At 46.4% G+C, this 69603-nt stretch overlaps 3 protein-coding genes across 3 annotated transcripts in view; all 3 read right to left on the bottom strand.

Moving 5' to 3' along the window:
- LOC112945517 (ubiquitin-conjugating enzyme E2 U-like) overlaps positions 1-2624 on the bottom strand; it is a 14715-nt gene extending 12091 nt beyond the window's left edge. Inside the window, exons 1-2 of the mRNA XM_026037136.1 lie at positions 2620-2624; positions 488-585 (exon numbers count right to left, since the gene is read on the bottom strand). The gene's annotated coding sequence lies outside the window, so the exon portion shown is untranslated. The remainder of the gene's footprint in view (positions 1-487; positions 586-2619) is intronic.
- Positions 2625-3101: 477 nt separating this feature from the next.
- Positions 3102-4596, bottom strand: LOC112945531 (ubiquitin-conjugating enzyme E2 U-like). Its single transcript, XM_026037167.1, has 4 exons — positions 4396-4596; positions 3981-4062; positions 3486-3578; positions 3102-3384 (listed from the first exon to the last, which is right to left on the bottom strand). The coding sequence occupies exons 1-4, from the start codon at positions 4594-4596 to the stop codon at positions 3335-3337; spliced, it is 426 nt and encodes a 141-aa protein (XP_025892952.1). The 3' UTR covers positions 3102-3334.
- Positions 4597-9117: 4521 nt separating this feature from the next.
- ROR1 (receptor tyrosine kinase like orphan receptor 1) lies at positions 9118-49695 on the bottom strand. Its single transcript, XM_026037190.1, has 8 exons — positions 49627-49695; positions 39123-39410; positions 37595-37625; positions 20368-20495; positions 19127-19444; positions 18204-18449; positions 15128-15339; positions 9118-11639 (listed from the first exon to the last, which is right to left on the bottom strand). Exons 1-8 carry the CDS (start codon positions 49667-49669, stop codon positions 10215-10217), a joined length of 2691 nt encoding a protein of 896 aa, XP_025892975.1. The 5' UTR covers positions 49670-49695; the 3' UTR covers positions 9118-10214.
- Positions 49696-69603: the final 19908 nt, after the last annotated feature.

Genomic DNA, 69603 nt, shown 5'->3' with positions numbered 1-69603 from the left:
AGAAAAGCTGCATTTATTTTTGTCTTAATAAAACAAAGTAGTAAAATAAAAAAAAAAAAAAAGAAAAAAGAATAAAGGGAGGGAGTAAATTTGAAACATGAAATTTAGAAGTAAAGTTATCAGTATCTTTAAAACATTTTTATGAAGTGCAGGGAACTGGGTGAGTGCATATACCTTGAGCAGTAACTTAAACAAGATAAAGGAGCATTAAAGGAACAAGCTATCTCAAAAACTGGTAACAACTCCAATAATTGTCATTCACTTCATCACCTGTCTTGATTAGAGTTAAGGGGATTCCCATGAACCACTGATAAACAAATGCAGAAGTGAAAAGAAATAACTCCTGTTTATAAAACTTGTCTCACAAATTATGTTTGTTTAAGCTCTGGGCTCAGCCAGGAATTTGCATTTTTAAATTCACAGCTATCAACAAAAAGTCTATATATATTTATAGAAAAGCCATGTAAAACATTATCTTTTTCCTTACCTGAATAGCAAGTAAAATGTTGCTTATTGTTAACTTTTCTTTCCACTCCTCAGGATTGTCAAGGAAGTCTATACATGGCCTCCCAGAGTACTGATCCACTGCAAGAACGGAAAACATTCAGATGTTGAGTAATTTCTAGATGAAACAATTCTGTTATTCTGTACTAAGGGAATTTGTACTTTATTGTGTAATTTGCATATCTTATATTTCTAAATCCCTCAAAAAGTACCTATAGGCTTAGACTTCGTGTCTACAGAACCAGCTGCATGGCTACAATCCTGATTTTCCTATATATGTTTCATTTTCATCCCAGAAAAAAAAATGTCCTGGCAGAGACTTAAAGTTTCTATGGTTGTTCAGGACTTTTAGACATGTAAAAGCCAAGTCACAGCAACAGCACAAAGACTCCAACCACTCTGCTTATTTCAGCCCTGTAAGTTTTAATTGCAGCTGCACTGAACAAATGAACCAAGTGTCTGCAGCAGGTCCTACCTGCTAAACCCAGATGGATACAAGGCAACACCAGTGAGCTGATTCATCGTGTTTATCTCCCTTCATCTCCCCTGTTCTTTGCCATTTTTTAAGAACCAAGACAGCCCTCCTTGAGGATCTTAGCCGTGTATCTCAATGGTCACTGCCATAGCAAGCTGACCCGCTGCAGGAGAGCAGAGCTGCACGAGTGAGCTGAGCCTTGCTTCCCTCCCTTGCTTCCCTCCCTCACTATTCATGGTCATCTCGTTCCATCACCCCACCTTATACTGGCTGAATTGTCTGAAAAATATCTTCTCTTCATACACACTTTCCTTCTTGCTTGTTTTTTTGCCAGGTTACTGAGCAAAACTGCCTTATCAGGAGGTCAGACAAGACCAAGCTGGCAAACTGTCCTCCTCTCCCCCCAGCAAAGAGCTGTTCAGTCCTGACTGCTTTGGGTTAAATTGGCCAGGGCCCAGCAAGAAGGGCTGCCTGCCTAGAGAATCTGTGATTATTACAGCTAAATGTTTTGAACCACTAGAGGATCAGACTAGGAGCACTACCCTTAGCTCACGCTTGCCACCTTCTGCAAATGCCTTTGGATGGCATTATTTTGAGGAGCTGAACAAGCACAAGTGAAGAAGCCAGCAGTGAATAAAAACAACTGCTTTGGAACCAGCAACATGGAACACARCACACAGAGCAGGCACTCCCTGTACCTCTGCCAGCTGCTGCAACAGCAGAATAAGGGAGAAAATGCACAATTCCTTTTCGCACGTGGAACAGCCCAGCATTTGCACCATACACAGCAGCAGCAGCTTTGCTGCAGTTACAAAGTTGTAGCTGTGCTAAGACTCAATGCTCCGTACAGTCTGCATATTTTCAGGATTGAGTCTAACTACCAGATAAGAAAATAAATACATAAATTATATTGCAAAGTATTTTAAAAGAAATTGCCTAAAAAGCAATGTTTGAAAGGAGCATTATTTATACTGCAATGTCGAGCACTCAAAAATTAGGAAACTCCAGATTTACGGCTTCTTGTGCAATCTTCACGGTTTGGCTATTTAGGAATGTTAACTTCCTTAGGATTTGAGACTTCTCAGCATAACTAACTTGTGCTCACAAACAAAAGTGATTTTTTTTTTAATCCTGCATCTGAAAAATTTGATTCCAACTACCTTTGGAAAAAACAAAGAAAAAGCCTTTCAGGCTCTTTCAGGATCATATGCAAATCTATTTTGGAAAAGACAGCACTCCATCTCTGGTGCTGTTCCCTGCTTTTGCAGTCTGGTGTCCAGACAATCTCTAGTTGGTGCCTTTTTTAACACTCCAAAGTTAGGTTTGCCTGGATATGACCTCTTTGGAAATGCTAATACACAGATACCTACATCCCCTTGAAGGCCTCCAAGAATATGATCTTCCATAGGGTCGTTATGGCTCTGTATCCCCCTTCTTCCAGCAGTCAGCTCCACCATGTGCAGTCATGTTAAAAACCTAACCGTTCAGTGCCGTTCTTTTCCTCTAGCAACATCCTTAGGGCACCAGCACAGCTATTTTTCAAGACATCCACAGCCATCTGGCAAAGTAGCTGCCTATACACACAGAAAACCACGTTGGCAGTAAATGACAGTTCCCAGTTGACAGTAAATTTTGCTCACACAGCTCAGTAGTTGTCCTACTGTACTGCTTCTGCAGGAGAAGGCCAAAGGAAACATGGTGTGACACAGGAGGAATTACAGCAAACTGCACTTGTTTGAGCTGCTGCCCAGTCCCAGGCAGCCATGATTAGTCCTGCCAGGAAAGAGGAGATTTCTGCTCAGCACATTGCATGTTTAGTCTTAAAGAGTGTGGAGAAGTGGCAAATGCTCTAGATATCTGGGTAATGTCTATGCCGCAGTAAGGTGAAAGAGTGACTCAGTGTGGACAAACCGTGATTCTAAATGAGTGCATTTGCAACCTAAATAATATGAAAGAGTGTGCTTTTAGAGAGGCTTTTCATGCACAACTTCCCTGGGAACTTCTGCTGAAAAAAATGCCATATGCAAAAGTAATAACCTCTCTGAGGTTTATGGCATCAGATTTATGACATTCAGCTTTAGGAATATCTGCTATCGGCAARTGGGAGGAGAATGTTGTTATCTCTTTTACTGATCCTGGTGCCATGAGAGGGAGATGGCTGTCTCAGCTTCTTCTCTTTTCCACCCCATCATCTGGAGAGCTCCAATCCCTTGCTGTGCGCTGTGGAAAATTACTGCTAAACCAAAGTACATGGAGTTGGCAGGTCATGGGCATGGACCTTCAGTTGGAGAGATGAAATGGATCCATTTCAGGGGGTGGCCTGAACATGCAAAGATCTAGACACATGTGCGAACCCTACAGTTGAAGAACTTGGTTGTCTTTCTTGGGGCAGTCTGAATCCATTCCTGCTTACCAAAGAAATGCTAGTATAAGGAATTGAAATATCAAGCTAAACACTTCCAAAACATCTCAACAAATGCACWGTGATTTCCCCATAAGCCCTTACCATTAGGATGGAAGGGAATAGTGTTGAACCTAACAGTTGGAGGGACATCGTTGTACTTTTCACTGTATGTCAGTGTCAGCTGAAGAACAGCCCCTGTAACAGAAGAACATTAGCTTTAAAAGCCTGCATTGCATTTATTGAGCACCAAGTTTACATGTGAGCAGCTTTGTTTTCTTCACTTCTGTGCTCGGTCAGTTCTATACAGCTTTCCCAGTCCTCCAGGAGGACTGCAGCATCAATAATGACACATTAAATGGAAAGACCAAAAGCATCTGCTTGGAGGCCAGACATCACAAGCTGCATATTAAAGACTTTGCACCAAAAACTAGCATGCTTTTAATGGTAACTAATAAGAATATGCCAACCGAGCGCTWCTGCACTCTTAGATCTGCTTTAAGTACTTTTTTAGCAAAACCTACAGGATGGAACAACAGAAACAAACCTACAAGGTGCAAATGCTACTGCAAATGCATTGCTGTTATGTGTCCAACAGACCTTCCCAGAGCGAATCCTTGAGGCCTTGGACTTCAGCTACCCATTCCAGCACACTGTCCTGTAGGGGCCTGGTAAAAATGCCCTGCAGTGAAAAAAAGGACATAAATCTCAGACTTTATTTATGTATTTGCCTTAAAAAAGGGAGAAAGGGAAAATGGAAGGGGGAGAAAACCTATGGATTAATTCTCTGGAGCTTTGCAGGATCTTTGGTGCCTAGAAGTCATTTACAGTCAGAACAAACCAGTGTTGAACTTAACAACAGTCCCAAATGAGGAGAAACAAGTTTTTGCTGGAAGTGCTACAGCATTTTAGAGCCAGGAGGGAGATGGGGAGTAGGGCTTGTTTGAGGCCAGGCGCCGCCGCCATGTCAGGGGCGCCGCCCCGCCGGGGCGCCCCGCGGGTGGCCGCTACTCACGAAGAGGCGGGCGGCTCGGTACTCCCGGTACTCCCGCGCCAGCAGCTGCCGGGCCCGGCAGCACATGGCGATGGCRGCGACATCCACCGGCCTCCCCGGTCCGGTCCGGTCCGGTTCGGCCCGACTTGGGCCGGTCCGGTCCGGGGCCCGGTCAGGCCCGGCCTGGCCGGCGCGTCGCTTAGCAACCGCAGCGGCCGCCATTTTGTCCACCTGCTCGCGGGTAACCGCGCCCCGCGGCGCTCTCTGTTTGTGAGGACTTTTTCTCGGAAAAAAATCCCCTCTCTCTCTGTACATATATATTTATATTTTTTCCCCTCCTCTCAAGAATGAGATATTCTGCTTGTGATTTGGCTCCCCCACACGGCCTGGCAGTGCTCCTCTAGGCACTGCACTGTAAAAGCTCCTTGCAGTTCTGGATCCACCCACATAAACAGGCTTAAATGTTTATACCGAAGGTGACTGGAAATGAATGTTACCCTGGTTCCCGTAGGTTACTGTTTCAAAATGTTATTGTGTCTTTTTAAATTGTGAGGATGAGGGCTGAAAACACGGGGGTGTGTATAAATACATGTGCCCACCTGTATAAACACACGCTGTGCTCCACGTACCTGCGGCCCTTGACAAATGCAGGTGCTTCTTGTGAATCTTAACACATATTTCTGCTTTGTTTTAAGTTCCTGGCAGTGAGCAAAGAAATAACACGATGTTTCCTTCCTACAGGTTGGAAAAGGATCCCTTGGTTGTCCCTTAGGGCAAATCCTTCACCCAAGGGTCACGGTACCCCTCTGCCAGAGCAGAAAAACAGGTTTTTAGGGTACAAATCAGCAAATGGAGGCAGTACCAGGTTTGCAAGAGACACCACAGTGTGTTGCGCTGTTAAACAGAAAACAACAGGCACCACAGATGCTTCCAATAATTCCAGTTTTGAGTCAATTTTCCCTCCTTTGTCTTAAAGAGCTTTTGATGTGCAGTCACAATATTGTCTCTCTCTCTGTTTTTAATAATTTTATATTACCTCAGCAATATAACTGTCCTGAAATATACTGAACTTTAATCTTGGGGAGATCAAACAGGAAGAAATATGATGGGATAGAGAGTGACTGCCGTGGGGAGGGCAGTGCCCTCCTCCCCTGTAAAAGAAAGCCCGCGGCCAGATAAAAATTGTTTCTGGGATTCCAGGAACATCCTGGTGTGGAAGGGGGAGGTTTGCAGGCTCGAGGAGTCAGCTAAGGGCCAGGGAAACGTAGCCCTGGGAGGTGCAGCCGAGAGGAAGGAGAGGCGTGGGATGAGGAGGTGGTTGGTGTGACCACTCGAGAGCCAGCGTCCTCAGCCATTCTCGGTTTAGGCCCTTCTATGAGTTTTTTGTGTATTTTATTTTATTTTATTTTATTTTATTTTTTTTATTTTTTTTTATTTTTTGTTTTTGCTTACTTTAGCACTTTGGAACTCAAGCCAGTTTAATCTCTCAGGAACGAGTGTGTGACCATGTCTCGTATTGCAGGACTGAGAACCTGCTTTGTAACAAGTCCTGTACATGTACCGGAGCTGCAAGAGAACTTGTGCTGCAAGGCACACGTTTCTCATAGGTACACACTGACGCACCAGGGTMTCACCAATGTCATTAAACTCTCCAGAAAGTTAAAAGAAAAAAGCCTGATTCAAACACTACTAACATAAATTTAAAGACACTCATGGCTCTCAGTTTTATACCAAGACATAAGGAACAATGAAAAGATTGCTTTACAAGATTGGCTTTTCTGTGGGATTACCATCCTTGTTGTATGTGGGCAGCCCTCTTTTCACTATCTGCAGCTCTATCCTCTTCATGATTTCCTAATTAAAACACATGATTTATAACCAGTTATGGTATGTTTGTACGTTGAAGGGGAGATATTGACGTGGCAGCTACATTAGTGCTTTCCTGCACCCAGCACCTGGTATGACAGGGGCTGGCAGGAAAGAGGGCAGCTTAACCCCTTCAGCCCCTTCCCATTAGCAGGAGTCTGTGGGACATTCCTGGCCATGTCGCTCCCATCACTCTATCCGGAGCTCTGCCTGGTCCGTCTTGAACAACCACGGCCTAACAACATGAGACAAAAGAAACTGGGTGTCCTTTGGTCAAATGACTTGGTTTTGTGAGGAGGCAAAGACAACTTTAAGACATCTCTGAAAGAACGAATGCTGTCAAAAAGCCAAATACCTTTTGATAAATACAGAAACTGTAGCCAAAAGGAATTGAAGGGGCTCATTCCACAGAACAGAGTCCATGGCGAACAGCATGTGTTTGTACTTGAGACAGTTTTTGTATTACCTGACTGACTGTCAGGAGTGTTTTGAGTTAGGTGGAGGTTTTAAAGTTCTCCCGGTGAATGTAGGTTACAGAACAGCATGGGAACAAGCGCGTGATAGCATCCTGCCAAGCCTGCACACTGCTTGGATATCGTTACTCAGGCAAAGCAAATAATGGAATCCTTTTAGACCATTTCTCATGTTCTGGATAAACATACACTGGTATTTCAGAGTTTTCCAGCCCAAGTTTCTGCACGAGTAGTTAGTTCTCTGCTTTACCTTCTGCTTTCAATCCGGAGAACGCACAATCCCACTCTAAGCACTCCTTTGTGGGAACAAAGGATACAGATCTCCGTTTCGGTCTCTGCATTTTGGTCTTTAAATCAGCAAATATTTATTCTCTTTTGTGCAAATGTAAGCTAACCTGGAGAGAATGAGATTCTCCAGGTTGAAGACTTGCTAAACACTGTTTATTCAGTTTTACTTGCAAACCTCTAGAGCTTCTCCAGCAGATATTGCATTTCCAACAGTCTTGGCTGTTGTGTCTCTGAAGAAAGACGATACGATGACTCTAGTATCCAGTGCTAGGAATGTGAAAGTTCCTTTGTATTTTATTTGTCATGAAAATAACATTCATCTGTATGTCTGCGTTCCCACCTGAGGAGTAATTTCTTAATTTTTGGCAACATTTATTTTCCACACTAATTGGTTCTTAGAAGTCTTTTTTTCTCCTTTGAATTGCTCCCTCATGAATTCCTGCTTCTCTGCTTTAACATTTGTTCCCTGATCGCCATTTCAGCCTCCAAGCTCCCAAACTTCCTTTGCTGGGAGGGGAGGAAGGCAGCGCTGCTCTTACTCCCAACATTGCGAGTCTATTTTAACCTTCAGTTTGCAGCCGGCTTGAAAACCAAGGAAAACTAAACAGAACCGAGCGTGTTTGCACTGCAGCTCCCTTTTGAGCATAAACCCGCAAACCGTGTCAGACCCTGACTCACAAGCATTGCTGCTCCGTGGGGTTTCCCTTGTTTTCCTGCCGGGTGATTGAAGCACCGGTGTCCGGAGCTGAGTCCCTGCGTGGGACGGCAGGGCCCTGCGTGCGGGGTTCATCCCTGCTGCCGCCCGGGGGTACCCGGGTGCCCCCCGCTTGTCTTCACTGCTTGAACTGCCTTATGGCATCAACAGGTTCTGCTCCAACGCGGCTCGCAGGCACCACTATCCCTGGCCCTGCCATCCTGCAGAGACTGCCCATCCATATGTCCCGTGATAGGTGTTTTGCCATGAACATGTAATTTTGCTGTGTGAAAAGGTACTTTCAGCTTTTTCATACACTCATTCAGTGAGGGCTGGTGCTTGAAAGTGAACAGCAGATATCCTGCTATCATTGATCTTCGTAGCTTGATACCCTGTTCAGCCACATTTTTGCATTGCCATTTATGTCTCAATCATGGTGCAAAGATTTCTCCATTGACTTTATTTACAGCATGTTATTTACTGAAGATTTTCCAATAACTGCCTAATGTAAGGACCACAAACTGCATTGACTGCATATGGTTTCTTTTTTTCTGAAACCAGATACGTATAAAGTGGTTCCCTGACTTTGAATCGGCACTGATGAAATTTCAAGCCCATAATGGTATAGGCTAAAAGAAACCTGCTAATAAATATCTGGTTGAAAAAAAAAAAAAAAAGGTTTCTTTTCTCCTGGATGCTGCTGAAACGCCTGCACAAACCAATACTCATTAAGCCTCAGTGCATTACCCTGACGTTACTTGTCTTCAACTATTACTGCCAAAGCTCTCATGCCTCATTCAGGTGTATCAGGAGTATTTCAGCAGATATTCCCTACCTGAGCGGCAGGACAAGCTTTTTTCTTGTTGTTAGACTATTTTTTTTTGGTTAAATATGATACTTTTCAAATATCTCATACCATGATGGAGGAAATACTGTTATACTTATGTTAAAACAATGTTTTAATAAACAGCAGCATAAAATAATCAGTGTTTAATATCGTCTCTGGCACGTGAAATACAAAAATGCACATACCTTAATTATAAAATAGCCTTTGTTATTACATTTTCATGCTCGCCTAATTGAAATGCCCATAATTAATAAATCAATCATCAAGTAATACAGTGATTAAACGCATGCAGTGAAAACAAAGAAAAATATTTGGATAAGGTAGTGGCTGAATATCACCATAATATATTTCAAGAACATCTACATCAGGTTAAAAATAAAAAGAAACAGACCAAGATATAAAATGCAGAGATGTATTTTCACTTCTGCTGTACAAAACATCATCACACTTTTGTGCAAAAGGATAAAAATAAAGTCATATTATACAACATTGTCAACTGAGCAAAGACCGTTTTCATTCTGTGTACAGTAAAAAACACTATTCAGTACAAAAAAGTTTTTGAGAAACTGTCATGTACACAGTACTTTTGTAAATCATTAAAGTGGTTTCAAATGAATCATCTAGATTGCTTATACCTGAATGAATTTTAGCAATAATACAAATGTCGCATTTCTAAAGTTAACACTAATTCACATTATTTGAGCTGATAGCCAAAATCGCTATCAATGAATTTGCTGCCTTATGGAATGTGAGTTTCCCTTTTTTTCAGGGTTACTGGAGTCATAATCACTGAAATTATATATTGATCTGCAACAATAAATATTCCTGGGAAAGCTGATTGTCATATATAAAATTGTGGTTTGGAGCCTTTCCATTAAACAGTTGCATAGCAACAAAAGGATATAAAATTTCTGCTTTAGCTACCCATAAAAATTATGAAATGTTAACTAAGTTGATTCAGGTTCTGAAATTAAAATATTTTAATTTCATTTCCTTTAAGGCATCTCTTTACAACTCCAGCTACCTTTAGCAAACAATAGTAGATGATTTTTGCAGAATGCAAGAAGATAACTCAAGCTATTATGCTGTAATATAAAATGACTTCTTTGGTCTGAATCTGCACTCAGATTCCCAACTTAATGAAAGACCAAAATCCTACCTGAAGCAATTTATCCAGCTCTCAGATCACATATTTGAAACATAATCCGTGACTGCAAAATTTACAGACATCTTAACTAGCTATTGGAACTGAAATTGCACACCCAGTAGATCTCTGAATATTTGCATCTCCTAAAAAAAGAGACAAATATTAAAATACGTCTTCAGTATAAAAAGCTTCYGTGATTCAAACCACATCAGAGGTCTAGAAAGCTGTGAAAAAGCATAGGATAAAATGTTTTTATTAGAAGAAAAATCCCCCTTCCCCCTTTTTGAATTGTTGGTGCTACYGAAAGAAAGAGCGCGCCTGTTCACAGCGCTGCGCATTCCTACCACAAGGAGTTTCTGGTTGAGTCTGCCCATCCTGTTCAGCAGTTAAACTTCACAGAAGATACTTGTTGCAACGTCTGTTAAACAACCAGAAGGATCTTTAATAAAATATTTGAATATAAATCTTTTCTATGACGTTCTGGTTTGTATCGTAAATAGTTATATTTACAAAGGCCTCACTTATTTACAATTCAGCTGAAATCATAGATTCGTTAGGTCCATGGATGCTGGCATCTCCCAATAGGGACGGCTGCTTCGAGTCAATTTTGTAGGGTTTTTGAGTTTTGTTTCCAAAAACTGTTATACCAATCCCGGCCGGATGGCTGGGGATGGACATATGGGATAGCAAGGGAATATTGGCTTCCTGGTTGGATCCTGACGACGGCAGACTGGTGACGTGGCCCGTGCTGGTGGACCCGCTGGCACTGCTCGGCGAGCGGCTCTTTGGCGGGGGGCAGTGCTGGATCACCCGCGGCGGGCCTGGAGCGGGGTAGTGGGCAGCCGGGAAAGCAGCGTATCCCGGCGGAATCGGGTAGCCGTTGATGGGGATGTAGCGCTGATTTTGAGGCATGGGCGGCCCAATGAAGCCGGCGATTTGCCCCTGTGGCATTCCCTGTGCTGGAAACATGTAGTTGGGGTACCTGGGGTTGCTGAGGTTGCTGACCGGACTGGCGCTGAGCGACGTCGTTTGAGTGGTGGCGTTGCCGCCGGACGGCGTCGTGGAGCTCGTGTGGCTGGAAAGGCCCTCCCAGGAGCGCAGCCTGGCATGGATTTCCTTAAAGCGCGGCCTCCGCGACGGCAGGTCGTGCCAGCACTCCGTCATCAGGCTGTACATGCGGGGGGGACAGTCCTCAGAGCAGGGCAGCAGCTGCCTTTTCCTGATCATCTCTATGACTTCCTGATTACTAAATCCGTAATACGGTTGAAGGCCAAAGCTGAATATCTCCCACAAAACGACTCCAAATGACCAGATATCTGAGTCAGAAGAGAACTTGCCGTACATAATGGCCTCCGGTGGCATCCAGCGAATTGGCAGGAGGGATTTGTTCGGAACTCTGTAATAATCTGCGGAGTAGATTTCTCTCGAGAGTCCAAGGTCTGAAATTTTCACGTGAAGTTGTTCCCCAATTAAAATGTTACGAGCAGCAAGATCTTTATGGACAAAGAAATGACTCGATAGGTACTCCATCCCGGCTGCAATCTGGACTGCAATATGCAGGAAATCCCCGTGGTCCAGGCTGGATTTCACRGTCCCGTCCTCATCGCTGCTACAGCCCACGTCGGAATGCGGCGATCGCATGATGAGGAATTCGTGGAGGTCCCCTTGGTTCATGTACTCAAACAGCATGCAGACAGGCTGCTCCTGGGTCACCACGCCGAGGAGGCAAACGATGTTGGGGTGGTGGAGCTCGGCCATGAGCGATGCTTCCTGCTGGAACTCGGCCCACTGCTGCGGGTTGTTGAAGTCCTTCAGCGTCTTGATGGCCACAAGCTGAGCGTGATCCATGCCGGGAAGGTAGAGGTGGCCCTTGTAGATTTTGCCAAACGTGCACTCACCCAGTTCTTCCATGAAACGAACGGCAGACAGAGGCAGCTCCTTCGCCTTGCTCTGTTAGAGAAATGAAACAAGAAGACATCAGGAACGCCTGAAAATGTGTTTTTAAGGAAGAGATCCTTTTTGCACAGAAACTTGAGAATCTGCAGCTTATTGCAGCACTAAATGCTCTCCAAAGGGAAGATGCTGAGGTGTGAAATGAAAGGGGAGGAGCTTCCTCCCCGCTGGGCAGCATCCACCTCCTCAGGCCCACGACGCAGCCGGCGGGCTGCAGAAAATCCCTTTTCCTCCTTCTCCCGCCCTGCCCCACACGGACTCAGTGCCATGGGGGTGAGGGTCCTGCCGAGGCYGGACGGCGGGTGCGGGAGCTGCCTGCGCTGCACTCGAGCACTTACACACTTCAAACCGAATCCCACTGGTTTCAGGAATTGAGGCAATTCACATACTTCAAGCTAAGTACATGCTCAAGTGTTCCTGGGCCAGGGCCTAACGGAAAATAACAATAATAGAAAAATGTCCTTGTGGCCACTTCTTCCTTGGCTTTTCCTTTAAGCCTCCTGGGTCCAATAGATTATTTCTGTTCACTCTTGACTGAATATTCAGTCCTCAAACACACAGAACAGAATCACAGGAAAAAATAGGAGCTCTTGGGCAAAGGAAGAGGGCTCCGTTTTTCCAAACTGTTGGCATTTTGGGTGCCTTCACTCACTCTTGGGCCATAAAGAAGCTGTGTTATTTCAGACATTAACTTTCACCCGTGCCTTAACACCTCCACCCCAAACCACTCATTTAGGGTCCTCACTATGGCCATAGGGAGCAATTAAAGGGTAATGACTTTTGAATTCACATGTAGTAAAACAGCATAAACTTTAGCGTTTGCCTTCCTGCAGTATTGTAATTACAGCTTTGCAGGGGAAATATAAGAACTGACTTTAAAAAAATCATTACAAAGCGGCATCTTGGAATAAATGAATTCTAATTGTATTGACCACTTACAATTTTCAGATAAATGCTGCTTAAATAGTCATCATCATCATCATCAAGACACTTAAGCAAGCGGGCAGTAGACTCTACGGTGATGGCAGGAAATTAGCTATATTGTTGAGGAACAGATGGTTTACATTACCCAAATCCTTTAGGCTAAAACTTGTTTAGGTCTGGCATATTGTAAATTATATTTTAGTAATGAAAGTGAAATGACCTCGCACTGACCTCAGGCAGGGTTCGTCTGTTTGAACCAACAGAGTGGAAAACTATGAAAGAAAATGAAGTCATAAAGTTTTGGCAGGAAAGGCTCATTTCAAGTTAAGCGGCCATAAATCTGCTTAGTTTCTGTTTGACAAGTATTTGTCATACACTGGTGTACGAAATGTAAAGAAGTGTAAAATACATAGGAGGCAGCAGGCCAAAGTAAACCGAGTACAAAGGGAGAGCAGCCCGGGGAAGCCCACCGGCCCCATCGCCGCATCCCTCCCTCCATTAGGTGAGTGACAAGACGAGCTTAGTTTATTATATTCTTTGAGGCAATTAAAAGCCCTTAAAACTGGAGCAGGCTTTGGGATGAAACGCTAACGTTTTTATTTGCAGAGCAAACACCCATCGGCCTCGGTGTGAGCCTGAAGTCAAGGACTGGTTTTACCCAGAGTTGACATCCGCGCTGGGGACGGCCTTTAAAAATGGGATTCTACTTCCTTTCCTTCAAAACTGTGTTTGAAAGAGAATCCAAACAGTTGACACAGGGAGCACTGGGCTTCCTCGTAGGAAAATACAGAATGAGCATAAATAAAATGGAAAGATTTTTGCAGTACATGGCTTTGAACGTGAAAAGGAAACAGCGTGGCCTGTTTTTGCAAACATGGCTTTGCTGTGCGCAGAAGGCATCGGGGTGTCAGGACCCCGGGTGAAAACTGTGACCTCCTTCCGACAGGCCACCATTCCCCGTCCTCAGCTGAGCCAGGATTTTGCCCCATGGCAGAAAGGGACCAGGAAGCAAATCCAAATTTATCAGCACACTCAGGGGAGGTTGGAGGCAAGATTTCATTCGGGTATTTATTTAACTGAAGGGGTTTTGCCCTATAATCTGCATTTGGGTATTAAGCCCGTGATTATTAGTGAATAATGCTTTCAACTGCTCTAAGCTGTATGTRAAGGTGGAAATTAATAACTTTATAGGAAAAGAAACGAGCTACATTTCCAGGTTTGGCAGGTGGGACGCTGCGGATTTAGGGAATATCAAAGGACCAAAGTCTGCCCAGGGACCCTGGACGGACAGAGAGCACCACGTTGTGCTGGCACCACGGACGGCAGCCCTGACAGCAGCACCCCGTGCATGCACCCTGAGATAACAGCCTGGTGGATCCTGGGGTTCACGGGCTGCCTTTTTATAATGTCCCTGGTGCATTTTGCATCACGAACAGGCAAAAGCAGCCCTGTGATTTCCAGCACCACCACACTGTGGCTTTACTTTTATTGCTAACTTAAAAAGGGTCTTTTACGCTTTTCCCTGCAACAACGTGTGGTGCCCGTGCCTGCAAATTCAAGCACTTCGGGCTCCTTAAGTGATTTTCCCTAATCAGCAACAACTATTTCTTTAAAAGCTATTTCTATACACTTGACACTTGAGAGCGAGCAATCGCTGCATCCTATTGCTGCTTTATTGACCTTAAAAAAGAAAGCTATTCCTGGCCTTGTTCAGGGATGGCCACAGGCCCTAAAGCACAAGTGAACCCTTCCCTGAGCAGCATTCCCAAGGAATGCCAGAGGCAGCGATATTTGAAGCGGCAAAGCCTGTCGTCCACGTCCTCCAGACCTCACAAAGTAACGATCTGGATTCCTTTTGCTATTTGCTAGCAGAAATAACGGCTCCTCTAAAATCACTTCCGATTCTGCAGATACCACAGCCTGCCCAGCTTCGGCTGCAGTTCTCTATGGTGATTTTCACTCTGAAATGCTTCGAGAGAGCAGTCTCCATCAAGTTGAAAACAAGCCTCGTTTCCACTTGTTGTGGAAAACAGGGTGATTAAATCATGTTTCCGGGAGCTTTGTTTGCCTGTAGGTGGCAGAACGGACCGGGAGCCCCCAAGGAGCTGAGGTCTGCAGGCCGGCTGGGCTCAAGGGGATCATGCACAAGATGCTACCAGCCTCGGAAGGGCCACAGCAGCGCGTGGCCGTGGGTGCCCGGGCGCTTGGGCTCGTCCTGGCAGTGTCCGTGYGGCGCCAGTGCGGGCAACGCTGAGCAAACCCAGCACTAACCTCTCCAGAGCGATCCAGGCTGAGGAAACACAACATGAGACCCCAGCAGAGCATGCAGAAGCTCTCTGAGAAAACGCAGCCTCGCATCTTTTCCCACACATCCAACTGCCGCCAAGCCTCCAAGGAAGAAAAGCAACTGTGCAGCCCAACAGTAGGTGCCTTTCTCCCCAGATCCCCCAGCTCCGCTTTCCCGGGCTACGGGAACATGTAGTGCAGGACACGGGCCCCACGCTGGCCGCGTTCTCCAGGGACCCCCGGTGCAGGGAGGCAGCGCGGAGCGGCGCGCTCACCTTGGGCTTGTAGGCGTTGAGCATGGACATCTCCACGTTTTGTCCCCGCACGTGCTTGGGCTGCCGCTGCACGGGCGGCGAGGACGCCTTCTGGTTATTGCGGCAGATGCAGATGAAGAAGAAGAGCARGGCTATGGCCAGCGGGATAGTTACGCTTGGCACCAGGATATACAGGATTTCCATTTTGTTCTTTTCCTTGGAGTCCTTAGAATCTGATTCCGGAAGAAAAGGAGGGAAAGGAAAATGAGCAGAATGAAAACAAAAAACCAATGCATACAGTAGTCCTTAAAGAATTGCCTTAAAGAACTTGCAATTTCTATATACAAAGCACKTTGGGGTTTATTGCCAGCAGGAGCCCAGGGGCAGCAGAAAGGCTGAGGGCAGAGTTAACTGGGAGGGGCAGGAGCCGAAGGATTAAGGACTCCAGAGCGGGAGAGGTGGGAGAACACATGAGAAATGTGAGGAAATCCAGGGAAACGGCACGAAACAGAGATGACAGTTCTGGCAGCAGGRTCAAAAATGATGCTGATAAAACTCAGAGAGGGACTAGCAGTGCTACTTATCATGGAAAGCCAGGAAAAAAGGGTTTAAACAGACCAAATTCAGAGCAAAGTTTAGCACAATCTTTAAAAGAAAAGCACTCACACCCGGAGGGCCTGGTCTTAAGGGGTTTACCGGGCTAATGGAAGATGCCTCCCCTCTGCCAGCCTTTACTAACAACTGGCATCCTGGCACGATTGTCCTTGGCAAATGGGACATAGTCCTGGGAGCTGAACGGGAAGYTAGAGCACGGGTGGAAAAAAAAAAAGTCTTGGAAGAGGTCTCAGGAAGCGGAGARCAGTGGATATCTTGTGTGAACATTCCTGAGATTAGAGCAGGCATGGATGCAAACACGAGCTACGGGAACATGGAAGATCTCCTTGACCTGCAGGTCTGAGCTCTAGCCCAGCTGTCTGCAAGAAGATGGTCAATGTCTGTGGCAGGATCAGGCTTAGTTGATTCTGGTGAACAGAGATTCTTTTATTGTTCCTACAGGGTCATTTGGGTTGGTTTGTCTGTGTTTTCCAAGCTGGATTCGTAGAGTGCTTAATGGCCCACACAGACATGGCTCATGCTCTTAATTAAACAYGAACTTGATCTGAAGCTTGGGCTTGTTTCAGGTTGTGACAGAGGCAAAGTTCAGACATTTCTGGATGTCCCTTTGCATGAAGCCTCTCCTCTTACGGGCTCGCGCTGTCCCTGGGCTCRCCCACGTGCTCTTTTTGGACCCTTTGCTTTGGATCAAGCTGCGCCAGCCGTGTTTTAACTGAGCAGAGGGGAGGCCTCAAGCTGCTCCCTGTTTTACCTCTTCCCACATCCAGGACAACAGCTCTGTATGCAGGTGTTGAACCTACTGCAGCTCCTGAGACAACTGCAAGACCCTGATGAAGGAAGAGGGCATCAAGGGGAGGCAGAGAGAGACCTGGGTGCTACTTCATCACCTGAGCTATTCTGAGCAAATGGGGTTATTACCAGTATTAATTAGCAGCCCCTGCCAATATGGCTCATTAGGTTAATAGGTTTCTTGGGAGCTATCCCAATTAAAACCATTTCCCAGCGAGGCGGGATGTACAACGCTTGTTACCGAGAGCCTCAAATGGCTCTTTCAGCTAGTGCACAAGCAGCAGAAAGCGAGTCCCACGTGGTGGCTTGGTTTTAATATGCAGATTAGCATTTAACAATTAAATTCCTGCTCACCTGATATAGCTCCGTTTGGCTGCATTTACAATAACAGTGCCATATAACGGCACAGTGGGTACAGTTTAATGCAGTGCAGAGAGGTAATTAAAATCCTTGTCAGGAATTCTTCAAGCCAGCCAACCTCATTTATTTTCTAGCAAATTGTCCAAATCGCAGCCTTTTGCAACGTGCCCCAAAGCGCCCACCTTTCAGCTACTTCTGATCAAAAGACAGAACTGGTGCTAGGAGCTCAGCCCCCTTCCAGGAGCTCCCCCACCCCAATTCCCAGTTATCCCAGGTGGGAAGGAAAAAGAGGGGAAATGCAGAAGGTGCATGGGATCAGCCAAGGGGCCTAAAGCCACTGCACAGTCCTATAGGCAGCTGCTTATATCCAGATTTTGGTATAAGGCTTGCAAAAGACCTCCCTCCATACATACATGATATATTTATGTATTTATACAAGCATAATCTTACTCCTTTTCTTTGGCAGTCTATCACTATCTCAAGAAAAATAATGCTATACACACTGGGAAAATAGGAAAAGAGCTACAGACTTCTAACAGGCATATATGAATTTTAGTGTGGGTTTGAGAGCCATACTATATAGCCCAGATTATCTGTGCTTCCTCCTCTTTCAGTAAGAACATAATGTAGATCCCTTTTGGCACCCATGGGAATCTTTCCATTAATTGACCAAGACTTTGGAGCGGGCTCAGACCACGTCTGACTAAAGTAAGTTCACAGCCATAACCAGAAATAATTTAATTTGGTTCTGGCAGTAACATCAAAATGCATCTTCTTCCTGGGAAAGGTTACTGGGACAACTTGAAGTTTCATATGGAAGTTTCTCCTGAGAATTTCCAGAACATTTCTAGGGGAATTTCTGACATGTCCATGGAAATAGCTGTACGTTTCCTTGGCATGCTAGCAATATTGTTATTTTTTAAAGCAAGTCAGGCAATTAGGAACCATTTATTCAGGTCTTCCACCACTTCCCCCACATCTCAGAAGCAGAGAGTGAAAACAGGAGCTGAATCCCAATTACTGCTCAGTTTGCGAAACCAAAATCCGGCGAGGGTGGTTCTGTAAACCCAATGCTAAAATATAGCTGGAGAGATTTGGCAGGACTTGGAGATTTTTTAAAATAAGGCCTAAGCTACATTAAGTGAGGTTTGCATGTATTGAAATGGCTAAAGTTTTCACATAAAGTAAGACGGAGGATGTTTTGTAACTGCTTGGTGGACCAGTGTCAAGAKGGCAGATTGGGGATCCCCTGTTTCATTCCCCCTTTTTCTTCCCGTGCGAAAGCAGCGCCCCATTTTCCCCTGAAAAGGGGCCGTTCGAGGCCGGTAGTTACCGCACGCCGGGACGTCGCAGAGCTCGGACTTGAAGTTCTCGTCCAGGGTGAAGCACCAAGGGGCCTCCTTCTGCCCGCCGGGGTTGCGGCAGTACGAGTGGCCCCCGTTGAGCTCGGGGTAGCGCACGGCCGTGAAGGTGTGCGCGTGGGGGTACTGCGACACCCACGGCTGGCACTGCCGCCCCGAGCGCGTCACGCTCACCGTGCCCCGGTAGTCCACGCCGGTGCTGTTGTAGCACTTGTGATCTGCAGAAATGGAAAGGTTTTGGCAAGCGATCTTGCAGAAACGGAGTGAAGGCAACGGGGGACGGTGGCAGGATGGAGCGTTCCCGGCCTCGCCAGCCGCCGCGGCTGTCACGGAGCCAGCACGGGAGCGCGGGCGGCCCGTCTGCCGCGGCCGGAGCRCAGCGCCTGCTTTGCGCTTGCATTCCTGGCGGGATTTAAAGCTTATGGGCTGTAATGAAAACAGCTTATGCTGAGCATTTTTAATAAAAGATGCACAAAAGGAGTCAAAGCGGCAGGGGGAAGCGGCGTGGCGTGCAGGAGCAGGAGGGTTTGCAGGGGACGCGTTGGCTCTCCGCATGCTCCGGTGCACGAGGGACTGGGCTGCCCAGGCACAGAGAAGCTGGGGCGATGCCATAATCAGCCCTACTGTGCAGGGCCAGGACAGACCCAGATCCCATGGACTTTGCTGGTCGGAATTCCCAAACTGCACCTGCTGTCCTGGCAAGGGTATCAGGCTGAAGAGCACCTGGAGGCTGCACTGAAGCCACCACATTTCCCAAGACTGGTAAGTTTAAGGAGAAATCAGGGTTTCCTCTGCAGTATTGATTTCAGAAGGGCTGAGGCCAGGTTCACCATTCGATAAGTGTTTCTGAATTCCTATTCTCCCAGGACTCATGGCACAAAATGTTTTCACTTACTTTTATTTATAGGATCCGCCATGGGAATTCCAATCCGGATACAATTTACAGCCTCCGGGCTGTCTGGCTGGGGAAGATCCTCGCAGTTGGGCAGCTTTAATCTCATCAGAATCATGGGATTCGATCTTGCGAAAATATACTCGGTCTGGCACAGGACGTTCTCCAGGATCTCACACTCGTCGCGGCACAGGTCGCGCGGCTTGGGGGCGGCCGACGTCTCGTCGCAGTAGGGGAAGGCGTAATGGCACAGCGAGGGAATGGCAAACTGGGAGCACTTATCCGACAAATGGCTGGAGGTGCCAATCATGGTGAAGGCAGCTGGAAAAGGCACAAAAGGGGGTTATGAAACCTGGGGGGAATTTTATTCCTGTGTTCTCACCTTCATGGCACAACCCTTACTTCCCTTTGGGTATTGAACTTGCCTTTTGGAAACAGAGAGCCCTGTTGCATTAAAATAACAATGCTGATTCCATGGACAGAACAGCATTCACTCGTTCTTTTCGCACTGGATTAATGTTAAGCATGTTACCAAACCCTGAAACCTAACTGCACACTTCTTTTCCAAAATAATTTCTAGTGGTTTACAAAATCTCACAGCACTTGTATGCCCTAAGTCCTACAGATAAGAGTAAAGGTCTCCACAGGCTCTAGAAGGACAAAATCTTGGGGAAATACCCTACTACTTCTCCAAATAAATGGTGTAGACTTGTGAACTACTGTTGTACAAACATCACGGGTCTCGCCTGAGGGCAATTCCAAAGGTTTTGTAGCAGTCCTGACAACATCTCTGAAGTGTAGGAAGGAGGAAGAGAAGGTCAGCGTATATGGAAAGACTGATAAAGCATCCCTATGCTGATGCTCGTTTCTGTGGGCTCCTTTCCAACCCTGAAGGCAATTGCCACCTGCTGATTTACTTCCACAGCTTCTTCCAGCACCTAGGGCTCTTCAGCACCACCTTGACCACAGACTAATCGACCAAGGTTGGCCTTTTTCACATCTAATTCCTGCTTGATGAAGAGCACAGGGCAGCCTTGCAGAGCCGCTCATCTGAGTTGTCCCTTCTCCTTGGAACCCCCCTTAGCTCCTCATTGGGAAGGGAGCGAGCAGGGACACGAGGCCTGCTTGGATCTGACTGCTTCGTTGGCCGACAGCGCATGGAGCAGCCCCGTGTTCCCAACGCTGGCCGCTCTCTGCAACAAGAAGGCAAGAAGGGCAAGAAGGAAAGGCCGTTTCTCACCCACCTGTGATCTGATTTTCAATTTCCCCTTGCATGTGCAGCGACTCCATGTATATGGTTCGATTGCCGATGAACCTTGCGCAGGCGATGCCTCTGTAGGGCTGGCAAAACCCGTCCTCTTCATACTCGTCCCTGCAAGCAACCACACGCACCGGAGGGTGAAACACTCAACAAGCAGCGTCCCCGCGGGAAGAGCAAGCATAAACCACATGGAAAATGGCATTTATATTTATTTAAAGCAGCTAAGGCACTTCTCTTCCTGCTTCCCAACCAAACTTGAACTTTAATAGCAATAAACAGAGCCGCAAGAGTCACACGGGCAGAGACAGAATTAAAAGTGTGTATTAAAAATCACACCCCTCCCACYGCTGATACCCTTAAAATAGGAAATGTTTCTTCAGTACTTTGCGAGTGTGGTAACAGCTATTCCTAAGGCAGAACCAAAGCTAAAACAGGAGTTAAATGGACACATTTCTTTCATTAGGTGCTTTGTTTTATACACTATAGGAGACATTTAATACATAAATCCAGATGTTAAAATATTTGCCAATATTCTTCAAACAAAGCAAAGAAAGGAAATTACCAAACCTCTGAACACCAGAGCCGGCACTGCTTATTTTGAACAGATAATCAGCACTAACTGCTGGCACATAACGCGGTTCATTTTCCGCGTGTTGGAGGATGGGTTTGTGCTCCTGATCGCTGACACGTGCCCCCGATGGCACAAGTCACCCGCCTGCTTCCCTGCTTGGAGAATCCACCTGGGGAGAGGATACTGGGAAGAGCTGCACACCTGGGTGGGGGCCTCGCAAAGAAACACTGGCTCAAGTCTTAAGTTTTACTAATTATTTAATATTTAATAATTTACTAATTGTTTAATATTTAATGATTTACCAATTATGGGCCCCTAAAACACTACTGGAACCCTCTCTGAGTATGCTGATATCTGGGTAGGCAAGGTGTTGCTTTCTTCAACTGCTTTTTTGGACCAGGCAATCTTGCAAAATTCATCCTCCCCTAGGCGCTGAAAGCCTAAGAGCGGAATCGAACTACGCTGTTAATAGCGAAAAATCAGAGCTTTTTTAATCAACCCTGCCATTAAGTTTAACAAAGGACACTGTCATCCCTCCTGAAGGCTTGGCAGGGAGCGGGTGCTTGGAAATGCAAATGGCAGCGCGGCCCTTTGAAGGGCTCCGCATTGTGCGGCCTCGGAGCGGGAACGGTGCTGGGAGCCGCTCCGGCCGCGGGCGCCACGCAGGGAGCGCTGACGGGATTAGGGGCCGGAGCACCGGGACCGCCTGCCAGGGAACCCCAACATCTCTCAGCAAGATGCACTCRCGCTGCACTGTTTTTCGTCTCTGGAAGCTAGAAACCATGAATTAAATAAGTAATTTATGAGCGTGAAGGCAGGGGGAGAGGGGGCAGGGAAGAGGAGCTGCCAAGATGGAAACCTCCTTCCTAAGTCATTTCAAATCAACTGAGAAATCCATGGGAAGAAGTCCAGGCTGCACTTCCCTGGATGATGTTCTCAAGATGTTTCCAGCCGCTGAAGTATGCTGAACAAGACTGCAAAAGCACAACCTTTAAACAGCGAATTCAACTCCTCATTAACCAGAGCAGCAGCAGGCTGYGAGCTCTTGGGTGACGGTTACTACCACAGGGATGCAGAGAGATGTTGACCTGAGACACGCAAACACATCCGTGTTTCCCACATGGAACTGGCTCTGGCTAAAATGCTGCTACTCTGTTGGGTTTTGAAGAAACAAAAAAAAGGAGTAACAGCTGAAACCTGAACTAAACAACACAGAGTCCACCTGGATGTCTGTTCTCCATCATTGCATCAACAATCAGTGAACATATTATCCAATAATGAACAACTTATTTTGGAGTTTAACTTCGGGGCTATAGCTAGCAGCAACTGCTCTTGAAGGCGATCAGGCGTTGCAATTTAAAAATAGGGTTAGCCAGGGAGGCCCAAACCAGGAGGAATGTGATTAACATATCAACAAGCACCTCGCACTAGGACTCACCTTTGAGCTGAAGCAGATTTAACTGAAATAGCTGCACGCGTAAGGACCAGGAATGAGTTGGGACACCAGTTCACCTTGTTGGAAACGCCCTGAGGTGCAGGATTTGGGAGATAATCTCAAAATGTGAAGATTAGACTAATGAGAGCCGTCCAGATTGCAAAGAGTCTTCCTCCAGGGGCTGAATGCTGAGAGTTGCATTCACTGAGGCAAAACATAAGATTAGTAGCTCAAATGGAGCATTGCTCTTTTGAATTGTTTTGGAATTAGCCCAACTGATGGGGCAGAAGGAAAACTCATATGAAAGGAACAGGAGTATCTGAATACGACAGAAATAACCCTGGGACAAGAGATTACTCAGTCACTTGGTCTTGGTGCTGAGAGCTGCTAAGCCGGCGTGGATGATAAAGCAGTTGGTTGTCCCAGGAAGCACTGGGCTGTTACGTTCACCTACTGCTTCTGACAGCTTGGAAGAGTCCAAAATAGCTGCTCCCACCGGTGGCAGACTTGGTTGTATCTCTGCAGCACTTTGTCGTGGTGAAGTCACTGGCACATGCCAGCCAGAAAACAGCAGGAGCCCCACGTTGCCCTCCCTCCGCTTCCAATCATCCTTCCTTGATCTCCATGTTCGGTCCAAATCCCCTCTTGCCTCTGTATCTCTAAACRGAGCTAGGCCCTCCCTGCAGCTCCCTTCCTGCCCTCTTGCTCTTTCCCATGAGATGGCTCAGGATGAACATTCCTACAYGGCGAATGCCTTCAGTTGCCTCGTCCCCCAGATCCCAGCGTTTCGGGGGCAGCAGCCAGCTCTTCGCCTAGGGCCACCTGCACCAACCAGGATGTTGTGAAGGCTCAAYGGGCTCCCAGAGGTGTCCTCCAGCTGGGGGTTTACAGAAACAACAGCAAAGCAGCCCAAAGCAGACACGTGGCCTGCCATGGAGGCCACAACAGCAAGCAGAGCTCATGCAATCATGAAACAGCTTCCCCCTGCCCTCCAGCTGGCAGGTCGGGAGGGCTGGCTTTAAAGCACGGCTCTGCGTTCCTTAGGCTCGACACTGAGATCACCAGTCCCTCTCACACAGTTCAAGCTTTACATACTTCAGATGCCTTTTGTAAGCTAATCAGCACTGCTCAAACGTGCATCTGTTCCACGGTCCTGATCCACTTCAATCCTGAGCAAAAAAGAACGGGTCCCTTGGGCTCGAGCAGGAGATGAGCCCAATTCAGCCACGACTTTGTGTTAAAACACATGGACAAGCTTCACCCCAAAGCAATGGAAGTCAGGGTAAGCACTTAGCCACTACTAACTGGGATGGACTTGTGTAAATTTTCTACCGACCTAGGGATGTGAAGAGTGAGCAGTTTAAGCCAGAGGTGGTACCCCGAGGGGAGCCCCTKGCCTGGGAGGCCGGCTGGAGCGGGTGCTATCCAGGTGCCGCCCGCCCAGGCCTGGCTTCCTGCGCCCCTTAAGCCTCGGCTGTGGTTCAGTTGCCAGCAGAGGGAAGAAAGGAAAGGGCTGGATTTTAATGACTGACAGATGATAAAGCACTGCGCTGTTTTACCATTATTTCTTTCCAAATTTGGTTTCCACTCTGTTTTCTGTTTGACTCTCTTAATATTCCTGGGCTGGCCCTGATGTTTATCTTGGAGCCTGCCCATGCCTTTTAGGTCCTGCTGAGGTTCCCCTGTGACAATACTTTTGGCTTCATGTAACATATTGCATTTTACATTTACTTCATATTCAAGTGTCCTTAAGTATTTGATTGAACAAAGAAGACAGAATTAGAGCTCTGAAGGGCATTCCCATCACCCAAGCCAAGCCAAGCCAGTGCCAGCACCAGAAAGCAAGATCAGCCATGGGCCTTCACACAGCCAAAACCTGGGAACCTTCTTTCTTTTGATTACTGAGGCTGCCTAGAAAGATCAACATCCTAACCAGGCGTCCTAACACGTCTCTTTGGATACACCTGAATACAAATGAATATAACTTCATTCCCAAAGACCAAGTCTATTACTCAGATTTTCACTACAAATTGCTCAGCAGTGGCTTGAATTTCTTCTGGATACTCAGTAGCTGCTTTACTGCAAGAGTCCCCACTCACACTAGCAAAGCAAATGCAGGACACACAGTAGGAGTCAGCAGCAGAGGGGCAGCAAGGGCCTTTACGCTCATTCTTCACTGACAACCCTCCTGCCACCACATGTTAAGTACTAAGAGAGTTTTTCATGAAAAGAAGGGGTCTGCAAGCTTGGAGCTGGAAATAATTGCAGATGCACTGCCAAGAGCCCGTCTTTCACATGTTGTTAAAGATGGCAAAGGTCTTGACACGTTTCACCTAGACGGAACCAGAAGGAGAGACCAAGTCGCAGCACAAAAAAGATTTGCAAACAACTGACAGAGAACTCACTGTCACCACTCGGGTTCATTTTCCCCTCATTAATTTTCTTCTGGTTTCTCTTAGTGATATTTATATCTGTCAACTCTGGTCACCAGCAGCTTTTCACATGCTGAGATGGTAATAAATTAATAAAATAACTCTCAACCAAAGAATGACCAGTGCAAATAACTCATGCTTTTCCTCTTTCCCTTTGCTTCTTGTTCAGGTCATCCCAGTGGCTTTGTTGGTGTTACCTGACTTCCCAGTGAGATCCTGCTCTCCTGTCTGGGATACTCTCTTCTACCCCATTTGACCTTGGGATATTAAAGAGGAAGCCATGGAAGGCATTAAAAGGAAACAGTTTGTAGCTCCACATGCAAAGTTCTTACAGAGAATAAAAGTACACATTCAAAAAAGACAAAGCAATTTCAGACTATGCAGCCACCCATCGCTAGGGCTGGCTCTGCTGCAATGAGCTCAAATGCAAGCAAGGGTGCTTCACGATGTAAAACCACTGCCATGAAGGTTATCCTGTCATGGACATCCACTCTCCATCCAGCCCACGGGGCTTTCCGGCTCTTTTCCCACACAACTTAAGTAACATCCAAATGGGTCCAAGTGCAGCAGGGCCTCATGAGACAGCAGTTACTGAAGGGTTCTTCCTTCTGGGCAATTCAGTAATGCATAAAACTCAATGCAAAATCCCTCGGTCTGTGCTGGGAATACCGGGACAGCATCTCTGCATAGCTTGCTTTATAAATGCAAACCATTTCAGCAAGACCCAGTGTAAAGGACACTTTTCAGCATGTTGCCTGTCTTTTTCCAGTCTTTTCCTAAAACACAAGACATTGTCCACATCTCAACTTTCCTAGCAAACGCCAAGGCCTAGGAGCTAAGTTTAGCAAAAGCTTTGCTATGAGACTTTAACATGAGCTCATTTAGAAGTATTTAGTAAATTAATACCAAAGCTAGACCTTGTGAGATCATGTTATATTATTACAATAACACATACTCCCAAATTGGGTGGTCACGTCTCCCATACCCTCCGGCCTTTTTTCTTTGCATTGAGGAAGGATTCATGTGAGTGCAGTGAGAAGGAAGCATAAATGCAGGATTAATTTCGATAGCTTGAGAGAAAATGGGCAAAGGAGAGATGTGGGGCAAGACCAAGTCCCCAGTGCTTTAGGTGTGCCCAGGAAAAAGGCAGGARCACAGCTCCCCCACTGCACCCATGCTCCAACACCAGCCTGTAACGATATACAGTTATGCTGATGTATGTTAAATTAGATGGCTGGATTAGCATTGCTTTGGCAACCAGCTCTGCAGTTGACACCAATATAAATAGGTGAATRTAATTAAGAGACACTGAGGCCTTAATAAGATCAGGACCAGCCTGACCCCCTGCAAAAGCTGTGCAGGAGGGTCCTAAAATGCACCGACATGTGCAAGCCCAAGGGCTTTTCCTGCAACGGAGCCGGGCTCCAAGCGAGAGCTGGCACGTGGCGGCGCGGAGCCGCCAAACCTGCTCCACCAAACCCGGCAGGGAATTCAAATGCACATCAGGATTCTTTTTTTCTTATTACATATATCAAATAAACCCTCTCTATGTGTATTAATGCTGCGTAATTTATTTTTACATTGTTAARTAAATTGCATTCGGTTCCATATTCATGTTCCAACTTTGCCCAGAATAAAATGCTAAGAGTTTATACTTGGCGGATCCCCCTTAAAGCAAACAGATGAATAATATTCTGTCATACTTTCCAAATGAGCAAAAAAACAGTCGCTAGCTTTGAAAATGGGAACATACTGGCTCTGCTTCATAACAATATTTCAGAAATGTGAGACTGCATTTTACTTTGCAAAAAGAAGAGAATTGCCCAGACTTGCATGTCACTGTGTAATTTAAGGAAAAGATCTGTGTAATATTAGCTCAGGCTCTTCTGACACCCCTTTAAAGTCACAGGGCAGCTYGGGTTGAAATGGCTCACTAGAAAAGCGCGGGCATAAAATAAAAAATTAATAGCACTGCTGCTTTGTCATCATTACATTTAGGGAGCCCCAGAGCACCCCTGCAACACCTGGCTCCTAGAAATAATCGAGAAATAACTCAAAGAGCAAATACGGCTGCCTAACGAGCTGTGCCACTTGGTATTTGCCATTGCAAATGCTCGAACCTGATGCCTCCAACCCCGATGGATAAAGTATCAGTGCGGAGCCCGCGCGGCTGGCCACAGACCCCCGCTTTGAGAGCTTAGTGCAATTAGTCTCTTCTGCAATTAATCTCTTGGCAAGGAGGGGCTGCAGCAATTACCGCACGTTCTTCCTTGCCGTCGTTAAGAAAGTTTTACGGTGTCTCCATCCAAATGACTCATTTTTGGAAAGCAAAAGCTGCCTAGAAAATCTCAGCAGCAGCATCTACGAGTCTGCCTTATACCGCGACCCAAACTAAATAAACTACTGCCGCGTCGGCCGTTGCGAGTCCCTCTCTTCCTCCTCTTAAACACTTTAGAACAAGCCCTGCCCGCCCGGGCTGCTCCCAGGAAGGCCCCGCAGGCTGCATGACGGTGCTCTTGGCCAGCCCGTGCTCAGATAAAGCTCCCCGCTGCCGAGGAATTTATTAATTATTTACTCACGGGAAGTCTCCTCAGTCTGTGCGCCAGCACGGCGGGCGGCCAGGCCAGAGGAGGACCTGCAGCCCTGCCTGGACCGTGACAGAAACTCTGCATTTTGCTGGGTGTTCCCMTCACAGGTTTCACTTTTTTCCCCCCTCATAATTCACCTAACGCAAACCTAATCACTGACTAAAGAAAGAAACCTGCAGCGTAGCTGCGACGGGATCTGTCCTCCCTGCCCGGACACAGGCAGCGTTGGGACCCCTCCCCAATGGCCACCTCTGGACATTAAGGACCTTATTCCTAAATATTTCACCATCTCTTTACAGGCGTAATGGGGCCTCTGACGGAGTGCTGGTGCACCTGCAAAATGAGCTTATAAAGACTTGAGGCCTCCTCAGGGTAAAGCAAGGTCACCTGGAGCTTCTGCAGGTAGAAGACAGTGAGAACAAGAACAGGGTTCTAAGTAGCACCTTTATGTTTGCTTTTCATTGAATCTCTTTTGTCAAATATCCTTTTTTTTTTTTTTTTTAATAACATTTTACATGTCCTAGTTAGCACTGCCAATGCTGACGGTCTCCGTCACATCTGCTTGTTCATCGACTGATGCTGCTGAAGCGGGGAGAAAATTAGATGTTGCTGGCGACCACGCTATGGCTTGGAATGACCCACGGCCACCCGCAAAGGCAACTGCAAAACTCCCAGAGCAGACTGCACATAACACACAGTCACAAATACGAACACCAGGAACGAAGGCGCTCAATTGAGAAGACCGTTTTTATGGCATATTGCACAGACACCTTGGACAATATAGGAAAGTATCAGAGAGGTCTTAGAAACCTTGTCCTTTCCTTGAAAATGCTCCTGGAGATGGCTGGGGTCCCAGCAGAGTAAATTCTTGCAGAAAATGACTCCAGCTTCTTCCTTAGTCTGCAGAGACTCCATAAACGCTTTGACCTATTCCTTAGGGATACAAAAGCTTGCAAGGTACCAAACCCCAATACTGGCTGTGACAAAATAGGAGTTTGGGACTTTTGCAGCCCCTCATCAACTCTTTCCTGCTCTCTATTTTCTTAAGTCACAGCTTTGTTTCTGTCCCTTCATCTCCTCTCCATCCTTCTAACATTTAATTTGTCTTATGTGACTCAAATGAGTCTTTCTTTTAGTGACCTAACATTTTAACCCTAAGCCTGATGAAAAACAGACTTCACAAATCTGACACTTAAATTAAAAGTGAAGCACATGCCTCGGATATGACTTAATTACAAAATAATACGCTAATGTTAGTTTGTTCCAACTATTATTTAACCAAAAATTTGCACCCATCAATAATTACTGCTGCAAAAATATTGGTAATTATCATAAGCCAAAACTCACTGCAGCACCCGACTGCTCTGCTTTCCTTTAATATACAAGGAGTTTAGTTCTTGAAGATCCTGTTGAAGATGAACTGGGAGGCCAGGAATACCCCCCGCAGCCTCATGGTGTTGAAAATATTTGTGTGAGCAACTCTGAAAGCAAACCACAGCTTGCTGGCAATGATATGTAGGTGAACTATTGCCTTTCTGCATCCTTTAACAGCTTGTATTTGGTATTCAAGGTGGAAAAAAAAGCTCTTCTCATCCCAAACCAACAACAAGATGTTTATGAATTAAGTGGCAGGAGGAGGGAAAAGGATGCATTCTGCTGGACTGGTTGCCCTAGTTTGAAGGACGTGCAATTTATTGATATTTACCAATAAATAAAACTATTCCAGAGTTTTATTTTATTATTCAGCATGGCAGCAGTTCAAAACAGTGATTTGATGAAATTCCTTCAGAAGAAGTAATTTTGCTAGCTTTCCACCGTGAACGATCACTACTTTCTAAGGTATTTTGAATTTGATTTCTTGTGTACTTTGATGCAAATTACACTGAGGTTACTTAAAAGATGTAGTTATAGCACTTCTCATTAAGGGAGCACAGCGGCGTCTGCCAGACTTACTACTTGTTACGAGCCTCTCCATGGAGCGCTGGGCTAAACTTGTGACAGCAGAATTTCAACTATAATTCTGAAATTAATTGGTATTGATAGGGTTATATGCATGTTATGAAATATATTAATGTGCTCCCTCACTAGAAAAAATATTATTTAAGATATAAGTAGCTCCAAGAACTGTTTCTAAAACCTTGTTTTAATAAAGCCAGCCATGGCATACTTTGGCAGTTGTGCTTTATCAAATCTAAAAGCTGGTTTTTATCTTGGACTAGCTGAAATGSTGGTTTGCATCAATACTAACTCTTATCATGGCCTGCTAGTACATACCATATATTTTACAACCACATAAAAAATTAACCGAGGATTAAGCCAAGCATCCTCTCAAAAGGCATGTGTCTATACCATCCACACAGCAAAATGATGTATGTGTAGGGTATGCGAGATGAAACTGAAATGGTATTTATACCATTGTGCCTTGAATCCAGCTGGGTAATTTTATTTTGGCAAGGCTGCTATGGCCTATTTTGTCCACAGAAATGTCCTCTATGCCAAGGACAAGGTAACATCTGCTTGTTAYTGTCACTGAGGAAAAATATGAAAAATCCACAAAAGTCAATAGAGTTATTCTAGTTCCACACCTGGACGACTGAGAGCAGCACCTGAAACAGCCGCAGCTCTTAATGCAAATGCTTACTGAGAAGAAAACTTCCAGTGCAAGACAAATATAAAGTCTCCAGATCATTCCTCCACATTTCATACAACTCATGATTTCTTTGCTCCTTTCACACCTGCAGAAGACAAGACATTATCTTAAGACCAAATCACCATCCGCTGGTTGCACCTAGGCCTAATCTGCACCCATTGAGAAGGAAAAAGCTGATTTTAAATAAATGCTAAGTATTGCCATAAGAAGTCCACAGAAAAGTCCCACATGGAGAATTCTGAAACTGGCACAGGTACAAATGGAAGGAAAAGGGGGTTATTATGCTTTTCAGTGCTTCAAGCTTAAGAGGTGCCGCAATAATTTGATTATTGAGTTCTGATGATTTTTCGCTGCCCAAACGAGCTCAAGCATTAGCTGCAGCATCCCASGATGAGCGGGGCAGGTATCGCCGGCCCGTCGCTCCCGGCAGCCACACACGTGCTCGCCCGTTTACAAGATCAATAAACTTGACACTTTCTGAAGTCAATGATTAACTCCTTTTACTGTATTTGAACTCGCCCGCTTTTACGGCTTGGTGCGGCCAAGGCTAGGGTGTCAAGCGTGTTTTTAATTATCAGGATAAATAATATAGCACCTTATAATCTTCCTCCTTGCACTTAATGATCTTGCGATGCAGTGAAATAAATTGCAATTGGCTCTAGCTACATGCAGGCTGGCTCTGCAACTCTATTATCTTTACAGGAAAACTCATTCTGGAGGGTTTATTGCAATTGCAAAAGCAGTCTGGACCAATTGAGATTTATTCCCATTTTTAATGTTTTTACCAGCCTGAGCAAACACTTGCCCCGAGACAGAAAGCACTGGCTTCTCTGGAGGCTGYAGGGCCCTGGGCGAAGGCACAAGCCGTGGTCTTGCCCAATGGCAACACGCAGCGTTGTAGCGTTTAAATCATTACAGGACTCTATAAATCATTTCATACCAGAAGTATATGCCACAGTTTGCATAATTATTTCCTCTTTTCTCTCTTTTTTGTTGCCTTTTTTTTTTTTTTTTTGGTAGTAGTTAAAAATATCTTTAAAAAGCTGCAGAGAGCATCAGGGTAGGCAGTGGAGCTCTTCAGCCCTTCTTGATTTTGTTTCCATTCTCTTGCGCACTTCAAAATGATCCTCACTCTGTCCCTTTCTAAACACACCAGGAAAATACACACACGGGCCCTAATGCAAGGCCAAACTATAATTACAGGATTTCTTTAAGTGTTTGTGTAAACAATTTAGATCACCACCTTTTCAAGTGTTCCATCCAAACCTCTTAAGAAATGGAAATCCATCCACCCTCACTTTATCCAAGGTCAAGCAAGCTCAGGGCTATGCAAGCAATGCAGCAAGACTAGATGCAACATGCTAAAAAGCACCTAAACATAAAAAGGTTCAAGATCTGACCTAGTATTTCTAAAATACTGAAACCTGATAAAACAAAAATAATTTTTTCTTCCCTTCACYGAATGTGGCTCCAGGCTTGTCCACTGTAGTACTTGCATATTCCACACCATGGACCTCTCTTGTAACACCTGCCTGCACACTGAGAAACTCTTTTTCTGTGTAGAACACAAATACTTCAGTTAAAATTTGTARAAATACCTATCAGAACAAAGTAGCATCTAAAATAGCAGAAAGCCCTGTTTTCTGGGCTGTTATTTTCCTGCCCACAACACACCGGGGTGGAGCAGCTCCACGYGCCATGAGGAGCCCACATCCCGGGAGCACCACGTCTCCACACGGCTGATCGGTCTCCCCGACCTTGGCCGAGGGGAGTGGGGATTATTTTCACCGGGATGAAGTAATGCAGCCGGGAGCAACATGGTTTCTGTCAGCAGCAGCCACTCAGACTCCATCCTCGCACCACTTGAGTTCCTGCACGCCCGTATTTATATTGGCCCTGGCGCAGAATATCCCACTTGCTGCCCGCCTCTCAGCCCCTCCACGCCTCAGGCATGGGCTGCGGCCTCAGCAAGCCATGAGGGCTGTAAAAGAGCCGGGATCAACACCCAGGGGATCTGCCTTCAGCCCTCGTCCAAACTTTCCATAGTCACCAAGCAACCCCGGGCGGCTGCAGCAGCTGGGAAGCAACGYGGCTCCTTGAGCAGCTCCCTCGGGTGCAAAGACGGCCCAGGGAGAGCTGCTCTTCACTTTTCCTCAGTGGGTTTCTTCCATAAAATCCGTCTGCTGGGGTGGCAACAGGGATGGTGCCTCCGTTGCCCTTTAGCCGAGCGCACCGCTGGCCAGGGCCCACGCGCCTTCCCGCTGCAGAGAACCACGCTCTCCAGAGAGCCACTCTATGAAAGATCTGCTTTACTGAAGAAAGCAGATGTGTTTAACTAAAACAACAAAAAGGGAGAAAAATTTTAATCACTGAAAAAGAGGATGGGAAAATCCTGTGGGGTTTGTGGTCTGACAAACCTTGCGAGCTATTTCTGGGAATCACAAACGCTGTTTGATTTTCATGAAGCAAACGCTCCTTAAAATTACAGCCCTCTCTCTGCTCCTCTTCTCTCCTCTCCTTGTTTCCAGTAGTTCAGTAAGGGCAAAAACAATACCATATTTAGCTGATAAATGGAGAAGGCTCCACAAAGAATAGAGCAACCATGCAAGAGCCGGAGTGACCAAGGCCTGTGTGTGCTCTGTGCAGGAGACACTCCTACAGGGCACGTGCTGGGAGCCCCACTCATGTTCCTGCTGCTGTCTCTCTGCTGCACACGCAGCACCATGGAGCCAAGAGTAATAATGTTGACAAACTGGACAATTTTCTCCTTCAAAATGCAAGCCAGTGTGTCTCCTAAAGTTGCAGAACCCTTGCAAGGAGGTGCCACACTATGTTTCCAGTGTTTGCTCTGTCAAAAGTCCACTTTGGCAAGTGAAACATTCAACCTGTGGGTCAAGCTTTCACAAAAATGTGTTCATTATGCAGCAAGTTGTCTGTGTTTTTTGTACAGTTTGCAGAGCTTCAGCAGCAAATATCTAGAGCATTTCCCTGAATCCCTCCCATCTGACCGCAATCCAGCAGGTTTTGTCTGGGTCAATTTTAAACTGCACCAAACCAAAAGGCCCTTTTGTTTTCTTTCCCACTGACRTTCCCATGACAGTCCTTGAGCAGAACGTGCTCTATCTCCTTCAGTCTCTGTGATCTGCACCTCTGTTTTTCGCAGTGTGCATGAAGTGTGCATGTCCTTGCCAGGACAAGCATAAAGCCATCACACCAGGTAGCAGAGATGATATGGAATGAGAAGAAAAGGACAAAAAAACATTGGAAAAGACTGGGCACGTAACCATTTCCCCAGTTGTTTAAAAAATACCAGTTGTTATAGCACCGGATCATTCACCCGCACTTCTGGTTGTGGGGTGGAGGTGCCCTTGCCACCATCCACTTGGTGGAAAAAATGTGAAGCCCTAAGGGCCGGAAAGGCAGCGCGGTGGCCCCGCTCTCGGAAAAGTGTCCGAATTGCGGGGCAGGCTCCTTCTCACTCTCCCCACAGCTCGGGGAGCTGYTTGTAACCGCCTGGGTATCTGCAGCACCTGCCTTCGAAATGCGAGATAAAGTGCTGATTTATGTATAAAGCAGGAGTGTGCATTCTTATTTTCAAGGCGCTCTCCCGAGCTCCGCTGCACATGTGGAGAAGCAGAGCACATGTGAGGAATGCAGCCCTGCAGCCTCGCAGATAAGGCTGCAGAGCCGACTTCTGCAACACGCCAGAGAGCTAAAGGAAGGACGTTCAGGTCAGCCAGTGCTTTCCRAGAGGAACACTTGGGGTTTGTGATTTCTATATGAACCATAATGGTATGTTCTGCGGCAGTTTCTCTCACTTGCCTGGAACCACTTGGGCAGCAGTTACACATTTGGCTCTCGCTACCTCCAGCAGTATTTCAGGAAAGCAGAGGGAACAGGGATGTAACACACACATGAATTGGGATGTTATCTAGCTTTGCCTGTCTCCTTTTACACAAGCTACCCATTTAACCTTTTGATTTCTAAGCAGCAGTCAAACCATCTATTTTTCTGCCATCGCATCACGGCAGAACTCTGCACCTGTAAAATATGTGAAGAAAAGTGCAGAGYATATGGACCTTTTTAAAAACACGATCTTCAAATTAAATCCTTAAATGATCAGCCCCTTCCGCTCATGGCAGATGAATAACGACAACATGGGAAAAGCATGCCCACGAGGAAAGGCTGCCTCATTCCATCTATTTGGTTGACTGTGTTATCGTAGGAGAAGAAACACATGTTGTAAGGCACAATTACCATCAAAGAGAAACTCTTGTTTACACAGCATTCTTCAAAGTGCTTTCCAAATTTAAACTCAGTTTAACCACTAACACTACGACGATATCCAAAAACCGCCGATTTGTTTACAGCGACACCGCAGGTCAGCGTGGACAAGGGGACACCGTTGGATCCAAGTTCACGTGAAYATCTCCTGGGGAGGTGAGAGCGGCCAACCACACGGACCCACAGTCGGTTCTGCCAAAGTGCCAGGACTAACGGGACAGCTTTTGAAAAAATGGCATGAGGAGATTTTATAACCCAAGTTTCAGGACTCTTCCTGAAGAAAGGAATTCCCCAGAGCAGCCCTTTAGCCTTAAATGATGGGTAGGAAGGTCAACCACATCCTAGATCTGCTGCTTTGGAACTTGAAACTGAGGCACCCATAGGTGGCTTTGGTTTTCACTGTTGAAAGTGGGTGTTTCTCATGCCTAAACCTATTGCTCATCCACGAGAGTTCTGAAGYGGCAGCCAGGCTGTGAAACAGCATCAGAGCCTGAGGGCTAATGCCTTCCATGGAGAACATGGGGACAGGCTTCAGGTTCTCTTTGCATTTGAAGAGAATTTCAACAAAAATATTAGAAAAKTAAGCCAAACCTAAAAAATCTTAAATAGACTTGTCTTTAAACAAGACAATTTTTCAAGGCTAGGTAAAATGCTCTGTTCCCCTGCACTGAAGTGGAGAAGTGAAGGAGTGCTAGGCCTGCTACCTTTAACATGGTATTGATGCAAACAGGGTTTTTGTGGCACTTACCTGGGTGCTGTGGAACTCCAGTTACCACAGGCACTTCAACCAAATTTTCATTAATTTCTTTGTTAGCAGCTTGTTTGCCAACTTGTCCAGGGAACAAATTATGCAAGAGAACAACATACATTTCTCAAGATATTTTTTGCATGGGAAGAAGAGTAAACAGCCAGCAACAGCACCAAAGGCAATCTTCAATACCACAACATGTATTTTCTCTTAATGGTTTACCTTAACACGGCTGGAAGGAAACCTCTGCTGCTATCCACTAAGTTGCTGCACGCATCACTTTGCCAGCAGACATGAGCTGGGTTCAAGACAATGTACACAGCTTTTGTACTYGAATTCGGCAGGAATTACAAGTTTAGCTTCTATTTTCATGAGTTTCTTCACAATTCTCTTAATTCATACTTTTAATCCACAGAGTTTCTCTAAGAATGTGGAATGTTCTCCATTCAATAAAATAGGAGTCTTGTGCACATTTCTTTGGATATGTTTCCCTGCAATGTTTAGTGCAATGTGACCTCCCATTAGACACAGCCTACAATTTTCCAAGGTAATGAAGTGAGATTAAATATCTCCTTTTTTTTTTTTTGGTTGCAAAATTACAAGGCATGAGGATAATAAAATCTACTTTTGAAGAGGAAGTCTCACTTTATGTTCACCTTCCTTCTATATTCTTTTGTACTTAYATTCGTGTAAAATGATAGTCAGGGCAGGCTGAAAGCAAACTGAAAATTGGGATTATTAAGCTCTTTACACTGCCTATTTTAATGCCTGCTATGGTTCATATGGAAATCAGTGGTTTTCCCCTCAATTTTGGGGCTTTGTGCATAGAATATGGCAGGGCCATTTTAAGACACTGACTAGATGAAGGATGATTAGGTCAGGAGAAGTGTGATAATGTTATTGTGACATTATTTTAACATTCACCATTATTATGTGTGCTCCTTCTGGTCTCTGAACTCACAGTAATCTCAGGAGCTTGGGTTTGTTGCCATGGCCTGAACAAAGCAGTGTTGACACTGCCATCAAGCTCAACCCGACTCTCACTAACCAAGCGGGACCATTTGCAGTAACTTCACAATAACTGCCTKGGCTGCTGGCTGGTCAAGTTCTGACTCCTTTATTGTGGGGAAAAAAAAAAAAAAGAGAGAATGGAAAAAGGTTTCTACATCTATTTTATATAAAAAAACGCCTGGCACATCTGAACAGCCTAGGCAGTGCCGTGGTGGCTGAGCCCTCTGCTCCCTGTGCTCACAGCCTCTCCTGTAGGTTGTTCTCAGCCGAGGGCTGCTGCTCAGCCTTCAGATTTTAGAAACCTCAACCCAGGCAGAAGCAGACAGAGATTTGGACCCTCTGAGCCACAAGCCACTAATTATGTCTCCAAGCTGCTAAACACGACAGTGCCCACTTCTTGAAGCTCCATACAGCTTTGCTCCTCTGAACACTGCAGGCACAGAAAGGGGCCAGCTATGAGCAGAGAGCTCCTCTCCCCAAAAAACCTCCAGCCTCTTCATTCTAGTTTCCTTCCATAGGAAAGACAAAAACACATTTTATGATGTTCCATTAGAGGGCATCCTCACATGTCCTTTTGTGAGCAGGTTCTTCCCCAACTTTACCCTCTGCAATCCTTTGTGAACTAACTTCTAGAAAGAGCACTCGCATCCCCACACTTTCACATCCCTCATATTACACTAGTGGTTTAACTTTCTGGTTTAGCTGATACTGTATTTCTCTTCTAGCGGGACGGAAGGACAGACTGGTTTTCAGTATCATTGCACGTGGGTAAGATGACAGTAAACCGCACACGCAATCACCAAAGTAACTTCAAACTTCAGAACAGTGGAAGATCTGACTTGAAAACACTAAGAAACTGTACACAGGCGAGTTAYTTCTATCACATATCCTGAAAATAGAGGGGAAGATAAATACGTATGTTCTTAAAACCTACTAAAGRCAGAAACTCAGCTGCCGAAAGTCACCAGTGTGCTGATTGCTAAGATACAACAGCTTGGAGCCAAGAGTGACAAGGGCAGCTAAGGTGCAAGCTGGCTGCTACAAGCCATGCACCTGAACTCAGCTCAACTGCTGTTTACTAACCCAGATATAAATAGTGGCAGGTACAGAGCTTACTGCTGTCAGCCCTGTTAAAATCAGCAAATAGGACTAAATTACATGCAGCAATAAATATTTTCAGGGTTGGGCTGTAATATATTTGCAGACCACTTTCTGTTCACAATACTTATGTGACATGCCTACTGAAATCAGTTTGAAGACTGAAGATACCAGATATCTAAAGAAAATATTGGAAATTAAGAAATCAGGTGTAAGAAATGGCATTTGAAATACTATGAAAATTTATCTATGAGACTGATAATGCAGTAATCATAAATTATCATCCTTAAAGTGGAATGTAAAAGTGCTTCTGTCATACAAAGTGAAAAATGAACACCTGACTGCTGAAAAGCAGGATTAATGAACCAGTAAAAGAGACATGAAACAACTTACGATGATCCTGGGCTTGCTGTTGGCGGGGGACCTGGAAAAGTGACAGAATAAAAACAGCGAGATGAGTTATGGTGAGGTAACAAGTAGGAAGCCTTAGAAAACCTTTTAAAAGATAAAAGCAACAGTCTATCATGTTGAACGTGGTTTATGTAGTTGAACAGACGATTCGCAGTTTCTCAATAGCAAAGACAAGGCTGGATCTTGTAGCAGTGCCAGAGATCAGGCCAGCAAGCAGGTGAGGGGCTGATCCTGCACTCAATTCGTGCCTGGGCCATCATGAAAAACATGATATGAAACGTGGCCTGCACAAAAACACCCGTCTGCAAACTACAGCTTACACAAAAGCAGGCTGCAATCTAACTGGGAGAAATCAGCATCAATTGTTATTATTTTTCAGGGAATTTGTCCTACACCTGGTTCAGGAGCATTCATCAGGTTTCCTTGGACCCCGGCAGGTCCTTGGATGAGARGATTTCGCTGTTCCTGCATTTGGGCTTGATTTGGGCAAATACTGGGAGGGCTGAGCTCACTGGAATTTATCTTCACTGCAACAGCACAGGCTGAAGAGTCTGCTGCAGCACATTCAAAGGGAATGCATGCAAATGAATCTTTGCTCTGGAAATTTGATTGTAAGATTAAATTTGCTCTAGTCAGAAAAAGAAAGAAAAACATTAGAAATTTTCTACAAACATATCAGGTGTTTTCAACAACAGTGTCGGCAAAAGTATCACTGTTCAGATAAAAGTCTCCTAAACTTCTGATACAAGCTAGAGGACAAAAGATTTATGCGAATGTTTAAGTAATATTTTTATAAGAAATAGAACATTAAAAATCTATGAGATTCATGGGGAGGGAGAGGAAAAAAAGCTTTGAAACTCCTCAAATACATCAATCATTATGTGTTATTTGTTCAGTTCTAAAGAGGATTAACCAGGTCTCCATGCAAATATCTTCAGCTGGTGAAATCTTCCCCTCTGAATGGGGGCAGGCAGGAGACAACGCACAAAATCTGTTTCTTGTTTGAGGTCTTCCCAGGCATTAGATCAGCTCTGAAGGCAATTATCTCTATATAAACTTTGACTTGGAAGATATATATATACTTATATGTATATATCTCACTAATGTGCCTCCAATTTATACTGTAATGAACATTTGCATTCCAGTGTTTTGTAAACTTAAAAGTTCTCATCTCCTAAAGGAAAAGGGGGAGGTGATTCTGGCTCTTGAGAATGAACCAGATTTTCTCACCTAGCCTGAGTCTGCTCAGGTGGGATATGTTTAGTTCCCCCAGGATTTTGATCCTACTTCCAGTAGGTTCTTATATAATAAAAGCCACTATTGCAGCTGGTGACATGTATCTCAGCCAAGCAACATGCAGAGAGCATAAAACTACCACATCCCAATAGAGTAGGCTGAATCCAACCTGCTATTGCTGCATCTGAGCTGAATGTTTGGAGGGGCTAAGACAGAATTCCCTGTTGTCCTGCCCCTTCCTGCAGTTTGAGCAGTTTGTAAGGCAAAAACCTACCGAATTTCACAAAGAGCACACCAGTTGTGGAAACGGTCTTTCTGCCGTTGGTCGCAACGCACTGGAAGTAGCCGGTATCCGTCGTGTCGAGGTTCCTGATCCGCAGCCGAGAGCCGTAGCTGGTCGCGCGGAAGGAAATCCTGCGGGGCTCCTGCACCACCGGGGCGTCGTTCTTCAGCCAGCGCACCGTGGGAGGAGGGTTGCCAGACACCTTGCAGTGCAGCTCTGCGGTCTGGCCCAGGGTCGTGGTGATGTTGTTCATGGGTTCGTCCAGCGTCAAGAAGTAATCTGTGAGGCGARAAGAGAAACAGGGTGACTAAAGAATTCCAGCTTAAAGGTCACTGTAAAGAACCCGCGCTCTTGTCTTTGGAGGGAAAGAAAAGAAGTTGCTGTCAGATTTAGGAGAAAATTTAATGGAGGTGTCTGGCCCAGCAATAAGTGCCATGCGCCCTTGCATGGCAAGTTAAAAAAAAGCAATCTTGGAATTTTCATTGTGATAGAGTAACATTRTATTTCCTGAGAACATCTCTTTCTCGGCTACGGACTCTGTGCTTTCTCGGCATCACCCTTCTCAGCTTCATTCCACACAAAAGAAAGCGATAGCACCACTTTTCCTCGCTCTTGTTTTCCCTTTTTGCTAACTAGTAACTGTGAGAGGTGCATCCAGGGGGACTATTCACCTCCAGCCAAAACTACATCTTCCAAAAGGTCCCAAGTCTTTTGGAAACCCAAGATCCCCAAAACACATCAGTATATGAAAATGACCCCTCCAAAGTGAGGATCTCAGATTAATTTTTAATTGACTTGCAGAGCAGTGCAGACAGCATGTGGATTTTGTCCACACTGACTGTAAACATGAGGGAATAAGGATCACATTTAGGACATGCTGTTTTACCCTTGGTCAGCGTTTTCCTTGGTAAAACTGCTGCAGTTTATCTTCAATCTGACATTGATCTTGTGATAGGTGAGAGTAAAAGATCAAGAATTATTTTATTTTGTTAGAATATGGAATATTAAATCAAAATTTGAAGAAATTAATCTCTTCTAATCCAATCAAGAGCATTGTCTTCTTCTGTCGGCTGCTATCCCATTCTGCATCCTTCAGGAAGAGGACTATTTCCAGTTAACCGTGTTCAACAGTTAATTAAATCCTGTAAAGGCCAAGAGCTGGATGGATTGGGTACTGGCAGTGGAACACTTTTATCTCTGTGTCACAGGTTCACACCTYGCTGTGGTCACCAGTGGCCAAAACTATTATTATTTCTGCACGTAACTACTGCGGGGAGGCGGCAGTGAAGCCCCTGCGCTCTGCTCCGCGGCTCTCCGAGCAAACCCGTAGGGTCAAGAGAAGCCCCTTGCCCACGRGCAAGGAAATCCATGTCATGCTGCTGCTGCTCTCATGGGCTGTCTGCACCAGCAGAAAGCCTCCCTACCACGAGCAGAAAAAATTCCCCTTGTGTGCTAAAAGCAGCTTAGGTAACTAATGTTCCTAACTAATCCACTTCCCTAATTATTTATTTAATCCTGTCCTCGACGGCTGCTCCCTTCCTTGGGGCTTGTGTATATGAATATCAGTTTCTGCTGCGTCTGCTGGGACGGGGGTCCTTGCCCTCCGCCTGCACCGCGCCGCAACAAGGCGCCCCTGTTCTCGCTGCTCCCTGCGAGCCCGCAGAATAAACACCCAGCACAAAGGAGCGCTCCACACACGGGCTCCATCCGTCCAGCAGTCTTTTAATGGGCACGTGTGGATTCGAAGCTGCAAAATGCTCCTGCTATCGGTGCTCCCACRGATCTAATTAGTTCTAACGCCGCGTATGGGGTAAAAAGGTGCAGAYGGACATTGGGGTTTGGTTTCTGGCACCCAGGGTGTCAGAGAGGGTGCCTGGTCCCTGCAGTCACTTCTGTGGCTTCCTCACAAGATCAGAAACGTTTCTGACTTGCTGCCCTAATAACCTCGCCGGGAAGCATAATCTAAGGCAGCCCGCGTATTCCCGGGTTCTCTCCACGATCTGCATTTAATAAAATCACACTAATAGCATGGAACTGGATAACCACATTTAATTATCTGTGTAGCATTTCTGGAGCACACTCGTCTGTATAATTCCTGATAACAGTTTGAATACAGCGATCGGCAGCATAACGCAGTYGGAAACACAACGCCGTCCGCCCTGGGATGGTCTCGTGGCAACCAACATGGTAGACACAGTATTTTAAAGGTCCTATGATACGTAGAGGAGGGCAAGTGAAGGAGTAAGGATGATAGGTAGATTTCCAAAGACTGGAGGATGATTTTAAAATAGCAACAGCAAGCTGTAAGAAAGTGTCGCCATAATCCAAACAGAAAGAGTCTCTGGGATGCAGCAGCTCCTGCCTCCTCTCCAAGCATTCTTCACCTCCCTCAGCACACTACTATAGAAACACCAAAACAAAACACATATACTAAATTCAGCTTTGTTTAATCCTTATATCCACAGATTTTGCTTGCAAACCATCAATCAGGTGAAGCAGCAGGCCCTAAGGAACCTGAGATGAGGTTTAAGCTGGGCAGCTTTCAAGAGGCTGGACGCTTCACAAGAAATTTCTCGCAGATAGAGTGGCTCTGTAATTGAGAATGAGCTGAAAGTCCAACAGTGCTTCCAAGAAAGCCTGGAGTGCTGTTGATGCACACAAAGTAAGGAGAACTCTTTCTCCAGGATGCATGGAAGCCCTGCATTCCCACATTTGCCAAAAGGGGCCAAAGCAAAGGCCAGTTTTATTTTTCATACTTGTGTCTGCCTGGTGCTTATGGAAGTCCTCCCCATCTCCAGAGCTTCTGTCACCATCCCCTTCCCTTAACGGCACCAAGACAAAGATCCGGGTTCTCATCAGATCCCCATGCCACAGCTCCTCTCTGGTGCCATCAGGACATCCCCAGGGCAGGAGGCACAAGGGCCCGGGGATCTAGGGCCCGGTCCTCCCTGGACGAGTGGCGCTGCGGCTGGAGGACAGACCCGCTGCCGGCACCGGCGCCGAGGCCACCACGTCGCCCCAACGCCTGGCACCAGCCCTCGTCTGACAGGCTTCCCTCACGGAGAAGCTCCCTCCATCTCCAACATCGACTCTCCTCGACCGAAAGAATAAATTCTTAGAAACTTTATGGCTCTCGTGTGCAAAGGAATTACTAYGTTTCTGAGAATCAAACAGTCTAGTGGCAACGGGCACTGGAAAGTCTGAGTTTTAATCCTGGCTCTGAGCAGGCCGGGGTGAATCATCCAGCTACGATTTTTAGAAGAGCCGAAGGGAACGAGACACCCAAAGCCAATCAAAATTCACATGGGATTTGTGCAACTCACTCCTTTTCAAAACAGCCTTAAACCCTTTGGCTCGATCTCGCTGGCTATAAAGTGGGRATAATAATCCCTCTTACATCATGGGGAGGCTGTTATGTACATTAATGAGATAATGCTCGTAAAGCACTTTGAGGGTGAAAAGTACTATGCTGGGATCAGCGCTGTTATTATATTTTGAGCAAAATCTCAGGGTTTCAAGCACACAACAAACGCCGGGCCATGTGTTAGTGTCGCACTCTATACAGACATTTTAGAGACATTTTAAGTTACAGAAATTCAGAGCAGTCCGAAACAGTTCTAAATAAAATTTAGCCCACCTATAATTTAATAATAGCCAAGCTGATTTTTTTTTAATTTGTAAAAACAATTTATTGCTGGGCCTAGATCCTGAATGCCAAGTTTCAGCCCACAGAGAGGTTTTTTTTTTTCTTTTTTAATGGCTGAGTTATAAACCTTGAAAAATGCTGACAGCCCCTTTACTATAGCAGCACTAGCGGGTGCCCTATAATGAACTTTTAAATGACTTGAGATAATATCTGGAAAGCCAAGCCTGAAATATATTTCTGGTTTTGAGCCGTTGCCAATGCAAACACAACACATCATAAGTCATCTTCATGATTCTAAGCGCATAAATTGGAGACACTGCATGTAAAATCCAAATATTAGGTATCCTTCATGGCGAAACTCGGTGCTGGTTTGATCTTGCAGCACAGCAACAGCTGTGCAAGGACAAAATGCAGCGCGCCGTGGGTCTTGGAAGGAGAAAAGTGCGTGTATTTCCACGACTCTGCCTTGACATTGTTAAACYGGAGCCTTCCCAGTCATAATAAATTCTTAAGCATTCGACTACTTTTAAGTGGAGCCCAGGTGGCTTTCAAAATAAAAGCTCGTCCTCGCTGGCCAAGGAATGTTAATCTCCAGTGTGACCACATGGTTGCTCTATCTTAACTCACCAAGGCTCCTCTTAGGGAGAGTTACACCTCTCTGCTCGCAGAGGGTTTGCTGGCACCGTGTTTCYACACGTGCCCCTCATTTCATTAGGAGATCACAGCGTGATGGGGGACACAGGAGAAGACCTGAGATAAACTGTGCTTCATTTGCCCTTTTCCTTTATGCCCTTTTGATCTTTCACAATATTCAGAGGAAGGTTAAACTTAGACCTTTCATTTAARCCCCCCCCMACCTAAGCACAGCTTTGCTCCAGGYGCAGCAGAGCGGCCAGGGGCCCAAGTCAGCTCCCTGTCCTGCATGGGGGACAAAACTGCGCTGTGGGAAGGACCAGCAGCAAACGTTTCTGCAGCAAAGTTACAYATGTGAGGACACTACTTCCAACTGCCAAAGCGGAGACTAAGTATTTAAGCCGGCATGTGAAAGTCCAAATGTGCATTGCGGTGCGTAAAGCATCTCTGGGAACCAGTTGGAGTAATGCACTTTGGACGTTAGTCTTACAGACAATTTATTACATTTATCTTTCTTGCAGCGAAAGGTTTAGCAACTCACCACTTCTTTGGCATAACATATGTTGACAATAAAGGGAGACAAAAAGTGTCCGAGTCAATGACTGCAAGATGGATACATTCAGTGATTGGTAACTTAAACAAACAGATAATCTTTGTCTAACGAGAAGAATACTATTAAGCATATCACAGGGTCTGGCAGCATCTGCCCAAGATAGTATACTGCTGTGGAAATAAGTGTTTTCATTCATTTTGAGTTTTGGATTAGCCATGTTAGTCTGGTCAGATGCTACATTTGGATGTATCCAGCACTCACATTTATCACCCTCTCTGACAAGCCCATTGAGCCCAGCCAGTTGGAAATCTTCTACATGGAATTGTTCTCTTTGGAGAAGGAGTCGATGAGCTGGAGCCCACCCAGTCTGAATGTGCTGGATGGGTTTGTTGTTCGTTCCATATGTTCAATAAACTTCGGTTTTAAGCTCTTCCAGTTAAGCTAAAGAAGGACTCAGCAGGATTTCTTACTGAAGTGTGGCAATAGAGAGAACACATATTTCTCAATTGGAAAAAGGATTAACCATTGATTCCTTGATCTGCCCATAACTCATAAAGGAAGACATCTCCTGGAAGGTCAGGTCTGAGCGCCTGATCAACAGAAGCCTTGTTATTAAAAGGGGCAAAAGGACGACTACTGGCTGGAATTTCAGTTATTTTAAATGAATAAAGGTAGGGGAATGACAGTGGGAGGAACGGAATACCGTCCTCGACCCAGGATTTGGCAGACCGCATGAGAATATCACAGGGCTAAAGAAACCCAGACAACCGAGCGGAAATTTTCACTGTCAACCGTCCTGGGACAAAAGGAAATTGGCTCCTGCACTCGCTTGCTCGACTTAACTCCAAATGCCCCCAAAATGCGTCCGTGTAAGCTCAGTTCAGAGGCCTGCACAGACGGGTCTCCTCTTGCCCAGACACCACCTCGGGGCATTACACCATCCAAGGACAACACAACTACACCGGGCTGCCCGGGTGTCGTGGCTTTTGGGGTGTCCACATGTGCTCCTTACAGTACTCAGAGTTTTCCTAATTGCTGCTTTCTCCTAATTAACAGCTTCTCCAGGGCCAAAAGGAGGGGGAACTAGTGGAGGGAGACCAAAGCACAGGTCCCTGTGGCCCTTGGCACATTATCAAGGCCTGAATCCCGTTGCTTTTTGATGGGAACTGGACCATTCACAGTGGTCCAGTGGACCACCACTGCCTCTGCAGATCCTCAGTCCACCCCGAGCGCTCCCACGTGCCCTGCCTTTGATGGGATCCTCGCAGCTTTACGGACAGCTGTCCCGGAGCGAGCTCGGGGGTGATCAGATCACCGAGCAAGGCGACGTGAAGCTTCTCTTTGCTCAGGAACCGGTTTTATAGCACGAGGAGGAAGCTGCTGAACTTTATCACACACGCACCCACAAAAAGCGGTTCGGAATAAGTAAACAAACGTCCCCGTCCAGCTATAAACCAAACTACTGAAAACCATCAAGGGATTTTGCCGTCACTTTAGAAGCCGGTCGGCAGCACAGAGCCATGCACAAAAACTCAGCTCACTAAAGGAAGGGTCTACGCAAAGGTATGTGCCTCAAGATTAATGCTGGAGAGTCAAAGAAAAGCTGTTATTTTTGACATTTTGACATAGCATCGCTTTAGGATCTGGTTCTTGTTAGCCCTTTCTGTGCCTTCTAAAGGTCTATTTTTTTCTCAACCCAAAATCTCAGGAAATTTGGAACAGAAACTTACAATAAAACACGTCCCTTGACCCTATGATCTATCAATCTTTCAAATAAACAAAGATAGCTGGATGAGCCAGGAAAAGGTTATTATATATAGTTACCTTATGCATAGTGGTCAGACAGGCATTGCCCACACTGAGGTTTAAAGAAAAAAAAAMCTGTGTTAAGTGAAGCATTTTGGGAAAGACTTTTACCACGAATGCTGCACGTTACTGAGGGAGGTTTCTGTTTCAGGTTCTGTTCTATGACCTTCAAATTTCACACCCTGTATTATTTATAAATGAGACATTGAAGAAACACAAATTCTCAAATAAAAACGTACACTCCGTCAGTGGAAAAGCAAACAAAAGGAGCTAATGTACTGTGGCTAAAAAAATTTTCAAACAAAGTAGCAGTAATTTACTGCCTCGCTACTAACGGGACCCCACAAATAGCATCAGGATCCTGAGCCCCATCAGGGGAAACGTGATTTACCGAATATCCCCCAGATAATAAAGGAAAATAAAAAGGTAAATTGTGCATGAATGTGAAAGCTGTAATTCTTCCCCTTTCACCATGTGTATCGAATTCACATCCAGTGATTTCAAAAGAAAATCTGGAAATCTCTAAAGAACTAGGGGCAAGCCAGGAGGCCTCGATGAGCCCGGTTTGGCCCCGTTGCTTTTGTTTACGTTTCCATAACGCAGTCGTCGCGAGAGCCCCATTCTCCCGGCACCATCAGAACAGAGTCTCCGTGGAATTGTGTGGACATCCGGCCTGGAAGAACCTGCCRGGTGATTCTCCCGGAAGGGAGCACCCTGCGTGGCCGCATTACAGCCATCCAGGCTCCCCCAWGCGCCATGGAATCTCCTGACGGCCGCGCGGCCGGACACCTCCGGGATGCGGGAGCCGGGGTGCATCCGCAGCCCTGCTCCTATTTCCTGCTGCCAAAACACAAAGCAYGCTCATGGAGGAAGGCTGGTTGAAAACATGAGCGGAGGGATGTTCACTGGGGGTGATCCTCGTGTGGACCTGCCTTCGGAGACTAAGGCCATGGCCAAGCACAACCTCCAGCAACCGCTGTTTAATTTGGGATGCGTCTTGCAAAATCCTGATTCGTGCCCTCAAGCTCTCCAGGGACTTTCTGCCATGTCCCCAAGGACCCTCGTGCAGAGGAAAGCGCAGAGCTGAGGGGGTGACGTCCAGGGGTGGACATGGGGAAGAGACGGGACACGCACAGCCCATTCCTACCGCTCCTGCGGAGTCTAGGCAGGCCAGCCCAGCCACAGAAGAGGAATCCTATCCACGATTAAAAGAAAATACAAAATATTTCAAAGCTGACTCTTTCCTGGCGGAGGCTCAAATGTTATCTTTGCCTGAGGATGAAGAGTTCCCAAACAATTCCTCTACTGTACGAGACATAAACAGGCCCCCATCCAAAGCCGGGTCTATCTCTTTCCCTATAAATAAACAGAGATGTGAGGCAGGGAAGCTCTACCTTTGCACGTCCATCCTTGGGAATGGAAGGATGGAAGGAAGCAGCTCAGCGAGGGCTCTTCACCTTCGGAATGAGGCTCAGGAACTGAAGGAGTTGCTGTGAACCAGAGCCTTTCCCAAGCCAAGAGCTGGAGCAGKGGCGAGGGGAGAAGGCAGCACATCAAACAGCAACAAAAGGGACTCCAACCTAGGGGGAACCTTCGTCACCCACTACCCATCCCAGAGACACCAGGGTTCCTGCAGCCACACTGCCTTTTCCCCATAGTCCCCCTATTCCCCCTTCCCAACTTAACATTTAATTTGATTGCACTTGGGTTTCTCGTTTTCCCTCGTGACGTTCCCCTTGCACTCCATGACTGAGCACTTGGAGCGAAAAACGCTCCTAGCTGAATTTTCCAAAGTGATCATTTTTATTTTTATGCAGAGTTTGTTTGTTTTGTTTTGTTTTTAAAGGTTTTGGTGAGAAACCACCTCCTCCCTCCCATCAATCGTTGCTTTCAACAGCTCTTCACGGGTGGCTGMGTCTCTTTTAAATTCATTTCCTGTTCAAAAGAATAAACAGGCAACTGTTTAATGCCATCGATTTAGYTTATTTAATAGAAATTGAAACCTGAATGGGGCTCAGTTGTAAGATAATCATGACAGGGCCCCCCAGGCCAGGCGAAGCAGCGTGTTTGGGAGCGACTGCAAAACGTGCAACGCTGTTGAACAAGACTACGAGTCCATTCCTGTGTCCTGAACATGGCAGACATACTCAGGACAGAGATGGATTCTGGAATTCTGGACAGGCCAAGCTCCTTAATTAGGAAGTTTGGCCGGGAACTGCTTTGTTGCGGCACTCTCTGGGAGCCTGCGCCACGGGAGCCGGCGCTGCCGCTGCTCAGGTTGCCTTTGAGACAAGGGCTTTCCCTGCGATCTGTGGACGTTCTACCCAGCAAGGCCTCCAGGCTGACCCTGCGGAAGGAAGAAGGCATCACTGGCAACCACAAATATCTCAGTGCCTTCTTCTACAGAGGAGTCCAAAGCAAGAAGCAGCCCACACTGACACAGTGGTTCTGGCTGAGACCTTGCCCCATTGAGGACATGGTCCACAAGGAAGCTCAGGGAGATCCTCCAAGAGCTCCCGCAGCCCTGGCGGCCCCGGGGAGCACGGGCTGGCCTTGCTGGGTATGAAGAAAACCCTGTCCTGCGAGTTAGCAGCTCCAGCACCACCTCAGAGCCTCAATCGAGACCATCTGGCCGGCAGCCTTGGGCACTTCCCAGCTTTGGACTGCTTGTCTCTGTGCCCTTCACTTTCTCCCTCGRGGTCACTCATTTCCATCCGATTTTTTGAGCAATTAAGAAGACAAACAAACCAACAACCGACATCTGGCTGGAGGGAACCACTGCCTCTCRCTCTCAGCAGCCCTGCAGCGTCTTCTATTGGGTCTTGTTCTTGGGTCCTCTGCATCTAGCCCCAAACCAGCTTGGGTCCCTCCACATGGCCCAGCAGTGACAGCTCGACCAAATTTTTGCTGCAGGGAAAACTGTTCCCAGCAGTAAATGCTGCCCAGGGGACTGGTGCATTCTCAGGCTTGAAACAAGAGTTCGCTCCTCTTTCGAGTGCCCCAAGCTCTGTTTTTGAGCCATGCTGAAGCACAGAAACATATTCATGCTTAAACATAAAACATTATGAACATATGTTTGTAAAGACAAAACAAAAAAAAAAAACACAAAATGCAGACAAAAATGCTTGGGAAAGCCATCTGTGGGAGAACWCTGGGAAATTTCAGGCTAAATAGTTGATGGTTGGCAAAGATATAAGCAAATGGAAAGACAGTGTTTGACAAATTGAACAGCTAGCATGGCTAAGAGCACCCTCCGCAGCCAACGTTATGGCAGAAGCTTTTCAAAGGCCAGACTGGCTCAAAAGTTGCAGGCCACTGGCTGGGAATATAGGCCAAAGGCAGCTAAGCCACTTGGTTTAAATAACTGGTGATGCATAATTTAGAAAATGAAAGGGAATAAGAAATATATCTCTTTATTTTAACCATTTATACCCTTTACAGAGTTTGAAATCACACATAATTACCACTTAGAAATGTCTGAAGTTTTGAAATTTTTCCTTTCTATTAACGTAAAGCCTTAATAAAACACATCGAGGCAAAACTGCCTCTGCCCGATGTTGGTTAATTTTGAGTTCAGATCCTAAGATCCACCAGACAAAATGCCAAGCAGGTCATAAACCAACAGGATTCACRTCTTGAAATATTTTTGCCATGTGGAACGTTTTACGGGAACAAGAAACGAACACAGCATTCTCCAGAAATCACAGCGCTGCATGTAATGAGATGTCAAAAGATCACAAGCCAAACAAGGTTTATCTCAAATGCCCATTTGCTCACTGATTTGGCCAAGGGGAGAGCAAAAATACTGATCTGGAAACCTAATTCCTCCATCTTCACATTTTCATCTGTCCATTTACCTTTATCTAATTCGCTCGAGATGTTCCATGAGGATGTGGGCATAAAGTCAGCAACAACTGATGAATTTGCTCCTGAAAGGGAAAGACAGAAAAAAAGAATGCTGTTAATACACTGTGCCTGTATCATTGGGAGATTAAGAGGTATTTTTAAAGTTTAAAGAGAAATAAAATGATTTGAATGATTTGAGCATTGGGTAKTAAAACACACGAGATGCTCCATGCTGCCAGGGTGAAACACATGGACAGCAGAAGCAGCAAAGTGGAAAAAGGCAGCGGGCCAGCGCTGGAATTTGTTCTGCAGCGCTGTCACTGTGAGGCCTTGTGTTAATTAAGCCACCGACCTCTCAGATGGATCAAGCCCATCTTAAAATCTCTCCCCGGGTTTTATGGAGGTAGAAGGACTCATGCACCGTTACAGCTCACACCGCCTGTGAAAAACCCAAGTGCTACGGGGCTGCCGAGCGTGTTCCCCATTAGTGTTTACGAGGATTTTAATCCTGCAGAGGAGCGTGTGCGGGACCAGGCTCCGCGTTCCGCGCTGGAGCTAACAGGGCTGCTTGTGCAAACAATCCCCGTACGACAGCGCTCAATCCAGCCCTGAAAGGCCAACGCAGACACCAGTAGCATCCCCTCTTACAATGACAGCTTTGCCCTTGCAAAGAAGGTGGAGAGCGACCTACAGCTATTTTTTAACGTTTTTCCTTAGGCATTCGGTCAATGCTGACCGCCAGTAGCAGAGGCTGGTGCTGGGGAATACTGGCAGTGTCCAGCCCAGCTACAGGTTGTGCTAAAACACAACGTTGTGTTGGGCCCTTGCGCACGACACGGACGTCTTAATCAAATGGGAAGCACCAAGAGCTCATATGCGTAACGGCGGCTTCCGGACGGGCCGGGGCGGCCCAGCCCGCCTGGTAGCACTGCTTATTTAAGCCTCTCTCAAGTATTTCCAAGGTAAACACGGCGTTCGGAGGCACCCGAGCGGGCGGCGAGGATGCGTGGGCCGCGGCGCAGGCACCGGCGCGGCAGCGGGAGGCCGMCGCGTGTTTACGTGAGCGGCGATTTTGGCCCGCCACGTTCGTGCCTCTCCTTCCCTTCCTTTTCAACACTCGGGCTTTGGTGCAATAAATGTTTTCCCAAGCAGACGCCACCTCAGCGCAGGCACCGCGGCCGGGGAGCTTTGTGCAGCATCAGGCAGCGGCGCCGCGGGACGTCGGGCAMGTTATGGAGCGCCCCGGCGAGCAGGGTGATCCTCGTGCTCCGGAGCAGCCCTCTCGATTGCCAGCAGGATCCCGTGGGATCAGCTGCTCCCTTGGGAGCGCAGAGCTGGTGCAGGAGGTGCAGGATTCACGTATTGCCTTACGCCGGGGGCAAGGAAGCGGCCTCGCTCTTTTGYGGCTCCCATTCAAAAAGCAAAGAACATCCGCTTAATATTGTAACTGGATACCCAGGAGGACTTTAAAACCTAATCCTTAATTATTAAAACTCTCTTCCTATATCCTGCTTGAAGTAACCAAACAATGCCAATGTTTTGGAAAAAGCCAACCYGAGAAATGCGATCAGAGAGGAGAGCCATTATGCCGCTACGATTTTATTGTAAGTGAAATCATCTCAGATGAATGATCTTATCCTTAATGCACAAGAGATAACTATCAGTTCAAATCTCTACCTCTATTAAGAAATGCTAATCTTAATGAGATCTCACAGCTTGTGAGAAGGCACATGAAGTGCACTCAGATATACTCCCCACCGACAAGTTGGCTAACATCGCGTTTTATTACCCTGTTGCATAAGCACAGAGCAGATCTCACCCCAGTCGCTCCTCTGAAAGCCTCTGTGATTAAATAAACTTCAATTAGGTTTACAAAAATCTGCCTCCGAAGAAAAACTGCAGAGCTGGTTCTTATCGTGGGCTGTTTTCTCACCCTGCACAAGCATCACTCGCAGCTCATCCCCCTGAGCCCCGCGTTTGTAACGCGAGGAAAAGAGGATATAAGTCACAACTGGAAGGAGGCAGAGAGCTAAGAGGACCCCAAACCCAGCAATGATGGAAGATGCTAATGGGGAATAAATCTGCATTATGGAAACAAAGCTGAGAGGAAAATCAGTCTGCGGATGTGGATGCCTTGTTTGCAGGATGAGCAGCGCGGGACGTGCAAGACCTACTGCCCCCAGCAGAAACGCTGGCTCCAGGAGGCTTTCTGCGCGGTGCAGGGGTGAACATCCCAGCTCCAAAGGGAAATATATCTTCCTTAGGCACAAGATATGTCTGGTTAAAACGAAAAATACACATTTCAATGTGTCTTCTTAATGCAAATCCTCAGTCTTTAGATCACCCCAGTGGGTCATTTACACTCTAAATATATACCCAAAAGACAGCCTGGAGTTAATATTTTTTTTCTGCTGTAAATATGAGTGCAATATACGCACTGCAGATCTCACCACCRGCTTCTCAAAATGCCCAGAAGAGCAAGGAGATGTTTAGAAAAACCAGAAAGTCACGAGCCTGGGTAATGAGGGAAACTGCAAATTTCATTTTGAGCAACCCACACAATCTGTGACGGGCGGATGGATACTTCTTGTACCAAAACATCTACTGAAAACACACCGGTAGAGTTATTTTACATCACTGAATAAATTCTTATTTTGCTCCATATAACCATAAGATTTTGCCCAATATGTTTGTTTTTATAAACTTCAGTGCTATTTAAAAAGGTGAATAAAACTCTTCGGAAAGTACACTCCATTAGCCATCCTCCCTGGAAGTAAGATTCAGAAGACTGGAATCAGAGATAAAGTTCTACAAAATTAGAGCAAGCCCTAATTAACTTAGTGAGCGTTGAGAATTTTCTGCTTTCCTGCACATTCCTCACGTACAGTTCATTGCGCTCGCCGTCTAGTTCCTACCTGACTGATCTTCCCACAGATATGGCCCTCGGCTGTTTTCCTTCTTAGTCATATCTCCATCATCTTCCTTTTATTCCTCCTGCATTTGCTGTTTCGCTGATGCTTTGTGTGTTCCCCGACRTGCTCCTCTGATCGCCCGAGATACGAGGCCTTTCGCAATGAGCCGCGTCCCGACCCATCCACAGCCCACCCTGGAGGTGCCGAAGGAAACCTGGAGGGACCTTTGGGAGCTGTTACGGATCTTTCCTCTTCTTTGCTAGTTTTCCTGTCTGCTTAAAAATGGGCATGCCACTGAAACTGCCACGACGGATGCACCTCAGGTTTTGCCTGGGTCTCGGGTGTGCGGCAGGATTGTGTTTTCATGACTTCAGCCCCTCTGCGTGTTCGCAGACACGTCCACCCTGGACGCTGCTCGCGTTTCCAAAGGAGGTGGCAATCACACGAGTGTTGGAGTTAGCTGACCAAGCAGCACCACACCGGGATGCAAAACCCACCTCAAATCAGCTATTTCTGCTGCCAGAGCAAGGCAGGCTCCTCTTGAGGAGGACATACTACCTTTAACAGCGGTCAAGCACATACCCAGATGGCAAACCCGCTACTGACCAGTCCTGCCACCTCTTCACATCTGTCTTTCCCGCTGCCAGGGGACCTCTTCACACCACTGCACGCAGACAGGGGCTCAGATGTTACTTACATGGGGTGAATGGCTTTCAAATGGTTAATTTTGCTCCTTGCTCTGAGAACTTCAGACCTTTAAGCGTTTCTACCTGTTTATTGGCAGTCTCCCATTACTGACAGCTTGAGGTATGTTAATAATGGGCATTGCACAGGGAGCTCCGCACCAGCCCTGAGCGGCTCTGCGGGTTTCAGCCACACACTACGTTCATCCTGCCCTTCAAAAGCCGAAGTGCCAAGAGGTGAGTTGATTCGGCACAGGATGGGAAGGGTTCGGAAGCCCCTTGCACCCTGGCCCATCCCGGTCTCAGAGCTGCTCCTTGGTGACACCGGCACCAGGACACAGGCACCGCGGAGCCTCTCGGCTGGGAGCATCCCCAGCCCCCGGACACAGCAGGGACACCCTTCCCGAAAGCTCCAGGAGGAATTAGCTCCAGCACTTTCTTCTTAAGACTCATTCTGTAACATTAATATGTAATATCACCAGAGAGTTAGGTATTTGCTACGTATTCGATACCTGCAAACACTCCCAGCATCGTCCTCCATCCCGGCAGCGCTCTAAGGACACCTACACGCCAGGGCTGCAAACTTTCCAGTAGCTGGAGCTTTGCTGACRCCCTAAGTGCTGGAAACGGGTTCCTTCTGTCTCTCAGAAGAAGAGCTTTCTAAGAGCCATTTTTATATCCAAATACTCTACCAACTCCTAATGACTACACTACAATTCCTTTTCATTGCAGCTATTAATTACAGATTATCATTAATGTTACATGAGTTTAGGAGGAATCTGGGTGCACTTTACGTTGCTTAAATTGGGTCGTTAACAGTTGCCACTTCAGAAGAGCCAAACGCTGCACCCTGGAGCAAGGCACAGCTTTGCAGACAGGCAGTGGCCGCCTSGCCGCGCGCCAGCGCTCGCAGCTCACAGTTGCATCTTTGTGCTCGCGAGCTTCACAAAGGTGGCTCCGACGGCCGCGCCGACGGGACAGGAGAGCCGGGGCTGCTCTGCGAACGGCACCTCCGGAACCACGGAGGACACTTGGTACCGGCACCCCAAGGGACCTGCACCCCTAGGGCCAAGCGAGCGGCGGGAAGCTCCGTCGAGGGCCTGATGCCACACGGGTGCGTTTGGGGACATGCAGGAGAGACAGCGCGTGCTGCCGAGGAAGGAAGCGCACCTGCCGCTGTGGCCTGGCTTCCATCAGCGCCGTTGCACTACACACAATCCCAGAATCCCAGAATGGTTGGGAGAGATCATGTAGTCCAACCCCCTGCTCCAGCAGGGACACCCAGAGCTCGGGACACSSGGTCCCATCCAGGCGGGTTGGSAGATSTGCAGAGCAGGAGCCTCCGCAGCCTCCCTGGGCAGCCTGGGCCAGGGCTGGGCACCCTCACAGGGAAGAAGTTCCTCCTCACATGGAGATGGAGCTGCCTGGGCTTCAGCTTGGACCCACTGCCCCTGCTCCTGTCWSTGGCCACCAAYGAGAAGAGTTTGGCCCCTTCCTCCCTGCACTCCCCCTTCATGTACCTACAYATATTGATGAGATCCCCTCTCCRCCTTCTCTTCTCCAGAGCACCCGTACACCCCACAGCCACCCGCGAGGGCTTCGGAGAAGCAGAGCGCGGCAAACACGAACGCATTTACAGCCCCATAAACCACAGGGCGCCGTGACGCCCTGCACCTCTGCACTCCAGGGCCAGAGAGGCCTGAAACAGATGAGGCTCCTACCAATCTACGATTAAACTCTTACAACTTGCAAAGAAAATTACTGTAGAAGCCTACCATGTGCAAATACCCTATTATTTTTTGAGCTCGATAATTATTTTTGTTGCAGAGAGGGGGAGCGTACCCATGTCAGCTCGTGAATTAATGAACGGCCCTGCAACAATTACTCATTAAATGCCCAGAGGCGTTTGCTGTGTAAACACGCGCCGCGCCGGGCCGCAGCCCCGCGCCGCAGGGCTCGCGCTGCCGCCTGACTTATTGCCTGCGTGTGACGAACCTGCAAACGTCTGACGGCCTCGACCCCGGGCCTAGGATTTTACGTGGGTTCATGCTGATGAATGCGCCAACTGCCCAATTTATAAAGAGGCTCCAACACAAGGATACACTGTGAGACGTATGCTAATAGAGCACAATTTATATAAAAACGGGRGGAATGTAAATATTTAACCGATGCCAGAGCTGGATGCTTTGGCCAAGCGAGGACTGAGCCACATTGATTGTTCAYGGGGAACCTGCACCCTGCTCGAAACCCATGGAAGCTTCAGCTCAGATGCGCTCAGAGCCTGCGCAGTCCAGAGGATGGATTCAAACCTTTATTTCTCCTGCTAAAAAGCTGAATTTCCAGCCTTCCCTGAGCGAAGCAGGCGGCGAATGGAGGAGCTGCTTGCAGGAGGCCATGGTCGGGCTCCCATCGGATGCCTCCACACCGGGATTCGGCCTCGTGCCGCCCGCCGGCCCCTCCGCATCCAGGCTGCCCCCTCACCGCCCTACAAAAGCACTTCCACAAGGAATCGGCCTGCGCAAAAGCTTTCCAGATGTTCACGTTCATATTTGGGAGGTTTATTTCCATAACCCTTCCTAGCTACGCGAGTTAATGCATGGATTTAGCCCCGATTACAACTGTCTGGCAATGGAAAAGCTGCCTGCCTCCAAGGTCCTTTAGGATCTCCAGGAATCGGATCCCCTTTGCCATGAAGAAAACCCAAATCCAAACTTAATAACAGGAGCATCCCAGGACACGTGGAGCAGCTCCCAGGAGCTGGTTACAAACACAAGAAAGCAGCATTTCTCCTTGGAAGCTTCTCAGCAAACCGGACGGGGAAAAGGAGCAGATATCCTTGTAGTTTAGGTCTCTGGAGGGTTTTTCTTCGAGTAGTTTTGGGGGGAGGGTTCCCATCTGCGAGATAAGCGAGCGCTGATTGCACAATGTCTAAACACGCTATCGATGACATGAGAAAGATGTTGGAAATACTCCTTTTTTTTTCTTTTCCTGGCGCGTTATCTTTCCATTTTTATGATCCTGGTGGTCAAATATCACAATCAGCCATCTGTTTAGCTTAAATTAAAATGCTGAAGCAATCAAACTCTTTAGCCTTTGGCTGTACAAGACGAAAAACTTTCCATTATTTTACACATGAATGTTCGAGGAATATTTGAACCTAATCCAGACTTCCCTGAGCTACCTGGAAAATCCAGCGTAAATTAATGAGTTTGGATGCTGTTTCAAGTTTGCGCATGTCTTTAATCCTCCTGAAACACAGCACTGCTAAGCTGCATATTTTCTTACCCAGATTCCCAAATTAACTGATTTTGACAGCGGATTTGTGTTCTGCTGTCGGTAATGCTGTTTACACAGGCCAGGGTTACCGGATTATAGCATTACAATAATCTTTAAAAAAAAGAAATAGCTATTAAAGATTGGGGACGGGTGATGCAGAGGAAAGAGAAGAGTTTTCCCTGCGGGTTTCCTGATTTGAAAATGCCAAATATTGGGTGGTTGGAGCCAGCTGTCRATACACAAATATCCCTGTTTCCAAAACCACAACCAGGAGCCTCCGCGAGGCCGCTGGCAAATTCCAGGGATGGGGTCAAAGGTCTGAAATGTCCTCTGTCCCCATGGATGATCCGTGTGTCTGTGCTCCTCCGGGGCATTAGCAATGAGTCCTGGGCATCATCAGCTTCAGGTTCTGCGAGTGCGGCAAACCTCCCCTGCACGTATCCCTATAGGAATGTAAATGGAAAGTGGTCTCCAACTAAGAGAAAAGCAGAATAAAATCAAACTGCTGTGGTGCACCATACCATATATATGCGCTGAAAGGTGAAACCCCCCTCAGTAAAACCCCATAGAGTGGCATGTCTCAGATAAAGCAACCAAATCCCACCTGGACATCGAGGGATACCCTCCTGGCACGGAGGCTCATTGGAAGAGGACGCGAAACATCCTGGCTTTGGCTGCAGACRTACACAGGCTAAATATCAATCATGGGAAAGTGTCTTTTTCACCACATTTCTCAGCAAATCGTGTCTTGTTTGGAATTCCTCGGCTCGGTATGCTGCAGGAGGGAACTGTGAAAAGATGTGGTTCTTTCGAAACCACAGAGCAAATCGTGCCCTGTGATTTTGGTTTCCTTGCATTACTGGCTTCAGGCTTTGAAACCTTTTTTTTTTTTTTYCTCTCCTTTTTAATAAAGCCATGTACACACACACACATGTGCACACGCGTGTACACACAGCTGAGCACATTCAGGTTTTGCAGTGAGGCTCACACCCCGCGCGCAGGGRCACACGGCGCACACGGCACCCCAGCCGTGACGAATGTCACAGCAAAACCTCTATGTGTCCCATCCACACTGCATCCTCATCACAAGCGTTGCCTAATGACACCAGGGTCACATAAAGAAACCGAGGAAATTTTAAATGTTACCTTTATAACCCAATGATGCCACAAACTTTATTCGATGAACTAAGAAGAGTCAAAACGACAAAATTCAGAGGAAATGAATGTGGTTTCTTAGGAGGTGCTTGCTCTCACTTCTGCTTCYGTGGAGGCCACCAGTAAAGCTGCTGTTGGGTTAGGAAAGGCTGGGCGCTTTGGAAAGCTGGGTGAGAAGTGCCTAGCAAAGCTACAGGCAGAGTGAAGGCCAGGGAATGGGCAGGAATGCCCCAAAGCCCTTCAGCCCAGGCCCGCCTGCCCTGGACACACAGCTCCCGCTGGCTAAGGGGCCCCCTTCCCCTATTCACCATCTACTGGTGCTGCTTCTTGCTCGTCCAGGTTTAATTGCATTTAGTGCTTATTTGCATACGTTAGGTATATCACTGCCTATCTGGGGAGCAGGAGCCTGCACTGGAGCCACCAGCGTTGCCTTGCAGAAGCCAAATTGAAATTTTCGGCAAGTCCACTGGCCCCACAAGTCACATAAGCCCACGGCTGGTGGAACGGGAGGAGTTACCTGCTCCTCTGRCATGGTCTTGCAGCACATTGCAGTGGACCTCGCGAAAGGGCTAAATGGGATGAGCACACGAGTGCCCCGCAGCATAAGCTGCGCCCAGCCTTGCTAAAGAGCACAACTTAGTGCAGGAGGAGGAGCAGGAGAAGCAGCACAGAGGTGGGTTTGCTCTGGCCTGGCACAGGGACACAAGCAAGCAGGCATGGCACAAGCGAGCRCGTGCCGGCATCTCGAGCCGAGTTCAGCAAGGGAACCCCACACACTTTGGGGGTGCTTGGAAAGCAGACAGGAAAAATGGAGAGTTTAGGTTCTGCTGGATGCCAYGCTTAGTATCACAGCTTGTGTTCCGTTTTAAAGGGTGCTGGGCTCCCTTCTGGTTCTTACGTGAGAAACGACACAAGGTGCTGCTCTGCAAGAGAACACCTTCTCATGCACAACATCCATATTCTTCAGCAGGTGAGTATGGAAGGACAGGAAAGATGGAAATCTCCCTCCAGACAATTTAACTACATTTCCAGAGGCGAGTGTATGCTCAGCCCTATGACAATTCCCCCTACTTGACTAGCAGCCCCAAAACATTTACCCACTTAAACTGTGCTTTGGGCACCAGAGTTTTAGGGATCCAAGCTCCAAAGCGCTGATCTCTGCAACCACTGATGGCCAAGGCTGGTCCTGGGCTCTGCGGCTCTCACAGCTTGCCCAGCCTGCAGCCTGGGCAGACAGGAAGGGCTACTAAGGGAAGCCATTGGGGARGTAGTTTTAAACACTGACAAATAAGCATAAAAAGAGTAATTGCACCTAGGGCTTTTTTGTTGTTGTTCAAAGAAGGCAACGTCCTACATATGAGAGAAAGAAACTGAGTAAAAACTGGTCCAAAACATCGAGTGATAATCATAAAACTTAAMTATAGAAGATTTATTTGGAGACAAACAGGGAGGCAGAAAGGAAAAAAAAAATTACTGCGAGCCAGATTCCCCATCTTTTGTGCCAACTGCCTGATCTTCCAGGTTAATCAGTAATGCTGGCTGGAAGTCCCGCGGAGCGCGGGTCAGGCACCGGCTCCCCTGCAGGGACCTGTGGCCCCCCTATCAYAGCCACAATGATTTACACCTTTGCTTTGCTATTTGGAGCACGGGCTACTCTGAAAACATTCGTGATGAGCTTATTTTGGCGGGGGGAATTTCTCCTGACAAGGGCTCGGCAAATGTTTAAACTAGAAATCTTTAAAGATATTCAACTTTTAAAGGATTTACTATGCATATAATAGCAAATATGGTTGGTATCGGGAGRCAGTGCCTTTTTCCAGCCTAGAGAGAGTAAGTGGTCTGTTGTTTCTTACATGTGGAACAGTAGTAATCTATTCCTTAAGCCCGAGCAATCAAATTACTCTAATTTTTTGTTGTCTTGGCTTGAATAAATATTTTCGAGACGAGTTATGTTAAAAATATGCACACTGGCTGCACAGTTAAATGTGCGTAACATCTGTGCTGCAGTTTGGTGAGGCAATTGGGAAAGGTAGCCCAGTGGAAAAGGATTCAAAAGAAATCACTCAGTTTCCATTCAAATTAATAAGCTATTAAATAATAATTACTGTAAAAAAAGGGAGAAAACATCCRATTAAAAATACAGAAAACAAAAATACGGAACAGCAAAAAACAGACCCTGTCATTTCATTCCTAAGGAAATGAATATTTCTACTAATTTTGAAAAGATCAGTGAAAAAAGAGGGCCACTTATTATAATAATTAGCTGCAAAATGTACCAGAGAAATGCYTCCATTTATAGATGCAGTTTCAGAGAGCAGCCTAACGGAGATCAAGGAAAAGCAGGGTCTGTATTTCTGGCAATGCATATGAACAGAATCCAATGCATTCTGCAAGACTCAACTCTCCGAGGAAAAAAGCTGCATACCTAAAAGCATAGTGAATGGGGATAAAACTGTGTAAAATTTTGGATCAAAATCCCATCTGCTTCTCATTTTTCCCCATGCATCGGTAACAAGGGCTGACAAGCGTTTCTTAAACTATAGCAGCATTTTCAGTTTGAAACAGGTCATCTAAAAGAGAAGTTATTTTTCAGAACTTTACAAGAAACCATGCACATTCCRGGCGAGCAGCAGGGAGAAAAGGAAGGCACTTAAGAGTCCTCTTCGTCACTGAAGCAGCTTTTCCTTTCCCTTGCTATTTTTCTTCTAGTACTGAAATACCAGCACATGCAGAGCCGATCTGGTACGAATATATTTTTCATACAATTGTATTTGGTTTTGTCTTTTTTTTTTTTCTTTTCAAGAAATAAAAATTTGGCACAGTTTACCCTTAGTGGGCAACATCTAGTCTAAAGGAAAGCTCTGGGTACATGTGAATGCCTTTTTTAACTCTGGGTGTAAGTGAAGATATGCACATATTAAGATCTTTCTTCAAGTTCTTCAGCAATTAAAAGGTGCTGCGCTTCTCCCCTGAAAAATCTTGAGCTTGATATTAAATTACAGCATTTTGAAAAACGCTGTCCTCTGTTCTCTGGGCCATCAGGTGGCCATCGTGATGTCCAGCTTCTCCCTGCAAACCCAGCTGGGGGGCACTGGTCTGGCACTGCAACCTGCCCTCTGCACAGGCACATCCCAACATCGGGTGATTAATTAAAATATAGAAATCTCAAAGCCCAAATAACAGTACACTTGGGATGCTTCCCATCCACGGGTTTGTGTCTGCACGGGAAGAAGGAGGGCGAGCAACCCAGCTCCGGATATCTCAAAGCACGAGCTCGTCTCCCTTCCTACCTCCCCTGCAGAGAGAATTATGTCTGTTGAGACGTGGGGTAATTGATGCTGAAAATGCACGTGAACTAATAAATTAATATCACAGCTAACTCAAGTTACAGGATTTATGAGARTGCAATATAGCCGGTTTGGTAAACAGATCTGCAGCAGAGACAATTCGGGAGGGGAAGAAATACAGGAGCTTGGKTCACTTCCAACTGCGGAGATTAATGGCAATATTTGAGAGCACTAATTCACTCGCGCAGCAAAAGGAAACAAAAATTTCAGTCATCTGAAACAAAATAGTGGATTGCCTCAGTGCTGGAGGACTATCCAAACACAGGAAAACGCCACCCCACCGCTGGTGGTGGGGCTGGGTGCGGTGGTCCTGGGCTCCCCCGGCCCTTTCTGGAGGGTGGAGGATGCCTGATTTGAAGTCGCAAAGAAGCCGGTTCTCATTCGGTGCCCCCCATGCTCTGATCCCAGCTGTGGGGGTGCCCCCCACCTCATCGTGAGGGCTGTGAGCTGTAGATTCATAGCCACCCACAGCACATGGCGCTGTGGAGATGACTGGCCACAAAACGACTCTCCTCTCGTCCAGGAGCTCGTCTGAAGGTCAGGGCTCTTCCACCCTCCTCATTCCTTAGAGCTTGTTGGCAAGGCCAAAGGTTCAAAGCAGCTTCTCTGAAGGGGTGCCACGTGGCGAGCCCCGGAGGAACCTCAGTGGGAATGTTAACGACATGGAGCGACGCTCGCCACTCAGCGAACGCGCCACGGGCCTGCTAAAACGGCAACACAAAATCCCCAAAGCCCTCCTTCCTGAGCCCAGATCAGCAGAGCCCTCAAGCACACGCCTAGCTTAAGCAGGACTTAAGCTCTATCAGCAGCTCATGGTTCATATCAGCCATCACAGAGGGATTCCAGATGGGTCCTGTCTCTCCCGACAGCGTCCATACTGTCCATGACCCTGTCTCTTTCAGGAACATCTTAGAGTGTCTGTGCTAACARAATGTACCAGTCTGCAGAAATATGTTTTGGTCCCAGTTTCAGCAAAGCTAAGGACATTGAAAGTATTAACATGCAGTTATTTTGCTCATCTGTTAAAACTGCTACTCATCCATCAAAAAAAGTCATAGTGAGAAGGGGCAACACTTTGCAATGGGCTTTGAAAGCACAATTATATTCTGATCCCATCAAAAGACTGCTAGCAAAGGATGGCGAAAGCCGCTTCATTTGGGCCAGCATCAGCTTCTGCTGTGCTGCAACAGCACCCTAGGATCTGCAGTTCTTATCTCCCCTCTATGTTTCTATTCCTCGGGCACAGGCAGGAGTGCAGCTTTGTTCCTCAGTGTCCATGGGCCTTTGGGACAGGTAACCACCTAAAGACACAAACGGTGATGGAATTCACTCTGGTATTGGCCGTTCCTTCTAGGCTTGGATTCTTCCTAGGCTCCCGTTTAGACAAAGAATTACTGTTTTGAGAAGAACTCACAGTAGTTTGTTGAAAGCTTCAAAGGTAAATCCCGTTTTCCATTAGCAACTCAAAGCAGCAACTCAAAGAGTCAACACGAAGTAAAACGCATTTTGCAGCTTTGCTCCACGTTGGTTTCTAGAGAGCTCATCTGTCTGCACCCATCAGAGCACGTGGCTGAATAGCAGTGGCCGCTATAAAAACTACAAATCTAATAGTAACTAAAGAAAAAAAAGATGYAGTGAACACATTTCCATTTCACTATCCCTGCCATCTTCTGCTGTTTTTCCCTTTCACATCTCTTCATCTCGATGTTCAAATCAGTTTCATCAGCTTTCTGATAAGTTTTAAACATTTATAATTGTACTACATCAGCAAACACTCCGTGAAATGATTTGAATTGCGTCATGCTCCAATTTATAATTAGAAATATTTTTATCTCTCTCTTCCTCCTATGGAAAGAAAGATAACTTATCTGCTTTAAAAATAAACAAATCCAAACAGAAAGAATTCATCCATAATTAAATCACTCTCTCCAGAAAACCTACAAGCCAGACCGCCGATTCACAGAAGAGATAAGAGGATTAGAAATACAATTTAAAAATTGTCTTAAGGGTAAAAGTTTACACCCACCTCAGGCACATGACATCTGTACCAGTTACAGTGAATGAGCTTAGCTCAGGCCCAATTTCCAAAAACAATCTGGCAATAGGAAATTAAAAGACAGTAAAATTAGTAGGTAGCAGCTTTAAAAGCTGTAGTATGATTCTAACGGCAGAAGGATGTAAGAGAAGAACTATTAGGGGATAAATATTCAAAGAAGACTAGAGGACGTGTAAATTAATAAAAAATAGGTAAAACCAGGGATCTCTGTCATGGGCAMTTACATGCTGGGGACGTGGGAGCCAGCTGGAGTGAGGAGGTGACGGGGGTTTTCATCAAAGCCTTGGCCAGCAGCACGTGGGGGCGGCCTGGCGAGGACCTGGCCACGAGATCTGCTCCTTTGCTCTCCTGTCCCTCGGCACACGCTGATTTCGGCCAGTAGCTCCTGGATGGGAACTCAAATCCTTGAGCCAGGGTGACCGTTCTCCTGGTATCCCAGCCCTGCTGCAAAAGGAGCTACTGTCCCCTGGGAGAGCCTAATCCTGACCAACCTTCAGGATAACCATGGGACAAAAACAAATGGCCTCAAGTTGCACCAGAGGAGGTCCAGGTTAAATATTATGAAAAATTTCTCCACAGAACGAGTGGTGAAGCRTTGGGACAGGCTGCCCTGGGAAGTGGTGGAGTCACCGTCCCCGGCAGTGTTCAAGAAATGTGTAGATGAGGCACTTGGGGACATGGTTTAGTGGGATGGTGTTGAAGGGCTTACGGTTGGACTTGATGATCTTGAAGGTCTTTTCCAACCATAATGATTCTGTGATTCTGTGATTTAGTTGAGATACAAAATGATGCTCAGCATCATTTCGAGTCTCCCTTCCTGCCCCTCTCCAAGTCCTTCTGAGCCAGGAGACCTGAGATTCAGGAGGCAGGGTGGCAACTTCACCGTAAAAACACATGAGAAACCTTCTCCTCTCCCASCCAAAGAGCAGTATCAGGAAAAAAGTCAAATAATGACAGGAATGCAAACACAGGACCACRCATTTCTGCTGCTACACTTTAACTTGTTCAGAGATGCCCCATTTTTCCCACCATGAAATCTTCTGTGTGATCAATAGCACCAAGGACATTTTTGTTAATGCACAGATATTTCGAGGAGTGTGAAATGTTTTTAAGCCTCCACCAATTTCATGAGGGATGTTATGAAAGCAGATACTCYGGCTGGATCTGCTCTGCCATCTCCRGTGCCCTTCTCTCCTTTGGGAGGCTTTTAGTACATCTTGGTGAAGAGGGTGACTTCAGGAGAGCTGGTATATGAATTACAATTTATTAAACATCATGGTAAAGTGCTCAGGCACTGATGCAGGGCCTATTAGGAGCTTTAAGATTTCAGTGTTTTGGTGGGAATGCTTCAAAACTGAAGTATGTTTTCTTTGGCCAAAGCACCACCATTAGATGCAGTTTCTCCTGACATTTTAAGAATTGTTTTATGACTGTTTCCATGGAGGTCGAAAAGGAAATTACTGTTCCAGGAATGCTTAGATAGCATCCACGGCAACACAAAAGCCTAAGTTATAGAGCTGCATTGTGGCCGCTCCGATGGTGTGATGATTAACAAGTTGTGCAGCCACACGGGGCCCCRAGTCGGGAATGCCGCCGGGAATTGCGCTCCGAACGCCGGGCCCTCAGACTGATCCAGCATCTTCCAGACCATACGTTTTCCTGCAGCCCCAATTACCAGGTTTTCTTCCTAGGCATTTCATCAGTCACAATTAGCATTTTAAATGTCTCCCTACCAACTGTCAGAGAGATCAAAATCCATTAGAGAGATCAAACAGTGAAGTTGTCTTTAAAAAAAAAGAGAAGAAAGTGACTCTGCTCGAGACTGCCACAGGAATCAGGATCGCAAATTTATTAGCTTCACTTGCTATGAGGAAGCTGTTAAAGGCATCAGGAAGCAGCCAGATAACCAAGACCATAAAATACTTTAGAAATTAATGAATGAAAGATGGGCTGAAGCCACAAAGTGTAGGTCTGGTTCTGGTTTTTGAACTTCTACAGAGTTCACAGGTGCTCATGTCTGGGACTTTTATTTCACAAAGCAAGCACCACTGCTCAGGTTTAGAGCAGAATCAAACATTTCCCATAGCTCTGAATTATTCAGACCCTTATTTTTCCTTTTGATACATTCCTAAAAGGAATYCCAAATCCCATGAGCTGCAAGCTGATAGGGCTGGCTTTGGCTGAGCATTTTGTGAGGCAAGGCTCAAGAAAATGTGACTGGTACTGCTACCATCACTCACTGCAGGCTTAACAGACAGCGAGGAGCCACACTTGTAAAGAGCAGGATTCATCCCTCCTTAAAAGAATTTGTGTTTAAAATAGGACAGACACATGAAGGGGGAGAGATGGGGTTACTGAGGCAAAAGGATGGAGGTCCACCATGCATGGGCAGTTCRGAATTAGCCTTGCACCCTTCCCAACAGAGACAGGGAGGCTCTGCACCCCCAGCTGTGATGCACGTGAACGTCTGGCTATTTGCCCACACTAAATGTGCGTTCCTTGCTTTGGTTCCCTCAACTGTTGAGACTGAAGCTGCCCCAAACCAAAGTTAACCAGCTGAAGCAGCACCGAAGGCCCCAGCGCTTTCGTTACTGGGCAGTAATGAAACAGCACTGAACTTTTACTTAATCTTCAGATATTTTTMCTTAATCTTCTGATATTTATTGGCTGGAGAAGCCTGGTAATAGGAAAATTTGAGGATTAAAGTCAAAATGACACTCTAAAAATTGACTCGCATGTGAGACTATGCAAATCTGCAGCTCATCTTGATACCGTATTCAAGGATTTGCAGTTTGATAAGGTGAAGGGGAGCTATAAATCACTTCCCCCTTGTGCCTTCAGAGAAAACTCTAAACAAATTCTGCATTAGATAACAAAAGCATCCCCCAGATAAGGGTGGCAACTCAAGGACATGGGGCATCATCCTTATGCAACACTGAGGATGAAGAAGCAATTTCACTGCAGAGAGGTGAGGAGGGAATCCAACGGGCCAAGGAGATTTGTGGAGTGGAAGGGAGGGTTGTGTTGGTTTGAGGAGAGAAAACTGGAGAGCTTTGGTTTTCAATGTTCTCCCTTGTCATTTCATTACAAAGCTAGTGAAAAAGCTACGGCTGTCTCCTACGGGCCTGTTGGGAAGATCAGGAAATGGCAGGAAYGATGAGCTATCCCCAAAAGCCAGGCTGACAGTACAAGAGAATTGGAAAGAGGCTGGATAACAGGTGAGAGAGAGAACCACATGGGCGAACAGAAATAGGAGAAACCAAAGGAGTTGTGAGCACACTGGCAAGCCTCAAAGAACAAAAACACACCACCTAGCACGTTACATATATACATATAGACACCATACTGAAAATACACTCTACTCTCCCTACCTTTGTCAAACAGAAATATATTTCTGAATAACTTATTAACCARTAAAATGTTTTAATCAACAAGTTGTTAGCAAATATTCATCCTGAATGGCATCAAAGTGATTTCTTTTGGCCAAGCCAGTTTAAGTCATGGAAATTGCCTGGGAGGAAGCAGGAGAATCAAGAGTTTAGAAAGAAATAGTAAGAGTGAATGAAGGCAGGCAATCTGGAAATGTGGAATAATAATTTGCAACCTTTGWCATTTATTCATGACAGGTATGAAACATTACAAGAAGGCAGCACTATAACCCACACCATGGGTTTGCAAACTTCACTTGCAATTTCAATAAATCTGAATGCAGCAACTTCTTGTACAAAAAGCAGCATATCCCAATAGCACAAAAATGGGAAACTCCTGAAGTGAAAGGGTCCAAGTACCTGATGGTGCAACTGCTAATTTCTTTGTGCAAAGCCAGTTGCTGATCCTTTATACAAGAGCAACTTGTGCAAGGTGCTTTTGGGGTCAAAAACCACACTTCAGAATGCCCTAGGACCACTCTGAAAGCCTGCCCCTAAAAGGCTGAAGAGGTTGATTACTTATTTCCTCAAGGATAAACTGATTTGAGACTTGATCCAAGGTCTGCTGAAACTGGAGAATTCTCTAATGTTTTAAATTGCGTCTTTGAAATTTGGAAATTGAAATTCGTATTTCTCATGCCCCTATCAACATGTTTTGTTGAGGTAGACAGAGATAAGAGTCTTTGTTTTTCAATCGCTACTTTGGCACTCAAAATGAAAAAAAATAATGAAGAAAAAGATGCTGGACATCATAAGAGCAAGGCTCAGAGACACATCAGCCCACGTAGCCCTGCACACTGGGTTCAATGAATCAGACCTAGCACACATTATTACCTACTAAATGATCATACTTTTCCCAAAAGCGAGAAGTACAGTTTAAAATACAAAGCTTTTCTTCTTTCTTTCCTCCCTACACCATCACTTTAGACATCTGCATGAGCAGAACAAGGCCAGCAACAGCTGCGAAGATTGACCAGACCTCTTTTCTTGTAGGTCTCCTAAAGTGGAGTTGCGGAGTGGGAGAGCATCCCCTTGGAGCGCTCCGGTTGCTCTGGAGCATTAAGCAGGGTATCAACAAGAGGCTCGTGGACCACCCACAAGGCAAAACGGCAGCTAAAGCAGTCGCTTACATGGAAAAAATAATGTCAGAAAAGTATTTGATGTATTTTTAGCATCTTCTAATGCACTTCAGCAGCTGGAAATAAGGTAGAGAGCCAGAATTACGGGCCCAGGTCCAAAAGCCATTGCAGGCATGGGAGGTTTTCCATGGATTCTGACTGGCTCCGAATCAGCTTTGCTCTCACCGGCTGCCTCCAACACTGCAGCTTGGAATGACTCTTTCCATCTGCTTCTGAGACCACGTTCGTGGGCTCTCTCACGTATCATACGTGGTGTCTGAAGTGTCACATATCATACATGGTGTTGCATACATGCAACAAAGCAAAGGTTTTTTTAAAAAAAGTAAAGATTGGTGAAAAACCCTGTGCCTGTAGGCACAGAAAATAATAATAATAACCCCCTTATCCTTGAGAAATGTATATAGCAGAGTATAGAAAACAAAACAGTTATTGTCACACTTGTTCATGCTCAGAGCTATGACACTACTTCCAGCTTCCAGCTCAACTGAGGTCACCCACGAGTGACAAGGATGGGGAGCTACAACCTCAGGGAAGGGTCCGGCTTCGAAGGGGCTGTCGGCAGCTCGGCTGCTTCCAGCTCTCCCAGGGAAACCAAAGCCTCTCACCATGGGCACYCCGTCCTGCGGGGAACACACCTGGGAAAAATCATAACACTACAAATATTCAGAGCTGTAATTAAATTAAAAATCATAGCACGTGATCAAACACGTTTCAGCAAAAGYTGTTAGAAGCAACCACCTTCCTGAGGCGGTTCATGTTACTCCCTGGATTTTTTCCTTAAATCCCAGGAATGAAGGATTACCAGGACTTCTGTAGCAACTTAGTATTTTCAGGAAGGAAAGCGCACAAAGTACGGGATGAGAAACGTTGCAGATGGAACGGGCCCATCCTTTTTGACCTCGCCAATACACTGACACCGACAGGGCCAGATAAACACCTGGGTTACGTGAACCCATTCCAGGATGGGGACAATTATCCGGCAGCTGCGTCTGTGACCCACTGCGAGTGCCTGAGTTTTAAGAGACACGATTGCACTGAAGGGGGAGTCAAAGAAACGATAGGGCCCTTCACAGCACTTGTCCAACGCGCACTGGAGGAAGCAGAGATGGGCAGAGCAGCWGCTGCACAGCTGATTTCTGCTACTGCAACCACGGGCTCTTTAACCTTCCCCGGTTAAACCRGGCAGGGTCTGTGTCCCCACCAGCTACGGGGTTTAGATGTGTCCCAGCTTGAGCCCACACACCTCCAAACAGTGGTTTTCACTGGCTAAAGAGCCCATGTGCTCTTGAACTGCGATGCCAGGGCAACGTTACCTGATGAGGACAACGTGTGTTGCCTTTTCTTGATCTAGAACCCAGATCTTTGATCTAAACCGAGCAAATTGGCTCTCATTGGCACAGTCACTGCAGAAATTCTCCTCTTTCTGCTGCTGGGCAGTAATAGGTTAAATCCTTCTCCATTTTAACAAAAACATATTCTAACTAAGCCCTACACTYTTATTTAACTTAAAAAAAGATATAGGCATGCTGTGCTCTAATAAATTTTTCCTTGGCGTTCACCCTTCTCTTTGGATCTTAGGAAAAAAATAGAGAGAGGAAGAAAAGGAGAGAGATTAACTCTTTAGGCTGGGCCAACTGCCCTTAAATTGTCACAAAGTCTCAAGGATATTCTTGCAGATRCGGAGAGCTTGCAGAGAGCTGACAGGCAGCCTGCAGACCCGGCAGCAGCAGTAATGTAGGTCAGACCCGCAGGGTCTCCAGGACTTTCACATCAGCCTATCTGCAGATACCCGGCACGGACGTCAGCATCTCATTTAGCAGCTTACAAAAGAAGTCCGAATTGCGACGCAGGCAGGAGAACGCTGCTGGTTTGGGGGAATCGGCGACCTCGGAGCGGCCTCGTGCAGCGCACGTGGAAGGCTGCATGGGGCTGCTCCCCTCGCCTCGCAGCGACGCGGTGCTGCTCCCTCCCGCCCGCTCATTGCATCTCACA

Source organism: Nothoprocta perdicaria, unplaced genomic scaffold (genome assembly GCF_003342845.1).
Source record: "Nothoprocta perdicaria isolate Ctin4 unplaced genomic scaffold, notPer1 scaffold_191, whole genome shotgun sequence".
NCBI lineage: Eukaryota > Metazoa > Chordata > Aves > Tinamiformes > Tinamidae > Nothoprocta > Nothoprocta perdicaria.
This window is presented reverse-complemented; position numbering and strand designations above follow the sequence as displayed.